At 40.4% G+C, this 72,089-nt stretch overlaps 4 protein-coding genes and 1 long non-coding RNA gene across 5 annotated transcripts; 2 read left to right on the top strand and 3 right to left on the bottom strand.

Annotated features, from left to right (window-relative positions):
- Positions 1-2,577: 2,577 nt before the first annotated feature.
- LOC135475108 (probable G-protein coupled receptor B0563.6) lies at positions 2,578-4,102 on the bottom strand. Its single transcript, XM_064754850.1, has 2 exons — positions 3,032-4,102; positions 2,578-2,646 (listed from the first exon to the last, which is right to left on the bottom strand). Exons 1-2 carry the CDS (start codon positions 4,100-4,102, stop codon positions 2,578-2,580), a joined length of 1,140 nt encoding a protein of 379 aa, XP_064610920.1.
- Positions 4,103-15,733: 11,631 nt separating this feature from the next.
- Positions 15,734-25,244, top strand: LOC135475540 (sulfotransferase 1C2-like). The gene is made up of 6 exons (XM_064755462.1): positions 15,734-15,867; positions 19,566-19,916; positions 20,692-21,015; positions 21,290-21,393; positions 23,679-23,859; positions 24,817-25,244. The coding sequence occupies exons 2-6, from the start codon at positions 19,745-19,747 to the stop codon at positions 24,927-24,929; spliced, it is 894 nt and encodes a 297-aa protein (XP_064611532.1). The 5' UTR covers positions 15,734-15,867; positions 19,566-19,744; the 3' UTR covers positions 24,930-25,244.
- A 4,231-nt stretch (positions 25,245-29,475) lies between these two features.
- LOC135475513 (sulfotransferase 1C4-like) lies at positions 29,476-37,657 on the bottom strand. Its single transcript, XM_064755441.1, has 6 exons — positions 37,572-37,657; positions 35,396-35,596; positions 33,759-34,082; positions 33,173-33,276; positions 31,921-32,101; positions 29,476-30,862 (listed from the first exon to the last, which is right to left on the bottom strand). Exons 2-6 carry the CDS (start codon positions 35,574-35,576, stop codon positions 30,753-30,755), a joined length of 900 nt encoding a protein of 299 aa, XP_064611511.1. The 5' UTR covers positions 35,577-35,596; positions 37,572-37,657; the 3' UTR covers positions 29,476-30,752.
- Positions 37,658-41,769: 4,112 nt separating this feature from the next.
- On the bottom strand, positions 41,770-57,982 carry LOC135474844 (solute carrier family 2, facilitated glucose transporter member 1-like). Its single transcript, XM_064754459.1, has 11 exons — positions 57,875-57,982; positions 55,280-55,440; positions 53,910-54,034; positions 53,492-53,662; positions 52,645-52,752; positions 50,481-50,569; positions 50,174-50,272; positions 48,537-48,749; positions 48,092-48,167; positions 47,349-47,476; positions 41,770-43,270 (listed from the first exon to the last, which is right to left on the bottom strand). The coding sequence occupies exons 2-11, from the start codon at positions 55,324-55,326 to the stop codon at positions 43,085-43,087; spliced, it is 1,242 nt and encodes a 413-aa protein (XP_064610529.1). The 5' UTR covers positions 55,327-55,440; positions 57,875-57,982; the 3' UTR covers positions 41,770-43,084.
- A 4,256-nt stretch (positions 57,983-62,238) lies between these two features.
- Positions 62,239-64,398, top strand: LOC135474826 (uncharacterized). Its single transcript, XR_010445013.1, has 3 exons — positions 62,239-62,386; positions 62,853-62,987; positions 64,282-64,398. It is a non-coding gene; the product is annotated as an uncharacterized LOC135474826 (long non-coding RNA).
- The last annotated feature ends 7,691 nt before the right edge of the window (positions 64,399-72,089 follow it).

Here is a 72,089-nt window from a genome sequence, read left to right as displayed (position 1 = left end):
AATGTATGTGTCGACGAATAGGTTCACCCGCCCTCACCAGCCGCAATATTCCAGTGGCTAACTCCAGTGGATTACCGCTCATTGTTGACGTAAACTGTTTGGGGTCCACATTTGACTCAACAATTTTCAGTTTTCCTTGTTTGGAATACACGTTCACTGTTTGGACCATCACAGTACAATTTCCGTTGGTCGGCTGCTGATGCTTACTGCCAACAAATTATGCCTCACAAGGGCCAACAGCCAGAGTAGTTCACGTTAAAGCCACAGAAATTTTTAGTTTTATCTCGTTTGATACGAATTATACTCCTTTTAATAACCAAAAGATAAAACTATGAAGGTTGTCGTCGTCGTTATACAATCCTTCAGAGGCCTGTCTTTGTAGCGATCATATATCGAAAAGGAGATATTTCTCACCAACATTCAGTTTCTTTGATGGGACCCTTTCTCTTTACATTCCACAAGTCCCCACGACAATCAGTAAACTCATTCCGGAAATGACATTTGTGCAAACGGAAGAGAGAAAGTTCTAAACAAATAGAAGATAACCATGTTTCTTTTTCTACACACACACACCGCTAAAATATAGCGTTTCTGTTTCTTTCTTTCTTTCTTTCTTTCTTTTTTTTGGGTTTTTGTTTTCTTTTGCTTCCCAACGAACACTAAAATTCACCCAGAACCGTACGTGCCCACTGGTATTGCGGGAATAGAAACTATACTAACCCAATGAAAGCGCAAGAAAATGTACCATACATCCCACTTTATTTCACAAATATTTCACAAAAAAAGTCATTTTACAACATAAATTTATATCTTTTCGTATACATTTACTTAGCTGTTATTTTAGCAATCACTTTTCAGTATAAAGAAAAATTGCTCTAGAAACTGATTTGACCTGCTGATTTTTTTCAAAATCTATTCTACAGGAACCAGGTCATGATATCTGTCACAAGCGTTATGAACACATAAATCACATGACCCTGTAAGCAAAATATGTAAAATATTAGATTTTCGCAAGTTACGGTATCATGGCAACCCCTTCATTAAGAAGGCACTTGTACATACAGTTCCATTTATACTAAACACTAACGATTAAGCGAGAGCCAAGGCGACGAATATAACTTTTCTCGCCACTTTTCTCCTGCATCGTCCATTCACAATGAAAGCAGCGAAACTCGGTGGTAGAAGCCTACCAGTCCTTACCAGGTACAATTGAAGTTCTGTTGTTGCACCGGAGTCTGATGACGAATAGGCCTATATGCAAATCCCTCTTATCAATAAATACAATGTACAAATTTGTCAGAAACATTGCTATTGTGTGAAAATGAACTGTAATTTATCCATGGAAATAATCATAAACGTTGAAACACTTGAAATTTTACAAAGACAACATTACACCATATGCATATATTTATCGATAAAGTATAAATAGCATTGCTTTTTATTTTTGTAATGTGGCAGGCTTGAGATATCGCATTTCAAAGTAAGCAAAGTCAAGCACAGTGAGGCAGTACAAATTGGCGCCATGTTATCATTTTTATCCAATTACGTGCGAGCTATTGAAATACCCCGGCGAAGGCGTCTGAAACAATGACCCCATACAAAGAAGTCACCTCGTGTGCCCCTGCTCATTAGCCTCATTAGCAAGGGTCTTTTACGGTAAAGCGGAAAATCGGTCCCAGACAGGAAAGTGCAAATCTCAAAATCGCAAAATTCTGTAAATTTCGGAATCAGAAGTCAAAAAACTGTATCAAATCACCATCAAATGGATGGCTGCTTACTAATAACTCGCCGAAAATACACTCTCGTTCAAAAACGTCCGTTTTTCGTTCAAACGAAGGCCTGAATCGTTTACAGTATGAAGATCAACGCTAACCAGAAAAACATCTTTACTGAAACCTTCATGTGTGTATTTCTACATGCTGTCAAAGTTTCGTTTGGTTAAGGTTTGTTTTCATGTGTAAAAAATAAACTTTATAATATGATCAGTTTTGACATATTTTGGCAAGTTTAAAATCCGCATTTCTGCCATACTGCTGGGCATCCTTCACAGTACAACGAACTAACGAAGAAAATATGGAGAACAGGTTCTTTGGTAACATACTTTTGTGTGAGTGAAGATATAGGCGGTTTTGACTTAAATAAGTGTTACCATAAATTACAGTGCATAGTTATTAAGCTATGGTACTTTTAAAACATACGTTTCTTTTACGTGACGTGTGGCAACTATAGCGAAGTCAGTACTCTACTATCATTATTATTATTATTGACATTTATATATATAAATGTCATATAATATATATATAATATATTATTATATATATATATATATATATATATATATATATATATATATATATATATATATATATATATATATATATATATATATATATATATATATATATATATACACTAATTGATTGGTGCATATCTGCGTACTGAAGAATTTTTCAGAAAGTTACACTTGTGGTGATTTTTCCCACTCCACAGCGTCTAATGCGAAAGAAAGATATTTCAGTGTGACCGGAGCAGGTTACAATTTTTCGATTTTATGCTTGGATGCAAGTTTGCCCTATATCAGTTTCGCTTCTTGAAGTGCACAGTCTCTTCCACTGGAGCCGATTTACCGCCTAGCCATAGCAGGTCCTTTTAATTATGAAATAACAGTTCCCAAACAATTCACTCTTGACCAATTTTTCGCGGTTTTCAAAAATTTGACCCCATTTGCAGTACGTAAAAACGACAGGTATGTTGTGTAGAGAAATTAGGCTGTTCCGTTGGAGAGAGATTCGTGTACAGTTCTGGGCTGTCTTTCTGACACAGCTGGCGGTTTTCTACACAGCAATGTCATACACGTAAACCGAAAGTTCTCGCTCATAAACACGTACACAATAAAGTTGACTGCTGAATTTATCGCGTCGAGGACTGGGAAAATGTAATATACAATATAAAAAAGCTGTGAACTTTCTCCCCAAGCTTGGTATCCTGGCAAAAAGTTAGCCAGCAATGAATGAACTAGACCCGGACTTACACAGACAACAAACAGGAGCGCGATCGTCACCAACATCCGGGTCACTTTCAATTCCTTCGCCCGCCTTTTATCGTCGCTGATTTGACTTGAGTTCCAAGACTTGCGAGAAAACTTGAGAGTCACAATAATAGCTATATTGAGAACAACTACAGAGAGCACTGGCACAAGTCGCAGAACCACTAAAATGACATAGGTGTAAACAGTGTAAAACTCAGGATTTTTTTCTGCGAAATGAGTAAGTTTGCGGGACACAAAACTTTGGTTAGAGACTGGATCAAATCCTTTCACAAATTCTACACGAAATAAGTTCGGCAACAATAATACTGTAACAAAAGCAAACACGCTTGCCAAAATTTTGGATGGATGGCGACTCAACCAAGACGACTTTGCAGTCAAAGGGAATTTCACTGCGATGAATCTCTCCAGTGATAATATAATAATAAAAGCGTTAGACGATCGGCCAGTGACCAAAGAAGTGAAATAACCATTCCAGTCTAATCGTGCACTGGTAACAGCACGTATATACAGAGGGTAATTGAGCTTTTCTAAGATGCTGTAGGCGCTCACTATTAATATACATAAAAGATATGACAGATCTGCTACACTTAGTCCTATCAACAGACAATTGTTTGTAGTGGCTTTAGATTGTTTTGCGAGAACGTAGATATTAAGTACATTGAGCATACAACCGGGCACACATATGACTGGTAGGACAATGCAAGGTATTATGAATAAAAGATCAAAATCCGCCTTTTCTTTGACATCATTAGGGTCGCTCACCATCTCAATTGTTGTGGCGATGTTTGTATTACAGGATAACATAATTTGTGTTTCTGTATTTTCACAGACTGTTTTCGTAATATGATTGCGTGGGAAAGTATCGTTGACTACAGAATCAACCACCACAGCATTACCAGTAGTAATATTGCCGAAACGATCTTCAGGCCGAGTCTCATGACTTCTCAGGACGTCGGGTATCTGCGTGGAACCAGCGTTATCACACCAAGATGGCTTCAGATGTCCCTCAGTCAGAAAGAGAAACAGCGCCGTCTTCAGAAGCCAAAAGACCATCTTTCTTGATTCTACAATATAAAGGAGACAAGAAGAACAATTCCACAGTTTTGAAATTGGGAGCCGTTCGCAACTACATTATCTAGTTTGTTGACTTTTTAATAATAAATCTTTCCTGTTTGCTTCAATCAGATATATCGCCCTTAGGATGTACACATGCTGTGTGTTTGGTTGTACAGTGTTAGTATGAATCCTTGCCGCTTTCTAGAGTACATGTACATAATTTTTTTGTAACGAACTTAAAAAATACATTCTTCGTTTAAAATTTCGTTAGACCCATATTCAACGCCATCCAGTATTTTTGTCATTCTAGTATTCAACTCCTTTTCAATACATGACTTTCAAAGTATTACATCAGATACATTTCAAAGTATTTCTCTGGTGACACGACGTTCACGTAAACTCAGGACAGCAATCACCAGCCCGTCCTCTTCCCTGTACACAAACGCACATAAAGCTTTATTTTCAGCAGGGTGTTACCCACACTGCCTATTCTGACAGTTTTCTGACTAATATACCACATGTAGAAGATAACACAGATGGTAAACCTCAGCAAAAAAGGTTAACATACAAAACTGCACATACCTCAGTGTAACTAGTAAGAAGAAAAGCAGATCTCAGCAACCGGACATCAGAACTGTATTGTCCTGGCGATGGCATAAGTTTAACTGGATGAGTCGTGTGTAACATCCCTTTTATATATGCCTCTCCAGTAGCAATTCAAATAGCTGCACCTGGTCACTTCATATTCGCCAAGTTTCCTCAACAATGCCAACAATACCATAAGTCCAAGACAAAACCTCCATTATCTTCTTTGATAAATAATTAACGATGGACGAATTAAACTGTCGCTTTTCTTCATGGCAAGTTCACCCTTTTGATGTCACCTGTGCACTCGGGTATTTCTGGAACGGTTTGATAATTACCTGAACGGCTCTGTAAACGCGCATTTTACACGGTAAGGCGAGATCAGCATCCTCTTATGCTCTCCACAACAACAATACATTAAACAAATAGCTGATTTCTGTGGCTAATCCCTTCATCTTTGTATATTTTGTTCACGTTCTCGTTGGTGAATGCGCTGATCAATTAGGCTCTGATGGGGATGATGGTCAGCATTATTGTTGCTTTCCAATCTCCTGAACAATCAACTATTTTTTAATCTTAATTAGGACGTGGTTTTCGTCAAAACTCAAAATACTAGTTTTATTCAACCAGCCATAGGGTGCAAAACAAAATATGGATTAGAATCTATAGAACACATTCTGTCAGCCTTAAAACCTTTAGCTATGTTTCGAGCTTTAGTGGGGATATAATGCCTGAGACTGAAAGCAGTAAGATTGTAGTTGGTTGTAGTTGCCTGTAAGGAGGGTGCTCTGGCTACAGTGGCACCAGAAATGACACAAGAAATGAATCTGATGTCGAGATTCCTCAACAAATCAATGTGAATAGAGGTTCTTGGGATGGAGATTCATCTGGTGCTAGAGGGAGGTCAGTGATATTATACTTGGTATTAGCCTGAGCATCAAAGTTTTCCTCCTTGGGTTACGAGTGGTACACGAGTGTCGAACCTGATCCTTAGGTTTTACTACTTCCTCAATGGACACAAGAACACACTCACACACAGAATCTCAGTTTCTGCTATTAGGACTACTAGGTTATTACATTTAACGCCTTCGCTCTAAGTTTCTTAAGGAACTATGGAAAGAGCGTTCTGAATCCCTGGCACTCATACATGTCTATAATTCCGACAAGATGCTGTATATTCATCGTGTTGAATTAGATCACCGCGTTGTTCACATTAACGGTTCCAAACAAAGCACAACTGAGGTACATATTTATCAATAACTTTAAACTAGCGTGGTACACGATTTGAATACCGATTTCACTCGTTCGCCTCTATCATTCCTTGAGTCATCACTGAAAAGTTGGCTCGTTCGGTTTGCACCTTAATCAATAAATACTCAAAAGGTCATTGTCTTAGGTTTTCTACTCTTAGATACAGAGGTAAACACCATTCTATCAGTTCATCAGTAAATGAATCATCGCTTTGTAGGCAGCATACTATACCAGCAGTGTGGAAAAATTATGTGTCAAACATTTGGTCTGCTATCCTCACAGTTGTGTTTATAAGACTATTGCCAAATGAAGTGGATGTGTAGAGGCTGAAAACAACAATGAATTGCGCAGCTGTATAGCGAACATGTTACCAATAAGTCCAGACCTGAGTGGTCAAGTATCACTGCATTTGAATGGACGTACATAACCGCTTCACAGGAACTAATATTTTATTTTTTAAAATTACAGAAGGTAAATTACAAAGCTTGATTTTCTCTCCGCTTTTTAGGCGTAGAGCAACATGACGCTATAAGTCATCGTTGTATGTTCGACGTTATAATTAAGACGGTCCCCAGAAGATAGAGAATAGAGCAAGCGCTAGAAGTCATCGCTGTATGTTCGACGTTATAATTAAGACGGTCCCCAAGAGATAGAAAACAGAAGAAGCAGATAAAAGACAGGATGACTTCGTCCTTACATTGGTTGATATGCGTAGTTATAATCCATGACCTTCAGAGCTGTTTTCATTTCCGAAATCCTCGCACTGTCAATGGTCTCATTTCAGGCTGGATTTTCACCCTTCCGGCAGATACAATTAGTTCATTTTTTAAGCAAAGTCATGACAAAGCCTGTATACCGATGTTGGTATAGCGCGGAAATAATATTTCCTGCTATTATTTTTTCATTAGACACCGTTGTCATCATAGGGAAAGATGAGGAACGATTTATTTTCCAGTAATTGTTTGGTTTTGTTGTTATTCTTGTTGTTGTTGTTTTGTTTCGTTTTTGTTTCGTTTTTTTTTTTTTTTTTTTGGCAAATGAACATGAGTGTGAAAAATTAGAGTGATGCGATTTATACTTAAGAAATAATGTTCGCGTCAGGGTAGTCTAACGGTAGTTTTACATCAAATCGATGTGGAAGAGTTTATTTTTAGGTCGAAGGCGAAGCGAACATTATTTCTATTCTATTACCTTGGTAGCAGCAAAATATTTCGTAATTATAACAAAAACGCCATAGCGGTATAGAAGAACAGCAAAAAACGCCCCCACTTTCCCCGACACGTTGTTTTCGTCCAACCAAACGTTCTAAAGGGGCGTGACCTAATTCTGGACGAAACCATGATGTGTTTTACAGGGGGTGTTAAAATGCGATGCTAAACATTACGGACGTGCTTCAGGACTAAGATAGAATAATAAAAAGAATACGTTTGTTTCTCGAAAACAATTCCGACTATAAAATATAGAACTAAAAAATAACACATCTGCAGGGTTGCTTTCATATTTCAGCTGAGACGCTGTTATCAGGGTAGGCTTCGGTGAAACAGGCATGGTGTCAAACAGCGACCACACTGACAGTGAGCCGGGGAGGTCGCTCGATGCTGGCAGCGAGAGTTCGGGCAGATCAAAAGTTTTCCCAAACTCTGTATGACGAGCTAAAGGAGCTGGAAACCTCTGGCGTCATCTAAACGACAGCAAAAGTGGGGAGCTCAACTGTTTAGATGTAATTAAAGTTTGAATTACGTACGAAAACAAAAATTGAAACACACAAAATTAGGTTAACAATAGTTTGATACTGAATTTTATTTGGTTTACTTGTGTAAATGCTTTGCGGTCGTCTTGTATTCTGTATCAAACTCATAAACACTGGGTAACGAATGTTGAAATAATGGAACACCTCAGTTTACATTTTGAATTCAATATTAATTTCTCAATATATGTTGATAGATAACAAAACAATAACAACATCATAGATATGTGTTTATGCTTATTATAAGTAAGCAAATAAATATATTATAATTTATATGTTGAAGGTATCATGAAAATAAATATGATGTGCGTTTATTGCATTGTGAAATACAATGGATGGCTATCACAATTTAAATTTGTAATGACGTAATCTGTACAAAGTTATATGTACATTAAACCAGCCCCGTGCACATGTTTCGCTCAGTGCGCCGTGCCAGTTACGTAAAATATACACGTCACACTCATGCATAAAGGTCACATGATGTATCAAATTTGAAGATCTGGGTCAACGGCAATATATTGGCGGCAGTCAGACAATAGTGTTTGCGGAGAGAAAACATGAGTGAATGGACTGAACATTTTGGATAAAAAAAAACCAACAGTTTAACTTGGATAAACATCAAACAAGGATTGGGAGTTGAAATGGACGATCTGCAGCCAGTCTGCTATCCAGAGGATGTGAAGTTGATGTGAACTCTGCTGTTATTTATTGTAGCATTGTTGAACAGCCCTCCAAATCTTTGAGGCGTGACTGAAAACTGGGATTTTGCCATTTGGATGGTATTGCCACTGTTACGTGTAACATTACATTCGACAGCATCGGGCATTTGCACTGGGAGTGGCGTGACTGACATGGGAGTATTTTCACTCAACGGCATTTTCACTTTCAGCATTTTCTGATAACACACTTGAAGCATGCAGGATAATGCTGATTCCACGGCGTTTTGAAACGGACGGTTTGGTGACATAACTCCGTACATTGGATTCATTGTGGTGGCCTAGCTGTCACAGACATAACGTCCATCACAGAAACCCCGGCATCAGCAAGAACTGTGGCTGTCGTAGCCCGGACGCAGTGATTTGTGTACCGGCGGCTAAGTTTTGCATCAAGGGAAATATCAGACATCATGGATCCGATCGTTTTGTCACCCATTGGTTGATTGCCATACCATGGTTTGTGGTCAGCTGGGACGTTTAGGAGAGGCCGCTGAAAGAAAGACTCGGAGGAAGAATTATCAGGTCCGTATGTAAAAAAAAAAAAAATTTTCGTAAAACCATTATTATCTCTTTTGTGTAGCGTTCAAACGATCCTATGGGCTTTAAATTATCTGTAACCTGATACTTTTCTTCTTTAAAATAAACGTTCGCTCCGACAGAAAAAATCGCCATTTTGTTTCTTTGTTTATATTTGTCGTCTGCTTTATTCAATGTAAAGAACAACCTCTACCCACCCATAGAACTACAATAGACCCGTCCAGAAGTCAAAGGCTTCTGTCTCGTGATTAGGAGTATCTAACGACCGAGATAATGTGCACTTGGCATAGAGCCAAGCAGTGCGTTGTATGTAATAAAAAGGAATCGAAGGGTAATAGAATTTTAGTTTAATCAAACAACAAAAGTAGAGTCAAAAGCAGATTTTGCTATTTGAAGGCGTTTTCGTCCGGGAATTCCCTTCATAATAAAAATATGGTTACGCGAACCAAAATCATTTCCACATATTTGGTGTCTAGTTAGGGAGTGTTAAGCTATAACGAAGTATCATGCTGGTTCATGCAATCAGATTTTCATAAATCGATAAAATGAAATCCAAATGAACAGAAGTTCAGAGAAACTCTGCATTCATTATAATATTTCATGGCGTCTAACGCATTGACTGCATTGATCCCGTGATAATATGGCTACTTTGCAAAACATGAGTCAAATAGAGTAACGAGGTCCATCCCCATAATTGTATGTTTTTTAGCGCTTAAAAAGATAATGGAGGAATTAACACAAGAATTTTTTTTATTTCTTCATACATAATTGTTCATTGTCATACATAAACAGAGTGTTGCTATATGTTAGATCAGTTTAATGCAAATCTATACTGATTATATACAGTATTCTTCAAATGATCACTCAACGCAGTTTTCCTCAGCTAACAGCATATCGTACAATTACAATGAAAATATTTATTTATTTATTTATTTAATTTTTTTTTTCATTGGTGTTTTATGCCGTACGCAGAATATTTTATTTATACGACGGCGGCCAGCATTACGGTGGGAGCAAAAAGGGCAGAGCCCTGGGAAAACCCACGACTATCCGCACGTTGCTGCAAGACTTTCCCACGTACGGCCAGGGCATTGAAAAAGAGGGAATATTTTTACTAGTTTAGCTTATAATAAATGTCTATTAAAAAACGTAATTAAAAATTCATTGTATAATTCGTAACACAATACTTGTTTCAAATGCCAACAGTAGAATATTATCCAATCCATTTTACAGCATACAGCAGGCTACAGTAGGTTAGTAACGAATATTTTAGCTTGCCCCATTTCATCAGCTACACCTGTTACATAACTTCAATCGTATGCCGTGGAAGCCCTTCACAGACAATCGACCTGAGCGACAGGGAAATGATTTCACATCTAGTAGCAAGCTGTCCTTTGCTAAATACATAATTCGAAAAATTAAATGTGCACATGTAACCTACAACAGAGGTCGTCACTTGCTGAGGGAACTATTCACTTATATTCACAAATGTTCACTTGAAGACCTACTTGGCCAGATGATCCAGGCTCCGATACAGCTCTAGATGGATCAGCAGTTTCTTTAGGTTCAGAGTTCTGGGCCAAAACGTTCCAGGTTCCGTTACAGCTCTAGATGGTTCAGCAGTGGCCTTAGGTTTAGAGTACTGAGCCAAAATGTTTCGGGCTCCGTTACAGCTCGAGATGGTTCAGCAGTGGCCTTAGGTTTAGAGTACTGGGCCAAAATGTTTCGGGCTACTTCACAGCTCCATATCGTTAAGTTGTGGCCTGAGGTCAAGGTCACTGAGCCAGAATATGTCAGACTCTGTTACAGCTTCAGATTAATCGACCGTGGCCTTAGTCAGCCCATTCTCTGACACCAATGGATAGCCAGAGTCAGCCAATTCATTAATATTCACGAATGACACTGAGGTAAGATATCAACAAGTAAGCACTACAGGAAGTCTGTGCCTATTATTTATGAGACATTGATTATCAAACGACTTCACACATATCAGAATAAGTGTTGCCGATGACTAAAATCTCACCCAACAACTCCAATTCAATTAGAAAGTTTAAATCTCATCCCATATATTCTCTTGAAGGAAGGTTTTTCAATTTGATTTAAAAGTAACGTTCAAAACATAGTGTCTCCTTGTCGATAATAAACACATCCTGAGATGGCAGTGTAAGACCAGTTTCCAGTGTCAAACACAGCCGAACTAATACATCCACAATGATTTTTTTATGGTGAGCTAACTGTTTGTTCAGTTTCCTTTATGTATGCAACGTGACACGTCTCGTCGCTTTGTATCATTCCGTAAATACTATCAAAGACGTTTACTGTTACTGGTTTTTCTTTAGAGTGAACGAATAAATATTTTATGGTGTTTAGCAGACCTAGTCAGCGCAGTTAATGAAAACTGATCTGAGTTTTTGTCTGAGAGGGAGGTGTTGCACGAAATGCTTACGCCTGATTGGTTGTCTGGTTAGAAATTGATGACTATATGTAATCTGTTTTTAAACGGATGAACGGATTTGTGGCATAAAAAGAAAGCAACTGACTCAATGGTTAAACTTTAATCTCGGAAATCTTCTGTATAAAAAGATTAGGAGCTGCAGATGTGGTGTTCGGATATTTCCGGTTCTTACAGGTAATACTGACTAAAAAGCCAAAATATATTACTAAAGGACAATGAACAGCCAAATATATTACCAAAGGACATTGTAATATTGACTCGCCTTGCTCACAGGTAAGACATGTCGATATATACATTTACGAACTTCAGCTAGCCTACCATATCTCAACTTAAATAAATATGATTGTAAACAAAGAAGTACATGTATACAGACCGAGTGCATCAGTACATCCAAACATCCCACGAATTTTACATGTTAAAGGACAAGACAGCACCTGGCTAAAACATATTTCAATAGAAAGCAGAATACTCAAGCTTTCCAGAAAGTATCATACATTATTATTTTAATGAGATTTCACCGAATAACATGTAGAACAAAATGACAATACTGCAAAATGGCTGGATGTGTCGACACAGATATGTTGGCAATTTTATCTACTCATACACGTTGCTATCAGGTTGCGCCAACAAAACTGTGACCTAGCGTTTACCCATTCACTCCACGAAGTGATTTATGATAACACAGAGCTACTGCATAAGACATCGTTTTCAGATTCGTTCACGTGTAGCCGAAGGGCCATTTCACAAAGTGTTGTGGGGCATGTCTGTATCATTTACAGACCACCAGAAAAATCAGTTGATTTTCAAGGAGTTTAATATTCACCGACGGTATCACAAATTACGTCAGACAGTGCCATACCGTCTCGGTCCAAACCACATTCATCTTACCAAATACATTTTTTGTCGTTCATTTTGGCGTTTAGTCAGCAGTTTCTAAATAACAAATATTTATTTACTTATTTATTTATTTGATTGGTGTTTAACCCGTACTCAAGAATATTTCACTTATATATGACGGCGGCCAGAATTTTACGGAAATAAGAAGACGGCATCTCACCCACAACGATTAGAATAAATTAAATCTTGTGATATAATTTTTTTTTCTCTGCATTTATTACACCTGAAGAATTTTACTCCTTCGTCTTTCTCCCGTGCAAGGGATGCTTTTCTTTTAGAAAATACAGTAAAACTATTGAAACGCCGTGTTTAAGCCGAGGTGCTTTCTCTGACGTCGGCGATAACTAGGTCAGCACTGCTTTCATTTTAAAAGTAACCGCTACAGAATTGAAACATAGAATCCAGCGACAGTAGAATGTCTTGATCAGCTTCAGTGGTACTTAAACGGACTGAACATTGTAGGGGAAAAACAACAGTTCAACACTGATAAACATCAAACAAGGATTGGAAGTTGAAAACGAGGATCTGTAGCCAGTCTGCTATCCAGAGGATGTGAAGTTGATGTGAACTGTGTTGTTATTTATCGTTGCATATGTTGAACAACCCTCCAAAACTTTTTGCCATTTGGATGGTACTGCCACTGTTACGTGTAATATTACAGTCGACAGCGTCGGGCATTTCCACTGGGTGTGGCGTGACTGACATGGGAGTATTTTCACTCAACGGCATTTTCACTTTCAGCATTTTCTGATAACACACTTGAAGCGTGCAGGATAGTGCTGATTTCACGGCGTTTTAAAACGGGCGATTTGGTGACATAACTCCTTACACTGGATTCATTGCGGTGGCCTGTCACAGACATAACGTCCATCACAGAAACCGCGGCATCAGCAAGAACTGTGGCTGTCGTAGCCCGGACGCAGTGATTTATGTACCGGCGGCTAAGTTTTGCATCAAGGGAAATATCAGACATCATGGATCCGATCGCTTTATGACCCACTGGTTGATTGCCATACCATGGTTTGTGGTCAACTGGGACGTTTATGAGAGGCCGCTGAAAGAAAGACTCGCAGGAAGAATTATCAGGTCCGTATGTAAAAAAAAAAATCGTGAAACCATTACTATCTCTTAATGTGTAGCATTCAAACGTCCCTATGGGCTTAAAAACATCTGTAACTTGATACTTTTTTTCTTTAAAATAAACGTTCGCTTCGACAGAAAAAAATCGCCATTTTGTTTCTTTGTTTATATTTGCCGTCTGCTTCATTCAGTGTAAACAACAACCTCTATCCACCATACAACGACAATAGACCCGCCCAGTGCGTTGTATGTAATAAAAAGGAATCGAAGGGTAATAGAATAATCTTTAAATGTTATCAAAGATGTGTTTGTCTTTATCAAAATATTAATCGGCTTAACTAAGCAGTGCGTGGTTTAACGGATTTATCAACGCTCTTTTATGTCCTGTGGAGTACAATCCATCACGTGGTCAAAGAGATCAGTGGCCGGTTGGGAAAGCCCAGTCTCTTTGTGTAACTCCAAGAATCAACAGTACAATTTATTACGTCCTGTTCTAAATGGATTTTTATATCTTAAGGGTTATAATAGATTTGAAATGTGTTTAAAAGGAGAAAGTAAATTTTAATAAAATAGACTATAACATCCACGTTTTCCGACCGAGTTGTCTTCGTGCCTCTGTCTCTTGGGTGTGGGGTCCTGCAAGACTCAGGTCAACACTGAGGCGAACCCGGGGATTTATTGTTGGAATATGTAAAAGCCTCCGTGACTCGTCACGCATCACAAGACTTAATCAAAATGAGCAGTAAAGAGTTCACTCTGTGTCGGCTATCTTCGAAATATACCCTGCTGTTAATACCTTATTCTATTCTGTGCCAAGAAAGTGCAGAACAAACGATACTATTGCTAGGTATCCTGCATTATCAAATAACTGCATGACTAGACATATAGTGAACTCATTGCAACACGCTAGTGTTTCTGGGACTGTGATCAGATTAGCCTGAGGCTCTCAGATCTACATGACCGATAAGCTTCAGGCTCTGCATGACTAAGGGCCGTTTAATAAAGAGCTCTTAAGTGCTCACCATGGGTTACCTCATGTACCTGTTCAGGAATAAAGCTGTTTGGTTCTTCACACTGTGTGGTTCTTCACACTGTACGGTTCTTAGCAGTGGGCTTGAGCGGTCATCAGAAACCATTTGACCACAATACGTTGTTATAGGATTACAATTTAGCTGTCCCCTATCCACGTTTTACAATGTGTTGTTATATTGTGGAGAGTGGTGGCTCAGATTGTTAGCGCGCTAGCGCCGCGTAATGACCCAGGAGCCTCTCACCAATGCGGTCGTTGTGAGTTTAAGTCCAGCTCATGCTGGCTTCCTCTCCAGCCGTACATGAGAAGGCCTGCAGCAACCTGCGAATGGTCGTGGGTTTCCCCCGGGCTCTGCTTGGTTCCTCTCACCATAATGCTGACCGCCGTCCGGCGTAAAACACCAATCAAATAAATAAAGAAATTGTGGAGAGTGTATATGTCCGTGTGAGAAGGGTTCTTCTTGACTTTGGTACGATTCTGCTAGACTGAGTTTGAATGATAGCTAGTACATATACGTCCTAATGCCGCATATACACTGCGGAAATGGTTATGTCCATAAATGGTGCTTTATTACCCTCTGTCTGACTTGGTCAGGATTCTGTCTCACTGGGTTATACTGCCCTTATTCGTCACCTTGTATTGCGAATTACCCTAAATCACCTAACATTTCGCCCACAAAAGAGCATTTTTAGATAATCAAACAAATGTCATAATATACTATTTTTGCTGCTGAAACGTAAAATTTTCCCGCAGAATATCATATTAAGTTCCTAGTAAACCCCAAAACACCTTTCTAAAATCAATAGTACTCTCAAAATCAGGAAAAATGGGCAAGTTATTCAAGGACGAATTTTACGTTCATTTAGGGTACCAGTAAGTGCAATAATAGAACTTCATTGTACGTGATGTTACTGCTTGCAGGTCTATACACTATCCTGCAACATTTTACACAGTTTATATTCAAAGTGCGTCTTGTCTTATATAAGATGCGCCTTCGTACTAACCGTGAGATGAAAGTTTGTTGAATTGCCTGGAAGCCGCTCAAATTGAGCTTTCTGTATAAAGTCACAATACCCGTGGTCGCTTTAATTCCGTTGTGTGCACCGATCACGTGTGACCAATTAACTACCAGATATTTACTCATGGATCGATGACGAAATAAATGCACCCCCTCGGTGGTGAGCATAAGACATTTCCTTACCGATAATGACATACGACAGATTAAAACTGACACAGTCACGTGTTTTGTACGTATATGCGGCGTATGGGGCCAAAGGCCAGGGAGATGATATGTTCGCCCATGAATTAGGTCACTGTGAAGTCGGGCTCACAATCTACAAAGGTCGACGGGATGCACAGAATTACCGTTAGATCATTCAGGCGCCAATAGAACGTGTTACACATGCAGGCTACATCACAGCCGACAAGCGAGATTGAAGCAAGAAACGTACCCCGATCAGCTAGGTAAAGCCCATATTACGTACCTCTAAACTAGCACAAGGCTAAGCTGAACGTTCCTACCATAACGCCTCACTTAGGTCACACAGACTTTCACGGGGACAGTTTCACTGAAAAAAAAACGGGTTCGGGGTTGGGTTCGAGCCGTTTTTTAGTGAAACTGTCCTCGTGAAAGTCTGGACGTTACGCTGGACGTTACGCTAGGAACAGCCAGCTTAGCTTTTGGGCTACTCTATACATACAGAACATTGCAATCGCTTTTGTTGTGTTAAAACCAGCAGTATCTGTAGACTAGTGTTAGTCTGATACAGAGGGGCGTTCTCTGTCATGATCAACTGAGTACGGTATGCTGTACACAAGTAAACAGCTATGATGGCGGGGGGGGGGGGGGGGGGGGGGGGCGGGGGGGGGGGGGGGGAGGTCTGGCTAATTAAAGTTGAAGAAATGCTCCGGGCCAGTATGAGTATTATTATTATTATCATTATTAGATCTCCCAACACGTGAAATGAAATGAAGTAGGCCACGTGGAAGGATAGGCCAAGCAAAACTGTCAACCTATACAATGAAATACATTGTACAGAACAGTAGATATGGATGATGGCATAGTTTACACGAGGACGGCAAATATGTTTGATGGTATAAAATAAGGGCTGTAGATATCAACCTACACATGATGGTATAAAATAAGGCATGTAGCATAAAATTATATAAGAATAAGGACGGCAACATATTTGACGATAAAATATAGGACGATACATAAGACGGTATAGAAGAAAGGACGATACATAAGACGGTATAGAAGAAGTGACGATACATACGACGGTATAGAAGAAAGGACGATACATACGACGGTATAGAAATGGCTTACATGGGATTAGATAACAAAAAGGACGACAAATGCGAAAAAAGATATACATCATCGTACAAAATAAGGACTGTGGATATAAGCCTACACATAATGGTATAAAATAACGCATGTAGCCTAAAACGATATGAAAATAAGTACGGGAACATATTTGACGATAAAATATAAGGACGGTATAGAAGAAAGGACTATGCATAAGACAGTATAGAAGAAAGGACGAAAAGACGATACAAAAGAAGAGTGGCTTAGAATACAAAATAAAAGAGGTCGGCGGAAAGACCATGTGGATATTCCGACTGAGAGATCCAAATCAGATTCATTCACAATCAAATTCCTTTTAATTAAACGCAAGCAGACCCTGTCGATGAACTTCGCCAGCTTTTATAGTATGTAAATCCTATATATATATATATACTAACAGTCCTACTATAAAAAGGCCTTATCTTCACGTATTTAGGTCTAGTGCACTTGAATGTAACATACTGCAGGTCAGAGTTTAGTGTATCGTGACTACGCTGTTTCTGCTTGTTACAGATTGCATGTATATATTTTAATGTATTTATTTGATCGGTGTGTTACGCCGTACTCAAGAATATTTCACTTATACGACCGCGGCAAGCATTATGGTATGAGAAAACTGGGCAGAGCCCGGGGGAAACCCCGAAGGTTTCCTGGCAGACCTTCTTATGTACGGCCGGAGAGGAAGCCAGCATGAACTGGACTTGAACTCACAGCGACTGCATTGGTGAGAGGTTCCTGGGTCATTGCGCCGCGCTGGCGTGCTAACCACCTCGGGATTACATGCATAAAATCGGTTACTTACCCATAAAGTCATTTTCTGACCCCGTGAAAAGTTGCAAATTTATGACAGAGGCCTCCCTTGTTAGGCACGACCGACATCTTACCTATATTAGTATCCACCCACCAAGGTTGTGGAGGGAGTGGATATAGCATCTTCTGTGTCCGTATGTACGGTTGGTTAATGTTCAGATTTTGTCCAGCCCCCAATCTATACTGGCACAATCATTGTCCAATTTTGCATACACAGCATCCATGGCAGGAAATATTTGCATCATTGTTCAGCAAACCTTTTGAAAGTGTATTTTTCTCAAGTGTTCTTGCTCAATTATTGCCATACTCGGCCTATAAGACATACAACATCTCATGTAAGTCGGAATGTTTTATGAATATCAGTTACCTAGAGCATGTCATTACTTGAAATTGTGTTTTTATTTTATTGCAATCATTTTGATCTTCTGGTGGAATTAATCTCACACTTTGTACAAACCTCACCAGACATCTGTGATGACGAACAGACCTCACCAGACATCTATAATGACAAACAAACCAGACATCTGTGATGACGAACAATCCTCACCGGGCATCTGTGGTGACGAACAAACCTCACCAGACATCTATGATGACGAACAAACCTCATCAAATATCTGTGATGACGAACAAACCTCACCAGACATCTATGATGACGAACAAACCTCACCAGACATCCGTGATGACGAACAATCCTCACCAGTCATGTATGACGACGAGCAATCATTAGGTATGTGTGCGTATACAGTGTCTTCTTGCACAAACCTCACCCGACATCTTTGACGACGCGAGGCCATTGGGTATGTGTGCGTATACGTATACCGTGTCTTCTTGTACAAACTCACCAGATATCATGGAGGGGGGGGGGGGGGCTTTGTATATGCAACAGCAAACTTGACACACGTTACATTTACTTTACTTCATTGGCTCATCCAGTCCAGTGTTATTTTACGGGGGGTAAGTGGTAGGGTGTGGGGGGATCACACTTTCACAAATAATATGTATATGCACATTAAGCTCTGATACATTTGGCAAAACTGTGTTATAGACAGATATATTGATCATGATCTACCAGGATATATTTTGTTACGCAGTAGGTGCGCCACATTTGGTAACAAATAGTTGGTGAGGAGATTGGTATCGTTTATTACTCCACGAACTTTATTTATTTATTATTTGATTGGTGTTTAACGCCGTACCCATGAATATTTTACTTACACGACGTCAGACAGTATTACGTTGGGAGGAAACCGAGTCTATGAAACCGACTGATGTCTTAATTACGCCTAACTCAATGAAAGAATGTTTCATTTATATGGCGACGTTGATCAGGTGTTGTAGATCAAGAAAGTAAGGCATGATAACATTTTGTTGGTAAATAAAATACGGCATGATTTTGTTCTGTGGATAAAAAAAATTAGCGCATGATTACGTTTTGTCGATAAAGAAATGGGGCATGATATTTATTTGCGAATAACGAAACTAAGTCATGACTGGGTTTTGTGGATAAAGATAATTGGGCATGATAATGGCTTGTCGTACTTAATAATTTTTTAGTCATTAGGTGGGTCTTCTCATGGCAGGACGATTCCATGCCGCCACTGTAGTATCATGCCGAAGACATCAGACATGACATCCCAGATTACACTGACACCAAGCCAACCGGTGTTGTTTCCTTGCTCTAACCTCTCAACGCAGAGCGCCAGACGAGGCAGCAAATACTCAAGTTTTTAGCATGATCGAAGACGCTTTGACATAGTCTGGTATTAGATTATTCTGAATTACCGCCCCTCGTGAATATTTGATGTTTTGTGTCATTCAAGATGTAGAACTTTATCACGATCAACGTCTTTGTTGAAGGGCTTCCGGCAGGTCAAGAAGCGGTTTCTAACTGATACTGTCTGACAATCAGTCGAGAAGTGCAATACTTGTATTTTTGTGAACTTGAGTGTAAAGAAACTGTCAACAATCTCAGTTCATAATCCGTGACTTCTTTCTATTTCATTTTAAGGTCACATATAGCATCAAAAGCTTTTCCTTACGCCAGCAACAGCTATTTCACATCACCACTGAAAACCAAGCAAGCAATTTGGCTAACCTTTCAACACGGTGCACTATCGCTAGTCGACGAACGTGAAAATCTCCAAACTAACGAAAACAACGCCACCTATCACCGCACCACGTATCACAATGGAGGACGATTTTGTGACAGTGACGGACCCAGAGGGATTTACTCTCAGATTGACTGAGCTCGATGGTGTCTACGCATCACCATTCCCTGGGATAAAAGAGCGTGTAAAAAAGTTGAAGACGTTCAAGTGTAGAGACGATGACATCCTCATTTTGGCGTTTGCTAAGTCAGGTAAGTAACTGTTGGTTCGTCTTCGTCTAGGACTGTATGTTTGTTGGCTAGCAGATGGAGAGCGTTGGTTCCATTTCGTTGTGTCAAAATTTTACCGTTGAATAAATCAAGTAATATGGGAGATAATGAACTACATTTATTATTAAACAAGTGAAGATGTTTTTAGAGACGGCATATTCGCACCAGCAGTGGTTATTCTGATTTCCCACCACTTTTGGAGGCCTGAGTTTACGTGACATTTTTGCTGCGGACCTTTGTTACGATTACTTGTAGGAGTGAGAGATACTCTAATTCTATACCATCTGAATGAATTTCATCACCTCTAACATACACATTTTCTAAGGAAAATCCAGAGAGCTAATACCGAGCGCAACGAGGATACACGAAAAGATAAATCTGAATTTGACATTTAGGCCTACAAGGTACATTGTTAATGTTCAAGGACTGTAAGAGTTAAGGGCCTAGACCAGTGACGTGTAATACATTGCAACATCACTCCGTTTTTTTTTTTTTGGTTTTTTTTTTTTGGTTTTTTTGTTGGTTTTTTTTTTTTTTCCTTATTCTGATTATGCCATGCATGGTGCCAGGTGGCTTGAAAATTGCTACCATTTATGCATTTTTACATGACAGTCAGGATAAAACCCCTTACGTGTGACCATTTGCTTGCTATTACTCTGTCGTCGCTTCTCCGGTTTTACTCTAAGTGCTGTACATCTTTAAGTGCATTACAGAACAGAAAGTAATTTTGTATAATACTTCGTAATCTTTGTTCCAGGAACTCACTGGACATGGGAAATCGCCCATATGTTGTCCAGAAATACGACAGAGCACATAGTGGGAGAAAAGTCTGAACAATTTTTGGAGGCTCAAGATGCCCAGGACTTGGAAGCTCACAAATCCCCACGCATACTAAATACACACCTCCGCCCAGAGCGAATACCAGACGATTTTATCAGGCGAAAATGCAAGATCATTTACATTCAGCGGAATCCAAAAGATGTGTTTGTTTCTCTTTACAACCACTGTAAAAATCTTGAACAGTATTACAGGTACTCCGGCAACTTTTCAGGATTCTTTGAACTGGCCTTGGAAGGAAAAGGTGATCACAACTTACGTATATATTTGAGGTCATGGAAGTGCACATGCACCGATATTGCATGTGATATAGCAATAATCGAATTCTTATGACACTCTTTAAAAAATAAATAAAAAAGATACATAGGAATTTGTATCTTTGACAGAACGTATAACTACGTTAAAACCAAAGCAACAGGCTTCATTGTAATTGTCAAAATTTTTAGTAGATTACTCAATCAGTTAATTAGCTTTGCAACCAACCATCTGTCAAACATATCCTTGTTCTTACTTTGCAGTTGAGTCAGGGAATTGGTTCGAATACGCCAAGCTATGTGAGAAATTTCTCAAAGCCCATCCTGACGTACCTGTGTTGCGCTTACATTATGAAGACATGAAAATGGTTTGTATTAAATAAAGAACAAACGCAGGTCAGATTTATGAACACTGACATGACACAATTATTCATCGGTTATAAACAACCAGAATGCCTCTACGCGTCAAGTCACACGCAATTTACCACCTCTGGGTTTGTCATATTGTCTGCTATTTCAGGGTGCTCCCTCCTTGTACATATTTATATGGTGCTGTCTCAGAGGAATCCTATGCCGGACGGTTCACTTAGATACCCTATATTGTTACAATGAAACTGCTGGTATACGGCTAGGCTTTGTTAGGATTCTTTACTTTTGAGATCCACATATAATTTAGAGATGTGCTCAAATTTGCATACACATGTATATTCCTTGATTACACTAAGTTCTGTACGTCTTTTCTAATTGGATACAAATGACACAACCACGGTGTGAACAATGTACTGTTACTGTATCGTAGTATGCTTACACGCCCGTGTACATATCGTTAAATTATATTTAGTGCAAGGGACTACTATCGCAGAGTAAAGGTTAGAAACTACTGGTTTGTTCATCTCTCAGATCAGCGATAGGCCCTACACAAGATCAAACAAAGAAACACAAAGACGCTTGAATAAGTTCAATACATATATTTTAACAAAATAGACAAATAATACAAGTGACAATAATATACAAAACAATACAAACAATTTAAAAAATTATATAGTCTCTTACTGGTGACAGCGCCCAAATCCGGCGACTTCCACAGGCGAGTCATTCCTCATAAATACATAATCCACAGTTAATATGAATTCCTCAATCTACAGATGGCAGTCCGATAAGTGACAAGCTGTAGTGGGCACGTATGCTGACGATGGTTGGTCCCTAACTAGCTGTGAAGGTTTAACGTCTAAGGGCGAACGGGTTGACACTAGCGTTCGTGATGCCGTACTGGCGATGTATGTTTCACTCCTCGAAAATATACACATGTCACTTTCAGGTTAAACCGGAATGAAATGCACAAAGAGACAGTGAGCGATACAAGCTCCAAAATAATGTCTAAAAGAATAGCAACTGGGGAAACACAAGCTCACAAAGTGCCACGTACAGAAAATGGGAGTACAAATAACGAATGACGTGAAAGCCAATATCTCTAAACCCGGTAAAATCATTCACAGGGGATGACAGTAACTGGGGATGAAAGTGCACATGAGTAAATGACTGTGAGTTTCACAACTCCGTCGTTCAAATTTATACACTAACTTTAGGAAAATTCGGGATGGTTTCATCATAAACATGTTTACAACAAGGATACATATCAGAATGTATACTCTATGTACGATGACCCGAAACTCATAAACACCGAAGTCTCGAGTACGGTCGACTGAACCACAGTGCAGGCCATAACGTACACAGAGGGGAAAATGTAGGCCAGGTAAGCTCAAGAACAAATAAAAAAATCATAATACAATATTTAAAGACGGGATTCGTAACAATAGCCGAAGTATAAATATTTTGTACCGTGAAGTACAGTGTATAAATAGCACACGAATTGCTTCCCACAAACACCCACACAGTATAAAGGCGTGAACAGTTGCCAGCTAGTGGCTCTTATCACAAAGTTCTTGGTAGTCAAGTTGATATATTGACGTATGTAACGTTAACACTACACGTCACGATCAGGTCCAACTGGCGACAGACAATGCACAGGCCCCTCACACGGCGCTCTCACAGCTTCCTGGCACCTCTTTCACCACAAAAAGTTCCCCCAGTAACTTTTCAGGAACACAGAATCTTGTTAGCATGTAAGTTGTTAAAGACCTTGAGTAATCCTCAATCTCCTGATTTCTCTTTAACCCAAAGTTTATTTCGGACATTGTTTCCAGCGAAACATAAAATTACATGAACTAACGCTGTTAGTAAGGACATGGACACGGATACGGAAATCTCATGTTGATCTTAGTGCTTCTTGGCATAGAAATTATAGAACGAACAATCAAATGTCCAATCAAATTTATCAAATGTCAAGATGAGGTCACTAAGGTTATGTTTGATGGCAGACAGACTCGATGACAGGGAACTGAGAGGTCTAGTTCGGGCCTTATACAAAGATGCTATGGCTTTGTAATACTACCAGTGGAGACCTTCGAGGTGGAGGATGCAATAGAAAATTGTTAGAGATCAGGGGCACCATATCATAGCGTTGTATATACCAATATAGTGTTAGTATTCGCAATACAGTAGACATTATCCAAACTATGTTCTAGTGATTCTTACAGCTTCATGGGGCACCCATATATGCCCCAAGTAACCCCCTTTGTACTCTGTACGACAGAATCTTCTGGAACACGTGAAGAAGATAGCCGAGTTCTGTAATTTCTCCGTGTCCGCGAAAACCATGGCAGGAATTGCGGAGGCGTGTACCTTCTCTAATATGAGGAAATTCAAAGTGGACACAGTAAATCCAGATCGCCAAAGTCGGTGGAAAGACGGCAGATACAACATGTACCGAAAAGGTAGGAGAAAACTCAGGCCTTTCTCTCCTGCAGACAGTTTATATCCACGCCACATTATATGTACCGCTACATCCACTTCTATAAACATCTGACCAAAGTGGTCAAGGCTCTTGTACTCCCGGCAACAAATCATATACAGGTCTGTCAAGTAATCAGTTTGAGCTTTAATTGCATGATCGGTGGCTTAACCTAGGCGCTCCAGACATCAGACGTTATGGTTTGTGTAAGATACGATTCTATAAATTTTATGGCGGATTAAGGTGTTTTGTTAATTTTACTGCCCAATGCTCAAGTCACGTTTACGTTTCGCAGCGTGATTGCCGAGGTAGACCTATCTGGTCATGCAGAATGCACGGGTTTCGCGCACTGTATCACCTTGAATCTGTATTACAGTATTTACACTGTTTGAATATGTCGTCATTGACACAAGGAGAAAGGGGCCTCCGTGGCTCAGTCGGTTAAAGCGCTAGCGCAGCGTAATGACCCAGGAGTCTCTCACCAATGCGGTCGCTGTGAGTTCAAGTCCAGCTCATGCTGGCTTCCTCTCCGGCCGTACGTGAGAAGGTCTGGCAGCAACCTGCGGATGGTCGTGGGTTTCCCCCGGGCTCTGCCCGGTTTCCACCCACCATAATGCTGGCCGCCGTCGTATAAGTGAAATATTCTTGAGTACGGCGTAAAACACCAATCAAAAAAAAAAAAAAAAAAAAAAACACAAGGAGAGGCACGGCGCTCTCACAGCTTCGTGACGTGACTAAAATAGTATTGAAGGTCAAGCAGACTTAATCAAAGGTATCAACAGTCCTCAGTGACACGCCTATTGCATGATGAAGACCGAGTGTTGGGGAGAGGTGATTTATGACTGGTCATGTGAAATGTATCATGAAGATCTCAGTGTAGGACATGAAGTCGTCAGCATGTAATCCCGTGTCATATTCCCGAACTGTTGTTTTTCCACAGGTGTCTCTGGCGATTGGAAGAATTGGTTTACAGTGGCACAAAATGAGCGGTTTGAAGCAGAGAGCAGAAAGCAATTGGAAGGATCAGACGTTTGTGTGAAGTGGGCCAACTGAATTAGCGTGTGAGCAAACGCACAGAAACCTGCGCTTGTCTGTCCATTTGCTTTTTTAAATGTTCATTTTTTTAATATTTTTGGGTCACTCTGTGTAATGACGTCTGTTCAATTACGCCTGTCCAATTGTTCATGTGTTACCAAAATCTGGTGCTATATTTAATACAGTATTGAATATTTTCGGGTCACTGTGTAATTACGTCTTTCCATTTGTTCACGAGTGACCAAAATTAGCTGCTTTATTTTATGTAATACTGCATATTTTGGGGTCACTGTGTAATGACGCCTGTGCAATTGTTCATGTGTAACCAAACCCAGGTGCTTTATTAAATATACAGTCATGCATATTTTGGGATTATCCTGTGTTATTAGGTCTGTCAGTGTGTTCACGTGTGATCAATAACCTGCGATAATTACAGTAAGCGTAAGCCATACACAGCTATGTGTATACACCCACTCCTGAACGTTCAGTGGACATTCAATGTCATGTTAGCATTTTGGGATAAATCATATGTGTCTTTGCTTCACTTTCTCTCAGGATCAAAGAAATTTAACAAAGGCTGAAATTTTTACTCACTCAGGAGCCTCTCTCCAGTGCTGTGGGTCCAGCTCATGTCGTCTTCCTCTTTAGTCGTACTTAAGTCAGCCAGAAACCTGTGAATGATCGTAGGTTTCCCCTGGGCTCTGCTCGAGTTCCTTCCAGTACAATGCTGATCGTCGTATAAGTGAAATATTATTACGGCGTAAAACACCAATCAAATAGACGAGTTTACTGGTACACAGAACAATGGGAGATCTCGATGAGGCGGAATCTATGCGTTCATAAAGTGGAATGTAGGGTTCGTAACGTGGAACACAGGCGTGAAAGCAGTAAAGCAATCATCAATCATCAGTCTGTAGATGTAAGCGCAGACTCCAGAGCCTCCTATCAATATGGTTGCTGTGAGTTCAAGTTGAGTTAATGCTAGAATCCTATCCGGTCATGCGTAGAGAGGTCCATGCTGATGGCCGCCGTTGTATAAGTGAAATGTCCTTGAGTACAGAGTAAAATATTACTCAAATAAATTAATAAAGTTGGATGTAGGCCTGCATTGATTATGTCACTGCAACGTGTTATATGCTCAACATTACTATTATTTATTTCCATTATTCGGCTTCAAAATACATTCCACTGTTCTGTGTAATGTTCAAGAGATATCTCTGATCATCTGCAAAGTCACGCTCCATTCCCTAGCTGTATTTGTCTTATCCCTGTTTCATACTCTTTCGGATAGATATAATATTGTCTGTCGTCAAAACCGAGAAAACAGTGTACCCGACGCAACGTGCACAGTGTTATAGAAAAAGATCCTGGCTTCTTGATGCCATGGGCGGTTGATCCCTAACCAATAATCTCACTAGTTCTAGCTGGCTCATTTGCTAAAGCCTTGTTCTCTCCCTAACCAATAATGTCACTGGCTCTCGCTGGCTCATTTCCTAAAGGCTTGTTCTCTCCTTGACCAATACTGTCACTGGTTTCGATGGAACATTTCCTAAAGCCTTGTACTCTCCTTGACCAATACTGTCACTGGTTTTCGCTGGCTCATTGCCTAAAGCCTTGTACTCTCCTTGACCAATATTGTCACTGGTTTCGTTGGCTCATTTCCTAAAGCCTTGTGCTCTCCTTGACCAATACTGTCACTGGTTTTTGCTGGCTCATCTCCTAAGGCCTTGTAATCTCCTTGACCAATACTGTCACTGGTTTTCGCTGGCTCATTTCCTAAAGCCTTGTACTCTCCTTGACCAATACTGTCACTGGTTTCGCTGGCTCATTTCCTAAAGCCTTGTACTCTCCTTGACCAATATTGTCACTGGTTTCGCTGGCTCATTTCCTAAAGCCTTGTGCTCTCCTTGATCAATACTGTCACTGGTTTTCGCTGGCTCATTTCCTAAAACCTTGTACTCTCCTTGACCCATGCTGTCACTGGTTTTCGCTGGCTCATTTCCTAAAGCCTTGTACTCTCCTTCACCATTACTGTCACTGGTTTTCGCTGGCTCATTTCCCAAAGCCTTGTACTCTCCTTGACCAATACTATCACTGGTTTCTCTGGTTCATTTCCCAAAGCCTTGTACTCTCCTTGACCAATACTGTCACTGGTTTTCGCTGGCTCATTGCCTAAAGCCTTGTACTCTCCTTGACCAATACTGTCACTGGTTGTGCTGGCTCATTTCCTAAAGCCTTGTGCTCTTTTTGACCAATACTGTCACTGGTTTCGCTGGTTCATTTCCTAAAGCCTTGTACTCTCCTTGACCAATACTGTCACTGGTTTCGCTGTCTCATTTCCTAAAGCATTGTACTCACCTTGACCAATACTGTCACTGGTTTTCGCTGGCTCATTTCCTTAAGCCTTGTACTCTCCTTGTCCAATACTGTCACTGGTTTCGCTGGCTCATTTCCTAAAGCCTTGTACTCTCCTTAACCCATGCTGTCACTGGTTTTCGCTGGCTCATTTGCTAAGTCCTTGTACTTTTCTTGACCATTACTGTCACTAGTTTTGGCTGGCTCATTTCCTAAAGCCTTGTGCTCTCCTTGACCAGTACTGTCACTGGTTTCGCTGTCTCATTTCCTAAAGCATTGTACTCTCCTTGACTAATACTGTCACTGGTTTCGCTGGCTCATTTCCTAAAGCCTTGTACTCTCTTTGACCAATACTGTCACTGGTTTCGCTGGCTCATTTCCTAAAACCTTGTACTCTCCTTAACCCATGCTGTCACTGGTTTTCGCTGGCTCATTTGCTAAGTCCTTGTACTTCTCTTGACCACTACTGTCCCTAGTTTTTGCTGGCTCATTTCCTAAAGCCTTGTGCTCTCCTTGACCAATACTGTCACTGGTTTTCGCTGGCTCATCTCCTAACGCCTTGTAATCTCCTTGACCAATATTGTCACTGGTTTCGTTGGCTCATTTCCTAAAGCCTTGTACTCTCCTTGACCAATACTGTCACTGGTTTTAGCTGTCTCATTTCCTAAAGCCTTGTAATCTCCTTGACCAATACTGTCACTGGTTTTCGCTGGCTCATTTCCTAAAGCCTTGCACTCTCCTTGACCAATACTGTCACTGGTTTCGATGGATCATTTCCTAAAGCCTTGTACTCTCCTTGACCAATACTGTCACTGGTTTCGCTGGCTCATTTCCTAAAGCCTTGTACTCTCCTTGACCAATACTGTCACTGGTTTTCGCTGGCTCATTACCTAAAGCTTTGTACTCTCCTTGACCATTACTGTCACTGGCTTTTGTTGGCTCACTTCCTAAAGCCTTGTACTCTCCTTGACCAATACTGTCACTAGTTGTGCTGGCTCATTTTCTACAGCCTTGTGCTCTTTTTGACCAATACTGTCACTGGTTTCGCTGGCTCATTTCCTAAAGCCCTGTACTCTCCTTGACCATTACTGTCACTGGTTTCGGTGGCTCATTTCCTAAAGCCTTGTACTCTCCTTGACCAATACTGTCACTGGTTGTGCTGGCACATTTCCTAATGCCTTGCACTATCCTTGACCCATGCTGTCACTGGTTTCGCTGTCTCATTTCCTAAAGCATTGTACTCTCCTTGACCAATAATGTCACTGGTTTCGCTGGCTCATTTCCTAAAACATTGTACTCTCCTTGACCCATGCTGTCACTGGTTCTCGCTACCTCATTTCCTAGTACTCTCCTTGACCAATACTGTCACTGGTTTTCGCTGGCTCATTTCCTAAAGCCTTGTTCTCTCCCTAACCAATAATGCCACTGGTTTCGCTGGCTCATTTTTTAAAACATTGTATTCTCCTTGACCAATACTGTCACTGGTTTTTGCTGGCTCATTTCCTAAAGCCTTGTACTCTCTCGAACTGACCCTCCCCCTCACCAATGATGTCACATCCTCTCCCTACCTCATTCCCAAAAGCCTTGCTCTCGCCACAGCGGACCTGCACCTCACCAATGATGTCACATCCTCTCCCTGCTTCATTCCCAGAAGCCTTGCTCTCGCCACAGCGGACCTACACCTCACCAATGATGTCACACACTCTCACTACCTCATTCCCAAAAGCCTCGCTCTCGCCACATCGGACGGGCCCTTAACCAGTATTGTCACAGGCCCTCGATACCTCATTGCCTTTATTCCAAGGCAGCTATTTCCCTTAATGAGCTCTTGGTATGCTTGTTCGTACAGTAAACAACCGGACGATGGTTATAGTTCCGTTATCGATGTGAAAATTCGATGATTTAAACACAACACGAAAAGGTACTGTTTGCATGCTTAGCTCTCGTTGAATATCACTTTTCTCGAGCTAACAATTCCTGATATCTCATTCCACAGCATGCACTATCTTTATGATGTCACCGGCTCGAGTCCCGCTCTCGCTGATTCAATAGCGCCTTTGAATCGGGAAATATTCAGGTATCGTACTCACGGTAGATTCCTTCACCTGTCAACTGGGGACTGTCTTGAGTGCAACATTAAACATCGTTGTGAACAATTATGAAATAAATCAAAACAAACACACTTTTTATTCACTTTTACTCAGACTACATGACATTCACATAACTACATATGTAACATTGATAATATTTTAGTGCATACTTATTGCAATGGACCGATTTAACCTGAAATATAAGCATAGGTTGGTCGTTTTCTCATTCTTTTTTTCGTTTAACGGTTACTGATCTGTTTAAGGTCAATATACATAGATCTATAGATTTATTGGCCGATTGTCTAACTCAGTAGGAAGTTACTTACTGACTTTGTTTGGGGAGTTACGCCTTTTCTCAAGACAAAGACATGAAGTTTATGTGGGGTGTCTCAGTTATCGTGAACTTTCCCTCGTTTCTGTGTCACGCACCCCCCCCCCCCCCAAGGAAGATAAACCATGTGTATGTGGGTGGAGGGGGCGTCCCAGTTATCTTGAACTTTCCCTCGTTTCTGTGTTACGCAAACAAACCCCTTCAAGGAAGATAAACTATTGGGGGGGGAGGGGGGTGGTCTCAGCTGTCGTGAACTTTTCCTCGTTTCTGTATTCCACAGAAAAACCACTTCAAGGGAGATAAACCGGGGGGCGGGGGGATCTCAGATATCGTGAACTTTCCCTCGTTTCTGTATTGCACAGACAAAACACTTCAAGAAAGACAAACCGGGGGGGGGGGGGGGAAGTGTCTCGGCTATCGTGAACTTTTCCCCGTTTCTGTATTACACAAACCACTTCAAGGAAGATAAACCAGTACGAATAAAAAATTTCAAACAGGGTTAGAGTAAAACAGATCCGCGTAAATAAGGAAAAAATAGGACAGCCAAGAGCAGGTATGGCATCCGAGTCTTCATGAAATAAGCAATGGCACGTCTCCTATGTTAAACGTTATAACTAGTCGGCAGCCACACACAATTTAAAAAGTTTGTAATCTTGTATCATATGTATAAGTCGCCATGTACTTCTTCTTGTCTACCATATGATACATTCTGCGCATGCGAACCCGTGCGCAATCGACGCTACCGTCCGGTTTATGCTTTACGAAGGATTGTCACCATGCAAATACTTGACACTTTCCGGGGACTCAGAATGAAGATGGTCGCCACCTTAGAAGTGCATAACAATAAGAGTATTGTGTTCACAATCGATTAATCAGAGAATCAAATTTGCCGACACATCTCCTTCATGGACGGGAGAATTATACACGGGATTTGAACAAAGCACAATAACGTGTTTGAGAACCGACAAGTCTAACTATAAGATCTACACTCGCGGCGTGTTTGAGGCGTTTCTATCGCTGCCTTTCCGCAAATATCTGCTCACTACAGGAGGGGAAATCCATCTCTTATTCCACTTTCGTGCTGATTCCTGCCTCCTGCAGCCTCCTCTTAAATTCTTTTTCGAACTCTTCATTCTGTGCGTCAGTAAACCAGTTTTTCCAGTCACCAACAATGCCTGTAAATTAGAAATAAAGTGGAATTAAACTTCCACGGGAAGGATGAAACATCAGGTTTATAAGGTTTGTTAACTTTACCATTTTCGTGTATAAAGCTTGTCGAAACGTTTCGGTGCTCGACGTTCCGAAAGTAAATCAAACATATGATTCCACTCCCCGGAAAATAAAACAGGAATAACGCTTAGCGCGATATTTTGAATTATCATTCAAACTACAGCGGCCAAATTTATGGATAAATTTATATTTAGTCATTTACTTGACTGGTGCATGTTTTACGCCATACTGATGAATATTTCACTTATATAACGGTGGCCAGCGTTTATATGGTGGGAGAAACGCGGGAAATGGTCGGAGAAATCCACGACCATCCGCATATTGCTGGCAGATCTTCCCAGGTACAACCTCAGAAGAAGCTAGCATGAGCTCACAAGCAGAGGTCGAGTTATTGTGCGGTGCGATAGCACCTAATTCCTCGGATACGAAGGATCTTTATGGATAAAGGACACAGGGATTAATTGGGCCATCGTATCAGCCCGGAATCCTGTAAATACCATACAAGCACAGCAAGTATCCAACCAGCATACCGTTTGTCTAAAGCGAGCTAGGGAATAACCCATATTCTCACAAGAGAACCAAAATGAACATAACACGACTGAAGCAACTGTATACAGTTTCATGCACTTATTTAATAACACGCTTTCGGAGGTTTAAGTACCACCTTCATCACCGGGTGCTGGCAAATGTGCGCTTTACCCATTCAGTTGATTAATGAAACGTTTACACGATAGAGTGTGTAAGTCTGACTGACTATGGTAGGTCTATACAGGAAGGTCTGGTGACTGTATAAGCGAACCGGTATATAGACATGACATTCACATCAACGGAACACTTCAAAGGCGGATAAGATCCATTTTGAGTGAGTTTATGCTTGTGGTTTAACGTCGTACTAAACAATTTTTCAGTCATATGACGACGATGATCCGTTCTGAAGTTATTTAAGGATTTTAAAGGTAACAACAAATTGTTCTTCATAGTATAGTCGATGTTATTGTCTCACCTTTCCTATAGAGATTGTATTCTTTCTTATACCATCTTTCCAATTTTTCTTTGGGGTAGCACTCCGCTTTGCTCTGCTTCATGTTGTCGAAAGTACACGCATGCGCAATGGCATCGCATAGGCTTTTGTCCGCTGTCACATTTAAAAACCCAGCGATTTTCTCAACTGCAGTTGACAGGTCCTGTTAAATGAACAAGAGAGGTGGCCAGTGTTACACGAGGTTTATCAAAGAAGACTACAACTACTTATCCATATGTCCAAACTGTGAAATCACAAGTGCTGTCGAAAATAATGATAATATTACTGAACACGCCATGCCCTAGATATCTCAATGGAATTGGCCTTTATAACTGAAGGAAACAGTTTAACGGGTCTGCAACGTTTGCTTCACGGATCAAACCTTACGGGCATCACATATCCCAGTCTTCAATTGGAAACTAAACCAAACTGGCGAAACTTTATACCGACAATACCTGATTTGTTTCTTATTAAAGGGATGTTTGTGAAAACGTTCCATTAGCTTTTCATAACACAGGTGGAGTATTTGTAATTAACCATTCAGAGCAGAACATCACAAATCATTGGAATACCAGATATGTATCGGTACATTGAGAAAAATTTTAATATGTCATCTGTTTCAGCTTAAAATATACCAGTCTACAAACTTTATTTCCGTTTAATAAGGACACATTTTGGTAATACAAAGAAATGCGAAAGCTAACACAAAGCAAAAATGTTTGCATGTTATCACATATTCAATATATATATATACATATATATATACATATATATATATATATATATATATATATATATATATATATATATATATATATATATATATATATCAATTTAGTTTTCATTTAAATTTGTAAATTTGAGGAAATAAACTGTTTAGCGGCATTCTCATCATACAGTCCCTACCTGATCACCTTTATCGGCATTCTCGTCATACAGTCCCTACTTGATCACCTTTATCGACACTCTCATCATACAGTCCCCACTTGATAACCTTTATCGGCATTCTCATCATACAGTCCCCACTTGATCACCCTTCTCGGTATTCTCATCATGCAGTCCCTACTTGATCACTTTTATCGGTATTCTCATCATACAGTCCCTACTTGATCACCTTTATCGACATTTTCATCATACAGTCTCAACTTGATCGCCTTTATCGGCATTCTCGTTATAAAGTCCCTACTCGATCACCTTTATTGGCATTCTCATCATACAGTCCCTACTTGATCACCTTTATCATATTCTCATACTGGAGATGAAGTATAGGAACATCGGGGTTCTCGTCCTCAAACTTCTTCCACGCGATCACGTAATCAAACCAGCTGCCGTATTCCACTGTAAGACAATCAAGGAGCAGGCTATACGTATATAATACATCATGCCATAGGTAAATATACAGACGCGCTGATAAGGTGAGTCTACAATATCACTCCGGCTGTACGTGGGAAGGTCTGCCACAAACTTACGGATTGTCATGGGTTTCCCCCGGGCTGTGTTCGATTTTCTCCCAGCAAAGTGAAATATTCTTGAGTACGGCGTAAAACCCAATCAAATAAATAAATAAATTGATGTATTATTTTGGTTGGGCGTTTTACGCCGCACTCAAATAAATAAATACATATAATTTCACACTTCAGTGACTATATAATATGAGACGGTAAGGAATGATCAGGTGTTGTGTTCTGAGAAATTCTGCCTTTATCCTTCAATTGTGACTTGGAATTTCTCATATTCACAAAAAAAGCTCTGTATAATACCTTAACCAGAGATAAATAAACACAACGTGTCAGATTAGGCAATGATGTAAAAATCCTCACCATTTCCCGACATGCAGAGCTCAAAGAAGGCTGGCCATTTTCCGTGTTCGTACCCGTACATCACCCTGTCTTTGATATGGTGATAATATGACACCATCACATCTTTGGGGTTTCTTTGAATGCGCAGGATTTTGCACTTCTTCCTCACAAGATCCGGTGGGTAGATATCAGGGAGGATGTGGGTGTTGAGGACGCGCGGAGATGGTTGGCTTTCTAAAGTTTCCTGATCCACATTCTCCAGAAACTGTTCCGTTTTCTCCTGGGGGATCGTCTCCGCTTTACCAATCATAAGCATCGTCACGATCTCCCACGTCCAGTGTGTACCTGCAGGGCAGCAATTCGCACAGGATTGGTGAGTGTTTAGACATTTTGTATTCCAGTTTGGAATTGCGCCTTTAACTATTGGGAACTACAGTTCAGTCATCCGGCACTAAGCCTGCTTTTTCCTAAATATTTTTATTTTATTTGACAACTAATTAATGACTTTTCAGTTTTACATAGAGATCAAAATTATGTGTGATAAAACTGGGGTGCCCGGAATAAACCACCACTCTTCACCAGGTATGCCTGAGAGACCTAGTGACTTACAGCCGCAGCGAGAGCTTGATTCCTGCCTACGATCTCAATGGCCAGAAGCCTGCTAGGAAAGGTGTCATGTATGAGCGGAATTTCGTCCCTTCGCACTTTACTTATGTCCATCTAGGTCCATCAAGGTCCAGCAATATAGGAACATTTCCCCACTGAGTGAGGAACGATGTAAGGGGTGGAGGAGAGGTAAATGATGGTTTCTTGACCTGCCGCCAAAGGTAGAAGGATTTGAGATATTTAACGCTCGTTACGCTCGCTAGCAGTTTAACGCTTTGAATAATCAGGTGACTGTTTTGCTATTGCATGATAGATTGCCAGCAGACTGACGAAAGGCACAGCGGTATATTGCTATATAGCTGGGTGTCTCCCAGAAACACAGATATTCGCAACGAACTGCAAATGACCTAGGTGTCAGTTCGCTAGGTCGCATCATGAGACTAATTTGTGAGAGTAATTAAAGACGTACTCGGTACAACATCACGAAGGATGGTCTTAAAATTTACAGGCAGATCCCCACAAATTTCAGTAGCGGTTTGAATGGCTGCTATCCAGGAATACTGATTTAAATTCATCGCACACCCGTAGTTCTCTGATTACTACCACCCAAAATGTACAATTATCTCAGTGGTCGCCATTTTCAGACGGATAATGACGTTATAGCTGAAGTGGAACCCTTTGTGTAGAACTAAGACATTGTCTTCAATGAAGAAGGGATGCGTATCTACCGCCACAGCTGGACTAAATGTGTAAATGCTGGAGGCGGCAGGGTTGAAAAATAACTCTGCCAGGTTTCCCAATACCACAGGCGAGGGACTTCAATCACATTGTAGAGTGGCTGGAACTTAACACTGTTGTGATCAGATAACAAATACTGTATCACACCGTCGACAATGTGTTAATTTACCTTGCCTCGCTATCTATAGATTCACAATCACTATTACACTGTTTGGGGCAATTTTTAACAGTAACAAGGTGGGTGGAAATACCACCATGTCAGCGGTACTCTGTACAACCTCCCGCAAGAGACCAAGTAAGAAGCACTTGCTCACCTGATTTAGGATAAGCACATATCACAATGTCGTCGCCACGGGCACGTAGCTCCGGTAGACGCTCCAGGCGCTCAACTACCCCGGGGAAGGCAGGGTAGTACCGCCCCTGGAACATCGCCTCAGTGATTCTGTTACCATCCCGATCTTCTATGTAGTGGTGTTGGACGTCGTTGGCCAACATGGCGTCACGATTCGGGGTCTCTGTAACGTTAAATTCATTTGTGTATTAGACAGATGTTCTATATTGTACTGCACGAACAAAAACTGCACTGTATGAACAACAATTGCAATGCACGAACAACAATTGTACTGCATGGACAAAAATTATTCTACACGAACAACAATTGTGCCGCTTGAAGAACAATTCTGAGATTGATTTAATTCTTTATTTTTAATTCTGCGCCAGCATGACACCAAAGCTGAAGTCCAATAGCCGACAATATTCTACTGTCAGTGGTCAAAATTCTACGCTTCAGGTGAATACTCCGAGTATATGCTAAATAGAAAAAATTAAAGAAATTAACAAATAAAATAAATACAAAAAGTCTTTTTGTTGACTGCACTTGGTACATGTTTAACAAGCCGTTCCTCTGGGGATAGGAACCTACAACTAAATATCTGTCAAGACATTAGAACTTCTGAACAGCTGTAACTTCATATCCGTTTAGAAAAAATGATTTTGATTGAATGCTAGGGTTAATGCACATGACTGTTTGAAAAGAAGGACGGTTTAACTTACACCACGAGTAGATCCTTCATTCTGTTGGAATTTTCATTATAAGGAACCTGCCCAATAACCTACACATGTATCCTCCGCGAAGAGAATGTAGTCTTTGCTAGATTTATGGCATCTACAGTTTCTTTGATTTATACCAGAAAGAGAACAGGAATTAATACTGATCCCTGGGGAACGCCACAGCTTAGGGGTGTACATGAGGACAACAGGCGGTAGGCGGTAGGCGGTTGTCATAGTAACGGTCAGGATTAGTCCCTGACCGTACTGAAATTTTGCAAGCAAGATTTAGTGGCTAATTGCATCGATGGTTAAATTTGTTTATTTATTTGATTGGAGTTATACGCCGTATTTTCAAGAATATTTCAGTTATTCGACGTGGGCCAACATTGTGGAGGGAAACCTGGCAGAACCCAGAGGAAAGCCACGATCATCCGCCGGTTGCTGCAGGTCCTTCTCAGGTACGACCGGAGAAGTCCATCACAAGTCAACTTGTGATGGACTTGAACTCATGCCGCATTGGTGTCATTTTACTGCAATATCACGCTTACTACTTGGCCACCTACGCCCTCGACAGTTATACCAGAAAGAGAACAGGCATCAGCCGGTTGCTAACAGACCTTCCCTCGTACGAACGGACAGGAAGTCTTGTGAGTTAATGAGTTCGAGAATTCGTCATGTTCTAACTGGTTATCAGCTCTAGTGACTGCACCCTGCACTGGCTCAATCCTTGACCTTTGGCCTAGGTCAGGTCAGCTTGCACTGACAGCATATGGCATTCACACCACTGACCTAAGCTGTATGGGCTTATAATCGTAACCTGTATATGTGACTTAAATATAAAATGTTGTAAGATGCTGCAATACTGCCTAAGCTGCATTAGCCATACAGTCACTCCTTCATTCGTTAAATTCCCCCGGGCTCCACCTTGTTTCCTCCCACCATAATGCAGGCCGCCCGTCGTATACGTGAAATATTCTTGAGTGTAGCGTAAAACACCAATCTGATAAATAAATAAACAATTCATTAAAATGCCCGGTCATACCGAATCCGGTAACACACAATCTAATAGTGGCAGTTATTTGATTTGATTGGGAATATGTTATAACGTCGTTCTCAAGAAGTTTTCACTCATACACGACGGGGCCGAGTCATGCAGGTTTGAGGATGGCCAGGAGCAAGCCATCGCCTCTCGCTAATGACCTGACAAAAAACACCTGACTTGACGTCGCAGCTGAACAAGCAAACGCTAGAGATTCCATCGCGCGATCTACTTGGTCGAGGGGCGATCACTGCTGTGGCGAGGGCGGAGTTCTAACCGTGCAAGGCCTGCGGTGAGGGCCCCCTGGCTAGCATTATGTATCATGTACAGTGTATCTTTGGACCGCTGCGATTTAGGCCTGTGCTAGATAAAGCCCCTATATGTAGTCTGCATATACGTACCTAGATAAGCGCCAGAAGCTGAAGAAATCCCTCGATTGATGGTTAGTGTGGGCTACTAACCCAGTAGGCCTATAGTCGATAGCAATGCTGTCTGCACTAAACCACACCACTCAAGGTCCTTCCGTGATTCTTGGAGACAGATTCTGATTGTGAACTGTGCGCAGCCTACCAGGATGATGAACACATGGAGATATATCGATTGAAATGTGCAGCAGAAGGCTCACGACGAAAGCAACGTCCACATCAAGTACACCTAAATCCGCACACACAGAACAAGACCCACACAGTGTATACATTATTTACTGTATGGTAGACTCGGCGGTTCCGGCTATGCGAGGCACTGCTATAATGCACTGGAGCTAATTCCATGACTCAGTCCAGGAGACTTTCTTTAGCCTAAAGACACGGTCGAACTGGCTGTATTACATAGATGCAGTTTCTTTTTGACGGGGACATTAGAGCCTATGTTTTAGTTTACGTCAATATGCTTTGCAATTCGTTGTACAACCGGAGGTGAGAGGTCAGGAAACACGGGCTAGCAGATTGCGGCGGGGAATATGAAAAATATCAGATCTAATCTAATCTAGATCTAATAGCCCCCAGTAATATTCATGCACAAATGCCCCGAGGGGACGTGGAGTACATGCACCTAACAGTTTGGGGTTTGTCAAGTAGCCTTGCCCGTTTGGATAAAAGGAGTAGGGTCAATTTTGAGCACAGTTTTGAACAATGGAGGTGGTTCCGTGGTTAAGGTGCTTGCTCTTTACCTCTAGGGCACAGGTGTGGGTTCAAATCCCGCCCACTCTACATCCATCAATCAATGGTTCGTGGGTTCTTCCATCTTCGTTTCATTAAGTCCAACATGATCTATATCTTGATTTACTGGGTCACATTGACTTCAAAGCCCTGAACTTCCCTTTAAAGGCATGATTCACTGCCTAATCAGATTTCACTTTTCCAAGGTCGACGGGTCGATTAGTTTACTGACGCTGATAGTTCAAAACAACATGGCACTGGAAAATGTGAGGTGTATGGAATAAATTTATTTCACATTAGATGTAAAAGTGTTCGTGCCAACAATACACCCTGCACATCGAGTTGCTGAAGTTTATCGTGGGGTTCGACCTCTTTCGCTATCACTGTGACTTTTCGCTGTCTATTCGTGTCGATGAAAGCAAGCACGTCAACGCAATACACAACACTGCTTATTGCTGTTTTACAATATAGTGTCAATGAAAGAACTCCATCGGAAAATAAATGCATTTGTTTCAAAACAAATACACGCTTATAAGGGACGATCAATGATCTGAAAATCCCCTAGCTGGCGGAAGTACGCCGGCCGCAATGTCATTGACTGTGAAAAGAGAAGATTTCACATTTACCACCTGTATATGTACAGTCAAGCAAGGGAAATTGCGAAGCCTACAGCGCAGTATCAACCGTGCTGGCAAGAAGATGGGATCCTTGGTGACAATACACACTCGCTTGAGCAATCTTCCTAACGTTTTGTTAGGACCACTTTTCTGCACCACTACAGAATGCAAATCTGTATGTCACATGTAGGAAAGTTTGTTAGTTAATTACCAATGGTAAGTGGTTTACACCGGGCACTCTAATTTCCTCCATCCAGTAGTGGTATTAGTGACAATATCTTGAGAACAAGCCATAGTCAAATAACAAACAAACAAATATATAAGTAAATAAAATAAATCAATCAAGAAGACATCATCTATACATAGCGACCTCAATGACCATATCCCTGACGGAAGGCGACAATAGGCCTATGGCGCTCTGTAAGGCTCAACTGATGTTTTTGAGTAGATTCACGGCCCGAATACCTTGTGATTGTTGTTTTTTTCTGGTTTTGACAACTGATGTATAGGAAGTCTAACAGACCTGCTGTTGGCAGACGTGTCGATGCATTATTGATGCTGCTCTTATCACTTGTTTTAATATTTACGGCTGCACGTCATTTAGCTATAATTGTTCAGGTAAAATATCAGTACAAACATCCTAAACATAAAAGCCCACTCTTGATGTCTGACAAACGTCATATATCTGCTGGCATCGTCTTGTCTAACCGAGTTTTGTAAAAGAAAGAGCAGGTTTATTGGGAATTTGCAACTATTACTGTCACTATAATTGGCCAGCCTTCATCGATGAAGACATAGAATTTCTACCACTTGATACCCTATCATGTATGTATATGAGCTCTGTATGTATGCTATATATATATATATAGAGAGAGAGAGAGAGAGAGAGAGAGAGAGATGCTCTTGCTGGCTTACTTGTCAAAAGCTGCCCTTCTCATTGTAGTAACCCAGCATGACTGGATAAAAAGACCAGCGTGACTGGATTAAAGCCAGGCCCGCGTTTGATGATTAATGTCGGAACTTTTTGGGCGTACAGTTTACCAGCACATAACAAAGAGATGATTGGCTTGAGTTTGTGGAAAGGTCTTTATGTCGCAGGCCTATGTTTTAACTTACACGTACGTTGCGAATCTACGGGGTTTCACGACACCATAAAACGGGGACCTGTGCGTATAAGTTCGTCTTCTACATTTGGCGACAGGCAGTGGTTTTCTCTGATTTACCATAACCTGACTAAAATAATTGAGTATTGCGTTAAAACCCAATGAAAAAATGTATAAAAACTAATCTCATCTATTCCATTTCCACGAGGATTCTCCCGTTACCGTCAAATATAACGCGTTGCCGCAAGTCGGGCACAGTGTGGTGTCGTACCACAGCGTTCTTCCATTTGCGACTACATTCATATGCAGGATTCAGAATTGTTTTTCAAGACTATTAAAGCATTTAACAACACAGTCAAACTCTCGAATGAAAACTTCATCAAGCTAAATCCGTTCTTGATCCGAATTCGAACGCGGGAGCGGGAAGAGGAACGGGTAGAATTTAGCGACATGTCTTTAGTCCACTCTTCCAGGTACAGACTGATTCTCTCTAGAAACGTGTACAATTCACACATCTGGTAGGGAAGATTTTTATTTCTGTATGTTTTCATGCACATATACTATGCATGATATAAATTATACATGAAATTATTTACACTATCACATGATAAAACTTCACAATGCATTCGGAGTATGAGATATAAAATGGTTCACGTTACAAAGACCACGAAATTTACTCAAAACACACCAATTGAAATACCAAATTAAAAGAAAGACTAAAAATGCAGTAAAGAAGTTGATCAGACCGACAACTGCAAACGATCGATATGTAAAAAACACTTCCACTTGTTTTTCTTAGTTACCGGTATATTTATTTTATATTTTTTTTTCTTTATATTTTTGTGTAGGAAAATTATTTCTGTCATCTTTCACTTATGCGCTGAAATGATTGTGCTGGTAAAACTGCTTGTGACGTCAGATACCCCCGAACACTGGCAGAATGCACGTTCCATACGCCCAACTAAGAATTCAAACATTCTGATGCATTTTACTCCCATACAAAGCCTAAAAAAACAATGAATGTATTTTTAGATATTATTTTTTTGGAGGCCTGTCTGGTGCAGTTCACTTACATTTGAAGCCTTGATCTTTAGTTTAACATAAATTCAAAGCTTCATAAATTATAGCTTAAAGACTGCCGGCATAAGAAAATACAAAACTCAAAATTGTTTGATACAAATTTATACCGCCAACATGTGGTATCCACAGTTCCCCACACCCTTAAGTTATTTTGATTCTTCATAATACTGCTAAATGTTGACATTAAACTTCTGATTGTTGTCAAAATTCTGATGAAAATAAAGAATATAGCACATCTGCTTTTGCAATAGTCTGAAGACAGGACAACCTGCCTCCTATATGTAATTGTTATTAAACAACATAAGTACATTATTCCTCGTTATTAAGCAGGCCACCTTATGAAAAATTAAGATTAAAAATTAATTGCAACCCATTTCAAGATAGTTGGAATGAAACTAAATTCTTTGCATACATCCACATATTAGAGTATAATAAAGTGTTCTTAAATCGTTTTCTTCCCTTTCACGAATCCACGAATGAAATTCACTTGGAGCCCTTACTTGGTTCTGAGAATGCCATGTTTAGCCCTTTGTCATGTTTGTTGTGTAACAACATCAACAGTGTAACAATATCAACAATGTAACAATACACCAGCTGAATGCACATTCACTTTGTGGTTTCTGTCTCCATCTTTTTTTTTTTTTTTTTTTTTTTTTGAAGTTTTGCCTGTGTATGTTTGTTTGTATTCATGTATGTTATTGTGGCTACGATTTAAGAAGACCATGCATTATCACACAGCCGACTTTCGGTCATAGTATCATCATTATTAGGGATGCCGCTTTCTGGACATAACACAGGTTCTAGTACCAAAAACAGGCTCTGTCCAGGTATTCAAACAAGCTGCCTCAGAGTAATGCTCCAAATCACCATGCCAAGATCACTCGACCCATTTTCAGCACTAGACTCTCTGCTACATCAAAAACGGGTAAGCCCTATAATACTACAACTTAAAACTGACTCTCTAAATGGCATCTGCCGATCTCACTTTGGGGCAGATAACACCGATATTTAGCAATTTTGGAATGAGGGCATTCTACCGTTAACAATTATTATTACCTCCAGAGTTACCTCCCTTAGGCGATATTTCCTTTTTACACACACATTTACATTGTGCGTAATATTTTAAAATTTGTGTACCCGTCATATTTCCAATTACACAAAATATAACATTAATAAAATAAATAAATAAATATCACGTTACAATCGCATTTAAATGTTTTCTCATCTGTGAGGATTCCCTCAAAAAATTAAGATCAGTTATTTTGCAAAAATAAAATGAAATCAAATCTGTTAAGTACCCTATTTTTGGCAGTGCACTTTGATATCATGGCTTAGTTATTTGGACTAAAAACAAATCTCATGGAATTAACCGTTAGATTTAGATGAAGATGGAGAATTTTATCACTGAGATTTTCTATGGTTACACAGTTACATGGATTGTGAATGCTGTATGTGACAGCTGATATTTACAAAAGATTTAGGTGAAAATTGAACAAAATGACAAATTTGCAACAAATCTAAATGATCATTGATACATGAAATTGTGATACTTGTTAATGTTTTTTCACAGGTTTTGAAAGCTGCAATCACTCTTATTAATGAGATTTGTTTTTGTTTTGTTTTTATTTCTATTTTCGTTTATACGACCTGTACTAAATAAAAAGTAAAATCATTCAAATCTCCCAGATTTTTCTGGGATCAAATGAGCTTTTATGTTAACTTTAAACTCTCTATATAGGAATATTGTCATGTCAGTCAGAGCTGAAGGATTAAGTTATTAGGTGACATTGATATAAACTTTAACTCAGAACTCTTTTCTTTCTTGACTTTGTCTTAAGGTTATTTAATGTATGTGTGGTTTTGATTTAACAAAATATATCTTATTCCAAAACTTTAATATAGCACAACATTAATCTCACATGGTTTTCCCACAAAGGGACGCTATACACTTCTAGAGTTAACCTATGTCTTCCTCAGTGACATTAATTTCACGGTATAAAACTGGAGCTCTGGTAGCTTTGAACAGGTTCTGTATCTCTTCTATTGTTCTTCCTTTTGTCTCCGGAACTCGGAAAAATGTGAAGAGCCAGAATAATGCCAAGAGGACAGCAAAGATGATGAATGTATAGGGACCAATGGCATCCTGAAAACAAACCAGACTAGTGTTAGGCAGCAAAGATGGTGAATGTATAGGGACCAATGGCATCCTGAAAACAAACCAGACTAGCGTTAGGCAGCAAAGATGGTGAATGTATAGGGACCAATGGCATCCTGAAAACAAACCAGACTAGTGTTAGGCAGCAAAGATGATGAATGTATAGGGACCAATGGCATCCTGAAAACAAACCAGACTAGTGTTAGGCTGCAAAGATGATGAATGTGTAGGGACCAATGGCATCCTGAAAACAAACCAGACTAGTGTTAGACAGCAAAGATGGTGAATGTATAGTGACCAATGGCATCCTGAAAACAAACCAGTCTAGTGTTAGGCAGCAAAGATGGTGAATGTGTAAGGACCACTGGCATCCTGAAAACAAACCAGACTAGTGTTAGGCAGCAAAGATGATGCATGTATAGGGGCCAATGGCATCCTGAAAACAAACCAGACTACTGTTAGGCAGCAAAGATGGTGAATGTGTAGGGACCAATGGCATCCTGAAAACAAACCAGGCTAGTGTTAGGCAGCAAAGATGGTGAATGTGTAGGGACCAATGGCATCCTGAAAACAAACCAGACTAGTGTTAGGCTGCAAAGATGATGAATGTTTAGGGACCAATGGCATCCTGAAAACAAACCAGACTAGTGTTAGGCACCAAAGATGATGAATGTATAGGGACCAATGGCAGCCTGAAAACAAACCAGGCTAGTGTTAGGCAGCAAAGATGGTGAATGTGTAGGGACCAATGGCATCCTGAAAACAAACCAGACTAGTGTTAGGCTGCAAAGATGATGAATGTTTAGGGACCAATGGCATCCTGAAAACAAACCTGACTAGTGTTAAGCAGCAAAGATGGTGAATGTATAGGGACCAATGGCATCCTGAAAACAAACCGGACTAGTGTTAGGCAGCAAAGATGGTGAATGTGTAGAGACCAATGGCATCCTGAAAACAAATCAGGCTAGTGTTAGACAGCAAAGATGATGAATGTATAGCGACCAATGGCATCCTGAAAACAAATCAGGCAATGTCACAAAGGAAGTAACAAGCACATCATCATACTACAAGCATGTCACAAAGAAAGTAACAAGGTCATCGCCATACTACAGGTTTACTGTCACATTATGGAAGTAACAGGAAAATCACCTTAGTAAAGGATTAATGTCACAAGCATATTGCCCATACTGCTGGTACAAACATAACAATCATCCTACATGTATGCCCAATCCTGCTGCTGTCAGTTGAAGTGCAACTCATGCGGGCTTCCTCACTGGTCGTATACAGAAAAGTCTGCCAGCAACCTGCGAATGGTCGGCCATCATAAAAACCACCGATGAAGGACACCTCATTGTAGAATATTTCAATTTTCATACATTTTTAAGGGCCTCTGTTCCTATGGTAGACCTCCACCTCACGTCCACACCACAACATGTACCTAGCCCAAAAATTCAGTCTAAGGATGGCTTGTATTTACTGATATGTGGAGATATCCCAGATGACATGTGGATTTGATCATCACATTGTATCATAGCTACCCCACGCCATCATTAAGAAATTGTTTGTTGCGGGTAACAAACACTGTTTTTTTGATGTCGGGTCGGTCAGTCGGATTTTTTTTTTTTTTGGAAAGTAATTCCCGGCCTGCATAATCTGAATGTTAATTGAATTATTGCAGGTCAAATTTTCGTCACCTGCTTAAGGGCATACATTTCCGATTTTAATTGCTCTTTAAAGTTTTCATAACCAAGTTCTTTCACACTGAAGTCAAATATTCCTTCTTGATTCTGGATCCAATATTAAATTTGAGTAAATTTGCGAACTTTAAACCTAAACAACTGAAGTTGAAAGGCATCCATTGCTTTTGCCACTGTGGAGAAGGGACAACAAATTGCTTTCACCACACGGAAATTATATTTGCCAAATTATATTTTTGGACGCACAGGGCACTCCGAGGGAACAGCAGCATCTGGTAATCGGACACTAAGAAGGGCTGGATTAGGCCCTGCATGCACAAACCACATGTACACACCACAAATGTACATCAAGATGGATTTCACACATCCACACTACAAATGTACATCAAGGCGGACTTCATACATCCACACCACAAATGTACATCAAGGCGGATTTTATACATCCACACCACAAGTGTACATCAAAGCGGATTTCATACATCCACACCACAAATGTACATCAAGATGGATTTCATACATCCACACCACAAATGTACATCAAGGTGGATTTTATACATCCACACCACAAATGTACATCAAGGCGGATTTCATACATTCACACCACAAATGTACATCAAGGCGGATTTCATACATCCACACCACAAATGTACATCAAGGCGGATTTCATACATCCACACCACAAATGTACATCAAGGCGGATTTCATACATCCACACCACAAATGTACATCAAGGCGGATTTCATACATCCACACCACAAATGTACATCAAGGCGGATTTCATACATCCACGCCACAAATGTACATCAAGATGGATTTCATACATCCACACCACAAATGTACATCAAGGCAGATTGCATACATCCACACTACAAATGTACATCAAGGCGGATTTCATACATCCACACCACAAATGTACATCAAGGCGGATTTCATACATCCACACCACAAATGTACATCAAGGCTGATTTCATACATCCACACCACAAATGTACATCAAGATGGATTTCATACATCCACACCACAAATGTACATCAAGGCAGATTGCATACATCCACACCACAAATGTACATCAAGATGGATTTCATACATCCACACCACAAATGTACATCAAGGCGGATTTCATACATCCACACCACAAATGTACATCAAGCCGGATTTCATACATCCACACCACAAGTGTACATCAAGATGGATTTCATACATCCACACCACAAATGTACATCAAGGCAGATTTCATACATCCACACCACAAATGTACATCAAGGCAGATTTCATACATCCACACCACAAATGTACATCAAGGCAGATTTCATACATCCACACTACAAATGTACATCAAGGCAGATTTCATACATCCACACCACAAATGTACATCAAGGCGGATTTCATACATCCACACCACAAATGTACATCAAGATGGATTTCATACATCCACACCACAAATGTACATCATGGCAGATTTCATACATCCACACCACAAATGTACATCAAGATGGATTTCATACATCCACACCACAAATGTACATCAAGGCAGATTTCATACATCCACACCACAAATGTACATCAAGATGGATTTCATACATCCACACCACAAATGTACATCAAGATGGATTTCATACATCCACACCACAAATGTACATCAAGATGGATTTCATACATCCACACCACAAATGTACATCAAGATGGATTTCACACATCCACACCACAAATGTACATCAAGGCAGATTTCATACATCCACACCACAAATGTACATCAAGGCGAATTTCATACATCCACACCACAAATGTACATCAAGGCAGATTTCATACATCCACACCACAAATGTACATCAAGATGGATTTCATACATCCACAAATGTACATCAAGGCAGATTTCATACATCCACACCACAAATGTACATCAAGGCGGATTTCATACATCCACACCACAAGTGTACATCAAGGCGGATTTCATACATCCACACCACAAATGTACATCAAGATGGATTTCATACATCCACACCACAAATGTACATCAAGATGGATTTCATACATCCACACAACAAATGTACATCAAGGTGGATTTCATACATCCACACCACAAATGTACATCAAGATGGATTTCATACATCCACACCACAAATGTACATCAAGGTGGATTTCATACATCCACACCACAAATGTACATCAAGGTGGATTTCATACATCCACACCACAAATGTACATCAAGATGGATTTCATACATCCACACCACAAATGTACATCAAGGTGGATTTCATACATCCACTCACCAAATGTACATCAAGAAGGATTTTATACATCCATGCCACAAATGACGTTTGTAAAATTCCAACATGACAAGCAATAAAATAAAACAAAAAAGAAATTACCTTGACCTCTGGGAAGCCTAGTCCTACTGTAAAGTTCGCAAACCAGTTGACAAGGACGGACAAGCTGACAGCTGCAGGCCGCGGACCCTGCGCAAAGAGCTCAGCCACAATAAACCACGGAATAGAACCTGAAATGATTATACATCCTCTGTACAGTTCTGGACAAACAATGTACATGTAATAGATCAGGGATACAATTGTACACGAACCAAACTTATGAACATACATCCTCTGTACAGCTGCGGACATACAATGTACGTGTAATAGATCAGGGATAAAACAGTACATGAACCAAACTTATGAACATACATCCTCTGTACAGCTCTGAACAAACAAAGTACATGTAATAGATCAGGGATAAAACAGTACATGAACCAAACTTATGAACATACATCCTCTGTACAGCTCTGAACAAACAAAGTACATGTAATAGATCAGGGATACAATTGTACACAAACCAAACTTATACATGTGAATCTATCCAGTAAATATTAGATTTATAACTCAGATAGTGTTCATATATGACACAGCAGCAAAACAGAATTCATTTGCCAAAAATTGTGAGATTTTTACAAACTGCCACACAATTTTCAAGTTAATGAAAGTTGGAACAACATGATTTCTGTGACAACCTTTTGGGGAGAAAAGATCATATCTGATGTAAAGGATGCTCCATCAGTATATAAAAAAAAGAACTATATTCAGTTTTATACATTCAACTCCTGATGATTTATCTGACGCACCTGGTCCAGTTGCGAAGAAGATGATGTAAAAAGTGATGGACACAATGCTAAGGTAGGAAAACCAGCTGACAGAGTCCTGTGGTGAGAAATTATTGATTATTGATTACTGATGTGGTAAGAAACTTACAGTACTGGTAAAATGCAACACATGTGTTTTATTATCACAAACAAAACAAACAGGTCAAAACTGAAGAAGAAACATTAAAACAGCAAAACTTGTGGCAGGAAAAAACGGGTTTGGATTTATAAATAATATCAACAACTGGAAATGGAAACAATCTATCACATTTAAAAATTCTTGTATGACAAATTCTGCTTGAAGATATTTGGATTATGACCACATTAACATGGTTTATGTACAGGTACAACATTTACAACCCAATTCAAATGAATTATTAAAAACCAAATTTATGCACATTGCACAGTGTATGAAACATACAATTACCTTGAAAATAAGTGCTAAGGATAGCACTGTAGTGAATACAAACATTCCCCCTAAGCCAATCAGGTGAAGTGTACGCCTGCCAGCCCTGTCCACAATCAGTGCTGATATCAGCGTCATCAGGACATTTATAACCCCTGTGCCAAGAGTCGCATATTTCGATACCGCTTCCGATAAATTAGCTCCTTCAAATATGTCAGTTGAGTAATAAATTACCTGGATAGAAACAGAAAACTCCAAATATGTCAAAGTAAAACTTACGAGTACATGAATAATTACGGCTTAACGCCACATCGGCAATTGTTCAGACATATCATGGCGACACACAAGGATACAATGTTGTACTACACTGTACACAGAGACATTTCTGTTGTCATTAATTACCATCTCCCCTTCACCATAAGCCATTATCATCTTATGTTCCCCTTTGTACACCATTACCATCCTCACTTTAATAGTCTCATGTTATTAAATACCATCTTATCTTCAGCTCATGACCTCACCTGCATCTTCCTTTTACATCATGCCTTTACCATCTTCCCTTTGCAACATCAATACTATACAGTCTTCCCTTTCCCTTATGCAATTACCACATTCCAGTCACCTTTTGTTATTACCATTTTCTCCTTGCGTTAATATACCATTACAATCTTCCTGTCACCTTATGCTATTATTATCTTCCCTTCACCTTATGCCATTACCATCTTCCCTTCACCTCACACCAATATCATCTTCCCTTCGCCGTATGCCATTACCATCTTCACCTTACACCATTACCACCTTCCCTTCACCTTAATATGACATTTAACACCATCTTCCCTTCACCCAAATATGCTGTTACCGTCTTCTCTTTACCTTATGCCATTAACACCTTCCCTTACCTTAATGTGCCATTACCATCTTCCCTTCACTTGATGCTATTACTGTCTTCCCTTCACCTTATGTGTGGCTCAGTCGGTTAGCGCGCTAGCGCTGCGTAATGACCCAGAAGCCTCTCACCAATGCGGTCGCTGTGAGTTCAAGACCAGCTCATGCTGCCTTCCTATCCGGCCGTACGTGGGAAGGTTTGCCAGCAACCTGCGGATGGTCGTGGGTTTCCCCCGGGCTCTGCCCGGTTTCCACCCACCATAATGCTGGCCGCCGTCGTATAAGTGAAATATTCTTGAGTACGGCGTAAAACACCAATCATAATCATAATCACCTTATGTCATTGCCGTCTTCCTTTCACCTTGTGCCAGTACCGCCTTCCCTTCACCTTAATATGCCATTTAATACCATCTTCCCTTCACCTTAATTTGACCTTACCATCTTCCCTTCACCTTAATTTGACCTTACCATCTTCTCTTCCCTTTATACCAATAACACCTTCCCTTCACCTTACAACAGTACCATCTTCCCTTCACCTTATGCCATTACCATCTTCACAAATTTAGGTAATGGAAATTGTATCATCTTAAATGTACACGTATAAACTTTACTACAGCACTGCAAATCATATGCATATTTCCCTTCAAACAGTAATACACTGACTCATAAATTCAACAAGGTCCACGGTGGCTTGGACACTGCCATAAGACGTAAATGAGGACATGTACAAAGTATGTACCTGAGCTTACTACAGGAGGTTTCCTATCACTTACAGCATTAATCCCTGAGAACTGCTGAGAGAGTTGCATGACCAAGCTGATGATGAGGGCATGGCGCAGGAATGGGTCTACCAGCAGATTCCGTACACTGAACTGTTAACAGTCAACGGAGAATTACACTCATCAGAAGCCAACACAACTTTCAACTCAATGTACTTCTAGATGAATATCTTTAGCAAGCACAAAGACCACAGTGATTTCTAAACTACTTTCAACAAAAGTGATTTTCAAAAGTTAGGACTCTTTAAAAAGACAATAGGTTTCACTTTGACTGTTTCGGGCTGGCAGTTTGTCACCTGACCTTCTCCTGCCGACTGGCCTCTTCTCTTTCCCGCCTCATTTCTTCCACCTCGTCTGTCACATTGGAAGAGCCCCGTAGCCATGTAAGAGCTGAACAGGAAAAGAAAAGAAAATCAACAAATGATTGAGGTTTAATGACTGTTTAATATTTCAGCTTCAAACCCGGTGAGCACAGTATGATGAAAAGAAGAGGAAAACAGGTTTGTTTGTCACGTGTTGATAACACAGAACTATCTGATGTGTTAAATGAACAGAGGAAGGGCAAATTCTACTGGAAAATCCCAAAACTTTATTACAAAAATTAATATTACACTCAAAATGACAAAGACAAATAACACTCCTATTGTTATCATATGTATGTCAATACTATAAAAAGCTTTTAATACAAAATCATCCAAAGTGAGAAAACTGTTTTTCCAATCGCTTTTATACTTTTTAGGATTATGGTAATGTCAAAAAGTCTTGTTAGAGATTGTAACAATGTACAGTCTGAAAGCATCTGAACCTCTCAACAGACACTCCCACTTCATGAAGCCTAACAAAACAAGGCATTCAGAGAATTCCAGTGGCTCACCAGATTGATCAGTTGGTAATGTTCAAGTCATGTGATACATTCAAATATTGCCCTCTAAACCAGCCAAAAAAGAGGAATGATCAACGCTGTCATACACAGATATTATCCTCCAACTACATAGTGCTAAGTTCCTGCTATTAAATCAACATTAAAGGCCAAAATTATTACACTGTCACAACTATGAATGTTTATCGTATGTGTAAGGATTGCAGAGCAGTGACTTCATATGTTATGGAGTTGTAAATCATTGTGGTGGTAAAAAGACACTGTAGGGAGTTTATGCACACACATACCACACACATCTTCGATATGCAAATCGGGAACTTCATTTGGCAGTCCGTATACTATAGGTGGTAACTGCAACCCTGTGAATAGCTGAGAAAAATGTTGACCTGAGAAGTAAAAGACTTCCTTGGTCTTTGATATGCAGGATATGCAAATCTGTGTTGCCACTGTAACCCTATGTTTGGCTATCTGTGTACTACGGGTGGCCACTGTAACCCTATGATTGGCTAGCTGTGTACTACAGGTGGCCACTGTAACCCTATGATTGGCTAGCTGTGTACTACGGGTGGCTACTGTAACACTATGATTGGCTATCTGTGTACTACAGGTGGCTACGGGAGGCTACTGTGACCCTATGATTGGCTATCTGTGTACTACAGGTGGCCACTTTAACCCTATGATTGGTAAGCTGTGTACTACGGGTGGCTACTGTAACCCTATGATTGGCTATCTGTGTACTACAGGTGGCCACTTCAACCCTATGATTGGTTAGCTGTGTACTACGGGTGGCCACTGTAACCCTATGATTGGCTAGCTGTGTACTATGGGTGGCCACTGTAACCCTATGATTGGCTAGCTGTGTACTACAGGTGGCTACTGTAACCCTATGATTGGCTATCTGTGTACTATGGGTGGCTACGGGAGGCCACTGTAACCCTATGATTGGCTATCTGTGTACTACTGGTGGTGACTGTAACCCTATGTTTGGCTATCTGTGTACTACGGGTGGCCACTGTAACTCTATGATTGGCTACTTGTGTACTACAGGAGGCCACTGTAACCCTATGATTGGCTATCTGTGTACTACTGGAGGCGACTGTAACTCTATGATTGGCTAGCTGTGTACGACGGGTAGCCACTGTAACCCTATGATTGGCTAGCTGTGTACGAAGGGTAGCCACTGTAACCCTAAGACTGGCCAAAAACTTTAACCAAGCTGGACACCAACACTGATACCGCCACTGCCACCGACAGTATCTGATCCACCTTTCACAATATCTCTGTAAGGCGAGCTAATAAAATGAGATAAGTCTTGACATGTACAAGCAAACATACTCTCCATAATAAATAACCATAAATTTCGTCCATGACTGACTTGCCAATTTCTCCTGTTTCTGAGAATTCTATTGATTTTAGAAAAGGGTTTTGCGGTTTGCTTGGAACATGGGATGATATTCTACTGGAAAATTGTAACATACTGTGCCAAAAATAATATTTTGTGATATTTATTAGCCTCTAAAATGCACTTTTGTGGCGAAATTTGAGGGTCATTTAGGGTATGTATAAATGGAGGTGCTGGGCTTACCTGTTCTGGCCTCCTCATCCAGTCCTTTATTTAGTATCAGAAATCTGGGGGTTTCTGGGCAGAAGGGTAAAACAATGAGCTGGAAAATCACAGGAACTATGGAGAAACCTATGAAACAAGGAGATACGTACAACAGTGAAATAAGAAACAAGTAAATACATACAACAGTGATATATGAGAAAAGTAGATACATACAACAGTGAAATAAGAGACACCCAATTGAGCTGTACAATACTGCCAATGTTACACACAGTGGAGATGTACAATACTGCCTATATGTGTAAGACTCACCCAGTAGAGCTGTACAATACTGCCTATATGTGTATGACTCGCCCAGTAGAGCTGTACAATACTGCCTACATGTATATATGTATGACTCACCCAGTAGAGCTGTACAATACTGCCTACATATCTATGACTCACCCAGTAGAGCTGTACAATACTGCCTACATGTGTACGACTCACCCAGTAGAGCTGTACAATACTGCCTACATGTGTATGTGTTTGACTTGCCCAGTAGAGCTGTACAATACTGCCTACATGTGTATGACTCGTCCAGTAGAGCTGTGCAGTACTGCCTATATGTGTATGACTCGGCCAGTAGAGCTGTACAATACTGCCTACATATGTATGACTCGGCCAGTAGAGCTGTACAATACTGCCTACATGTGTATGACCCGTCCAGTAGAGCTGTGCAGTACTGCCTATATGTGTATGACTCGCCCAGCAGAGCTGTACAATACTGCCTCCATGTGTATGACTTGCCCAGTAGAGCTGTACAATACTTCCTACATATGTATGACTTGCCCAGTAGAGCTGTACAATACTGCCCACATGTATGACTCACCCAGTAGTGCTGGCCACAGCTTTTCTGTCCCCAAAGCAAAGGACTGGCCAATCAGTTCTGACACCAGTACCCCTGTGGTGATGGACAGTTGGTTGAAGGTACCTGTGAGACCTCTGAAGGCAGTAGGGGCAATCTCGGCCAGGTACAGCGGGGCAATCGCTGTGTTCACGCCTGCATGTACAATTAACATGTCACTTAAAGCTATTGGTTAAAGAATAAATGACCAAAAGCACCACTTTCCATTTCAATATCTCATTTCTACTGGTACTGGATAAACTGTACTCAAGGAGCTTCGTTTATTTATCCATTTATTTAATTAGTGTTTAATGCCCTACTGTTAAGCTGACTGTTCATGCAGTGCAGGTACTTTTGTAGTCAGTGATACATGGAGTTATATGATTTCCTAAAGACTTCATACCTGCACTTAGGCCGATGATAAAACGGCCCACAATCAGCATCTCGTAAGACTTGGCCAGTTTGCTGCAGGCCATCAGGCCAGTGGCAACAACAACAACACCATTGTTCATCAGCAAAGAGCCTTTCCTGAAAACAGATCAACCCACACACTTCATAAAGACTGGGATGAACTGGAGCATTAGAAATAGTTCCATATCAGTAACTATTGATAGTCTCAATAGGTCTAAACAGAACTGCACTAATTATTGTGCCATGTTGCTCTCTTATTGTACCAGCCTGTGAATGGCCGTGGGTTTCCTTGGGGCTCTGTGGGTTTCCTCCCACGATAATAAAATATAAGAGAAGTATTCTTGAGTACCGATATAACATAAAAACAACAATCAAATAAAGAAATAAATCTTATTGTATCAAAACACATTAATCCTCCTGAAAGCTGTTTTCAAAAGTAATTCTATTCCAGTAAAATCTAAGAAAAAGTCTACATCTTACATATACACCACAAGCACAACAAGTCTGCCAACATGTATGTATGTACATTATTAAAGGAATAGGACAAACTTTAACTAAAACTCTCAACTTTTTTTTCCAATGGAAGTCTTTAAAATGTTAAAAACATATGAAAATGATCTTCACGCTATTTTTACTACATTCTGTTTATATCATCTTTTAATATCTTTAAAAAGCTTACAATCAGGGAAGTTTCAAATTTTTTCTGTTTATATTTTTCTTTGTTATTTGGAAATAAGAGGCTTCTTTGCATGTTTAATACATGACATTCACTTGACACCACTTGCCTTTCACAATCATGACATATATCACATTCAGGAAAGTTTGCCAGTAGCTTCCCAAAGATCAATTGTCTTTGTCCAGAATTCATGAACACTGGCTGTCATGGCAAAGGTGGAAAATTCTTGAGTTAGAGTGAGTGCTTGGGGTTTAACGTCGCACTTAACAATTTTTCAGTCATATGACAACGAAAGAATCCTTAGAGTGCATGTAATGTGCCTCCTTGTTGCAGGGCAGATTTGCAACCGCTTTTTTATCTTGTGCTGCTTCAATGAGACGCCTTACCGAAGGCAAGTAAGCCCCTCCGCCTGAGCCATTAAACTGATACGGGTCAACCAGTCGTTGCACTATCCCCTTCATGCTGAACGCCCAGCAAGGAAGTTACAACTTGCTCTTTTAAGGTTTTAGGTGTGACTCGACCCAGCACTGACCCTGGATCTACCGCTCCCATCATGAGTAAGACTTTCAACCAAAAGCAAACAAATGACTAATTTAACTTAATTCAAGTAACTTCAATTTACGAGGTGCTGCAGAATCAGAGTATAACACCAGCATATAAGCACTAATTTTATCAAGTGTGCGTACCTGCCAAACCTGTTAGCAAAGTAGCCAGCAGACACACCCCCAATCATTCCACCCACAGCATAGATAGAGACGATGATGGCCCATAGGGTGGTGAGGAGTGAGTGGGAGATAAAGTGACCTGACCGCTGCTCAACTGTCTCATTCAGGAACTCTTCTAACCTCTAGACCAAAAACATAGTCAGAAATTCTACAAGTATATTCTTATATATTTCACTGGTGTTGGACACTATGCAGTTCACAAATTGTTCACTTATATTCATTTATTTATTTGTTAATTTCATTGGTGTTATATGAATACTTAATGCAGATAGCACTATGGTGAAAGGAAACTGGACAGGTTGCTCGAGGGCATAAGACCAGTGAGGAAGCCAGCATGAGCTGGGCTTGAACTCACAGTGACACCATTGGTGAGAGGCTAATGGCCAATGCATGGCACTAGCATGCTAATCACTAGACCACCATTCACTTTATGTGACAGCAGTTCAGGTGCAGGTGGAGGACACCAGGCTACCCCCGCCCACTGTCAGTTACCAAGCACCCGACAAAGTTCCCGAATTCCAAATTCAGCCAAACCAACAATAGCTGCATTCTAGCATTCCACTTCATCCACATGCAACAAGTCTCTTAATTATTGGACTTGTGTTTTCATTATTACCACTTAATGGTTAAGACCTCTCTGACAGTACGTGGGTGGGTCTGTCAGCAAATCTGTAGATGGTCGTTGGATTCCCTCGGAACTCTGCCTGATTGCCTCCCACCATAATGCTGGCTGCCATCGTATGAAATATTCTTGAGTATGGCGTAAAAGACCAAATAAATCAATAAATAATTGTAAAGACTTATTTGATTTGAGTTTTTTTTGCCATAGTCAAGAATATGTTACTGGTAGCACCATATGTATTACGGCAGTTAGTAGGCCTACGTGTATCTCAATCTGTCCAATGACATGACATACATACACATAATGTATGCCACATGGACAAGATCTCTGCCACTTCAAACAATAGCTACTTGTAAATGTAGGGCTTGACTCTACATCTTTGTATAAGATATAGAGTCTGAACACACCAACAGGGCAGTAGGCTATTAGGTTATCTGATAATGTGATCTAATGGATATATTAGTTAACATGTCATTTAGCAAAGGCATGAAATATGCACAGACAGACATGAAACAACTGTGTCATAAGAAGCATTCTGCCACCTGCCTCAACATACCATGCACTGTAATATAGAAACCGGGAAGAGCCTGTGACTTTCTCAACAGTCCGCAGGTTGGTGACTGATCTTCCAACATAAGGCATGAGGCACTGTAATATAATCTACCTACACATATGGCACACTGTAATATAATTTGCCTACACATATGGTGCACTGTAACATAATTTGCCTACACATATGGTGCACTGTAATACCATCTGCCTACACATATGGTACACTGTAACATAACCATCCTACACATATGGTACACTGTAATATCATCTGCCTACACATACAGTGCCCTATTATATCATCTGGATACACATACGGTGCACTGCAATATCATCTGTTTACACTTATGGTATACTGCAATATAATCTGCCTACACATATGGTATACTGCAATATAATCTGCCTACACATATGGTATACGGCAACATAATCTGCCTACACATATGGTGCACTATAATATTATCTGCCTACACATATGGTGCACTGTAATATCATCTGCCTACACATATGGTGCACTGTAAAACAACAGGTCTACACATATGGTGCACTGTAATATAACATGCTTATCCATACCTGTCTACACATACAGTGTACTGTATTACAATCTGCCCACACATGCATGTTTGGTGCATTGTGATGTAACTCACCTACAAATATGGTGCACTGTAATAATACTAACTCACACAGTATACTGTAACTACCTGCCAACACATAAGGTGGCATAACCGGAAACAGAGGCATCCTTGGCATGCATTCGCGATCCACCTACACATATGGTCTGCTGTGACTACAGCTCCACACATACAATGTACTGTAACCACCTGCCTAAATAGAATGTAATGTACCACCTTCCCAAAATTTTGGTGCATAGTAACCACCCGCCTAAAATTGAGTGTATTGTAACCACCTGCCTAAAATTGGGTGTACTGTGACCACCTGTCTGAAATTGGGTCTACTGTAACCACCTGCCTAAAATTAGGTGGACTGTAACCACCTGCCTAAAATCTGGTGTATTATAACTAAAAACTGGGGGTGCTGTAACCACCTGCCTTAAATTGGGTATACAGGGACCACCTGCCTAAAATTTGGTGTACTGTGATTACCTGCCTAAAACTGAGTGTACTATAACCATCTGCGTAGAATAGGGTGTACGATAACCACCTGCCTAAAATCTGGTGTATTGTAACCACTTGCCTACAACCAGGATTATGGAAATAACCATGAAGGAAGTGTGTTTACAATTACCTTGAATTTGTCAATTTGCTTTCTTTCTCTTATAACTCCAAACCCTAACTGTTAGCCTTAGGCCTACTGATTAAGACACGAACCTAACAACCATACCTATAGGCCTATACATAATTGTGCTTAAGGACAGCCACACTTACAATTTGTGGAACATTCACCACACCGGTGTTGTAACCAAACTGAAACGATGATCAAGAACACAGGCTGCTATTGCCACTAACAAATTTCTTGTCACTCCAGCCTTCTTGTCTCCTAAAAATACAGGGAGAAAAATAAACAATAAATAATTTTTAACATATCCCTTATTTCTTGAATCTGCCACATCATGTGTGCATTGCATTCAAAGTGAAGTCAGGAAATTACAGGGATAACCATCTCATTTAGGTCAATTTTTCAACAGCACAACAACAGCATTTTGCATAATGAGAGTCAGGCCTGAGAGTGTGTCGAAAAGATTAATTAATGCATTAACTATAAGTCATCTTTGGGTTACATGTCAGGAGAAGCTGGGGTCAAGACAGATGCTGTGTCCGCCTTAATTCCAGGAAGGACACACTCACTTCCTATCAGGGAGATTGAGATCTTACTCCTGTGCCACATCATTCGGGTCAAAATAAATGTGACGATTAAAAGACATCATTTAGAATGGGTTTGGCGTGAAACAGAGCATGATATACCATAGGTTGCCGCTGTGGCAATCAAACTCTGCCAGCGCAGTGTAATGACAGCCCTTGAAACAGCCACCTGCATGGGACTATACGCCCTTATTTCACTGTTTCAAATGCCTGGTTGCCTCGGTTATTTGGCTACATCAGTATCAGATTTACCATGGTTTGGGCGCTCTCCTGGGCTTGTACTGTTGGTTAGACGTAAGTGGTTTTCGCCACGGAATAAAAGACATGGCGACAGGTCTCAAGTCAGAAATAAGGACTAAGTATCCGCTTGACGCCAGGCTCGGCAATATCAACCCCCCTGAGTTTGGATATCTTTTGACACAATCGGCATGTGGTGTAAACCTGTAGTAGTGTTGTTGTTGTTGTTGTTTGTGTCTATCTAAAAACCACCTCGAAGAAAAGAAACAATAAGTTGTCGCCAGTAGTGTGAAACTTCGTATGATTTACTTACTGTCCTTGGTCTCCGGTTCATCATCTGTCCGTCGTCCTTGGACATTTCCATCACTCAGTAGAGGTTCGTGTTCTGTCATTATCCCCACACAACTCAACTGTCACATGTCGGGAGAACACACTTCCGGTCACGGTGGGGCATACGATCTAGACTACGTACAAGCGTATTACACGCCTGCACCAACTGATGGTCGAATGCACGGCGCAGCAAAACGTACCTGTGGGCTGAAGAAAACAAAGAAAACCTAGGGCTCTGTCCAAACAAGGTATAATTAGGCCTAGTGCTGGGTAGCAGGGAAAGAAACATTAAAGCGAGATTTATTTCGCATAGCCTGTGTCATTAGTGGAGGTATTCTGCTTTAAAGGACACAAAGCAGGCTCAGGGACCTGCGTGGCTCAGTTGGTTAGCGCGCTAGCACAGCGTAATGACCCAGAGGCCTCTCACCGATGCGTTCGCTGTGAGTTGAAGTCCATCTCATGCTGGCATCCCCTCCGGCCGTAAGTGGGAAGGTTTTCCAGCAACCTGCGGATGCTCGTGGGTTTCCCCCGGTTTCCTCCCACTATAATGCTGGCCGCCGTCGCATAAGTGAAATATTCTTGAGTACGGTGTAAAACATCAGTCAAGTAAATAAATCAAACAAAGCAGGTTTTCTCCGGCCATAATTAAGTGGGAAGGTCTGGCAGAAACCTGCGGATGGTCGTGGCTCTGCCCGGTTTCCTCCCACCATAATGCTGGCCACCGTCGTATAAGTGAAATATTCTTGAGTACGGCGTAAAACACCAATCAAATGAATAAATAAATAAACAAAGCACGCTCAAGCTGAGACCAGTGAATACAACAGATATATTAGTCCCAGGCTTTTGTAACCGAGAGAGCGACTGTCTCCAAAACATGTCCCACCTTTAATTACTATTGCAGGTCAGAAAAAATTCCATTTGTATTCAGAAATACTTTTTCAACACTACCGTAACATCTATGGAACCGTGAAAAGGACATAGTTTTATAATTCTTTTTATAAATTTATTTTATTTATTTATTTGGTTGGTGTTTTACGCTGTTCTCAAGAATATTTCACTTATACGACGGCGGCCAGCATTATGGAGGGAGGTCTTTTTATAAGGAACTATAGCCTAATAACTACTATTTCAAATTTCAACATTTTGATTGGTTGGTTAAGTCGGTGGAAAGTACGTTCCCCGGTTTAAACAGAATAGCTTTTTTGTTTTCTTTTTTAAAAAAAAATGGCTGAAAAAAATAAAAGAATTATATACCTAAGTCTCTTCCGCGGTGCCGTAAACATCTGATAAAAAAATGTTCTTTTTACAATGAAATGATTTTTAAAACACAATTATTGGGATTAATTAATTAACAAAATCTACAACTTCCGGTGTTGCTATTTCTATGGATGGCTTCCTCTCCAGTCATACATTGGAAGGTCTGTCAGCAAGCTGCAGATGATCGAGGGTTTCCCCCAGGCTCTACCCGATTTCCTCCACCATAATACTGGCCTTGACCTATAATGTAAATATTCTTGCATGGCTACGGCGTAAAATGCCAATCGAATAAATAACTGAATATTTCCATGGATTGTGTCAACCATGCTCGCTGGTTACGTGGCTCTGCACCATATAGTAGGCCTCTACGTGTGTAGTTCTACATGACTGTACATAACTTCGTTTCTCTAGACTGCTTAGGTTGAATGGTTAGAGCGTCCGCCTCGAAGTCGGGAGACCTGTGATCAAACTCGTGTCGGGTCATATCAAATATTTTAAAATGGTACTTGTTGCAGCCTTGCGTGGCGCTCAGCACTGAAAGGTAAGAGTAAGCAAACAGGACTGGTTGTCACGGTGTCAGTAAAATGTGACTGGCTGAGGTGTCATGTCTGGTGTCTTTGGCACGATAAGCTTACTTCAGTGGTGGCAGCGCTTTAGCGGCATGGCCTCGTCCTGCCTCAAGAAGACACATAACACATATATGTACACACACCGATAATGTCTTCTCGTCGTTATATGACTGTAATACTGATAAGTACGACGTTAAACCCCAAGCGTTCATTCATTCATTCATTCGCTTCTCATATTTTAACTAGCCCACGCATATGGTAATGAATTGCTCCCATTCACCCCTAAAGGTGAACATACTAACCTCCCACGCCTGTCCAGTCTGCCCTTTACAATGTTTAGGACACTTCGATCAAGAAGACCTTAGACCGCCAGGCAGATTGTACATTTCTGTTGGTCAATTATCTCCTGAACACGACCTATGAAAAAAACATAACTGACACTTTCAAAGTTATGTGTGTGTATTTTTTCTACTTAAATTTTTTTCTAACCATGTCACTTTTACGGTTCCGTACAAAATGGCTGCTCTAGTTCCAGCAGTGGAAAAAAGAAATGACCGTTCGATGGCTACGCCTCCCAAAATCTCTCTACCCAATCAAGAAGCGCGCTGAAATAATTCAGTCAGGGAAGACAAGTTGTCCACAACAGACTGCGGTTGACAGTGCAGGCTAGTTATCGGTCAAATGTTGCATGATGAAATGCAGTAATGCTGTGTAGTCTTTATTCATTGATCTATTGATTGATTTATTTATTTGATTGATGTATTACACCGTACTCTAGAATATTTCCCTTATACGACGGCAACCAGCATTATGGTGGGAGGAAACTCACAACCATCCGCATGTTTATGACAGACCTTCCAACGCACGACTGGAGAGAAGGCCAGCATGAGCTGGACTTAAACTCACAGCGATCGTGTTGGTGGAGACTACTGGGTCACATCATTGCGTCGTGCAAATCCCCTCGGTGACTGTGGTCTTCACAGTTGACATTCCCATCAGGCGCCATATTGATTTTTGAGCAAACGAGTCTAAATATGCGATTGACGTTTTCTGTTGAACGAAACTAAAAACTACCTGCAAAAATGCCAGAGTAAACTATACCATTTAATCCAAATTACACTTATAGGGTTTGTGCACGCTATACATTGATATCCAGGCCAGACTGTATTCGGGACACACAAATGTCTTTTTCTCACGAGTACTCAGTCACGTATCGGTACAATCATTCTAGGCTATAGGTATAGAACATTTCAGACAGAAGACTTTTGTATGGACTGACCTTTATTTAACAAGGCACATGTAATTATCTGACCAAAAGGGAACAGATTTTGAATATGATCATCGATAAAGCAAGACAGTAGACCACGACTGAAGCTCTTATTTTAGGTTTTGTTATGTAACAAAATATGTAATGGACCAATGACAAAAATGTATGCACTAGACACGGTCATGTATGCTTCTGTTCACTGTCTGTAAAATGTGGCCGGAGTGGGCTGCCGTAAGGCAGAATATTCCATTAACTTGGGTCAACGGAGACACACACATACGTTTGAAGTACATATTCTACAGTTCGTATCCTCCATTCACCATTTTACCAAGATGGCATGGAACAGGATCTGTTGTTTTTTATTGGTCATCACGGTTTTCAGCGTGACGGCCTCAGCCTTTGTCACCTCACAAACAGGTAATCAGTATTGCACATCTGTAGGTATATATACGTATTTTGAAATAGCTGAGATGAAAGACGCCTATATTGCATCATCACGTATGTGGCCACGTGTTACATAGGCCTACTATAGTCGTTGCGCGAAGTTTTTTCGGAAATCATGAATGTTAAAGTAGAGACGCCATGGAACAAGGTAATTCTGACTGCTTGAATGTTACGAAAAAGTGGTATATACCAGTTTTTTAAAACGCATGCCCTAATCTACATGTAGTTGTATATGATGTAAGCTGGAACTTGGACATTGTCTCCATCAAGGAACAAAGCCACGTGGCGATTGCTCTGGATAAACAGAACATACATGTATATTATTCCTTGTTTGTTGTAAATAAAGTAAGATAACAAATAGCTTTTAGTTACTGTAATTCATTCATTCAGTGAAGCTATTCCTTTCGTTAGTGCTGTTTTTGTTGTTGATATGTAACAGACTGTGAACGTTTTGGCGGAAAGTGTGTGCAGCACCAGGAGTACTGTGACGCTATGGTGGAGCCTCATCACGACTGTGGAGTTCCTCACCACGTCTGCTGTGTGGAGGTGGTCAGGACGCTGCACTAGTACACAGGTGAGAAATGGCGGTATACAATGTACTCCTCAAACGGGAGGGAAGGGGGCGGTGAAGATTCTCATCAATGCGGTCGCATTGAGTTCAAGTCTAGCTCATGCTGGCTTCCTCTCCGGCGGTAAGTTGGAAGGTTTTCCAGCAGCCTGCGGATGGTTATGTGTTTCCCCCGGGCCCTGTCCGGTTTCCTCCCTCCATAATGCTGGCCGCCGTGGTATAAGTGATAAGCGTGCTTGAGTTCCGCAGAAAACACCAATCAAATAAATAAATAAATCTTAGACGAGCTGGTGCACCAGTTGTACCAACCATTTGCAAATAACTGAATATCATAAACTCATTGACAAGTTGGGACAGAAGTTGAAACAATCATCATCATATCTTTGAAATTAATTCACGTAAACCCTTTGACGTGTTAGAGCAACCTAACCAAAAGAATTCGCAAGTCTAACCAGTTATTTTAGACTTAAGAGATAAAGCGGAATATCTCAGGAACCAACTGGACACAGGAAGAGATTTTATGTACATATATGGTTTGTGTTTTATGGCGTACTCAGATAAATTTCACTTATGCGACGGTGGAGAGCGTTGTGGCGGGAGAACACAGGGCAAAGCCACAGGGAAACCCACGGCCATCCGCAGGTTACTGAAGGTCTTCCCACGTACATCTGGAGAAGAACCCAGCATGATCTGGACTTGAGCTCACAGCGATTGCATTGGTGAGAGTCACCTGGGTTACTGAGCTACCCTCGTGCGCCAACATCTACTAAAGCCAACAAGGAAGCGTAGGCCAGTGAATCAGTAAACTACTTGACTAACTGTAGGCGCTTGGGATTCTTTACCGACAAAATACCTACATGAATACGGTTTTGTGCGGGTCAGTTTAACGTAGAAGCTTGCAGTACTTGCAGTACTTTTCGATTTAAGGGCATGTTAATTCATACGACGTTTCGATGTCAGCTGCGCCACCTTTCTATCCATATATAGATTTCGATTTATTTGTGTTTTGATTGATTGGTGTTAAACGAAGAGCTCGGGTTTGTTTGTTCAGTTATGTGAATGTAGGTATACTAGTGGAGAAAACCCATGTGCTTGAGGTGGACCAGCAACCTTAGGCAGATACCTAACAGACCTCCTGATCACGCCATCTCTTGGTTAAACGCCCGATGGTCATAGCTAATCAGTGACTTAACATGCATCTTAGCTAGCATATATTTTGTTCCTGTTGTACATACATCCGCGCAGGTTTCTTGTAATTTATATTTTATTTTCAACAAATCCTGTTTTGTTTGCTTTTCAGACACACAGTGGTGCGTCAGACGCCCTATACATTTTGTAACATTGGCCGTCCCCTGATGTACTATTGTTTTGCTTAGTTGGAGCAGAATTAAAAAATACGGTAATTAAAAAACACCGAGCAAGTTTTCACAAATCCTTTGTTTATATTAATCCCCTTATTCCCTTTGTCTACGAAAGTTTAATAGTTATTCACTATCTAGCGAGTTTTGTATCGTAACAAATATCGGGCATGTTACAGCAAAACTTTACAGAGCTGAATATAGGCCCATTATTGGCTGATTTAGACTATGTATGCAGTTCACCACAGCGCTCCATTGCGTTTCAAAGTTAGACAGAGACAAAGTACGAAGGACACAAAAATAAAAGGCATCATTGTTCGACAAAACGGAATGTATTTCAACTAATTTTGTTTGCATGATGGAATCGAGCATGACCTTTTTGATCAGAATTTCCCTGGACTGGGTTCTATTTTTGTATTTGATATAGTCAGTAAAGGAAATCGGGTGGTGCCATCCAGTAACTGAACTTGTACATACGTATGTATACATAGCTCTCCATACGAATGAACACAATGTTCTCCGTGTATAAGGCCAGTGTGCCTTCATCATTGACAAATAAGATGTTTACCAAGGCCTCCAGACAAAATTCTTGTCCATATTGGCGATTGCCCCAAAAGATTTTCCTACACACCCATTGCAATTACCCGCTGTGGAAATGTTTTTCATATACGTCAATTTTTTGTCTGCACAAATTTGTTTCTGTCTGCCCACTGATAACTGACCCATAATGACGTAAGGCACAGACAGCCCGTCATTCCCTTGGGTACCGTGAACATTCAGAGGTATAAGATCATTCTCCGGGGGCACTAGCACAGGTTGCATTGATCCAAACTTACCATTGTCTTCGCACCACAAGTGGTGGATTCCTTGAGGTACAGGTACGTATAGGATTTGGTGAGGCGCCCGGTTCTGAAAATTGGTTGACTGGGTTTTGGTAGTATCTGATTGGTCGGAATTGAGAAGAACAGAATTTGAAATGATATTTGGTGCTGATTCCAGAGCGCACATGTTGTTGTTTTCTATAATTGTTCCCTGCACGAATTCAGGACGCCGTAAAGGTTCGCTTTGGTGTTTTGGTTCCTGCTGCGCTGTTCTGGTTGGCTGCTGTCGGTTGGCATCAGCGAATGTGTGATCTTGTACATGGCACACGTCTGCTACAGATGAAGCACTGGCTGATCTGGTTGGCTGCTGTTGATTGCCTTCAACCAATGTGTGATCTCGTACCGGATACACGCCTGCCACAAATGAAGCACTACCTGGTCTGTTTGACTGCTGCCGGTTGTCGTCAGCCAGTGTGTGATTTTGTACCGGACATACGTCTGCCACAGTAGCACTTCCTACTTGTGAACCTGTTCCTCTCTTCACCCTCGCTCTCTCTTTCAGTCGGCTCAGGATCTGGCATTTGTCGTGATTGTTTAGATCGGAAATGGTTTCAAAGAATCGGGAAACTTCAGCAATACACGTTTGGTAACCTATCGTGTAAAACGAAGGCATAGTTGACTCGGACATGGCTGAAAGGAAATTAACATACACTTATAACATCTTACAATTCGTCGTGCCTTATTAATGATAATATGTTAAGCACATTATTTTCATTTTTGTTTCAAAGTATATCATTTCATTTAATTACTGGTTGACAGATTTTCTTGTCTAATGTCTAAAGCAACAGAAGTGAACATTCATTTTCGTGAATGCTAAATATGAAGACAAGATAGCGTCCATTCAAAGACACACCCGCAGGATGGATTTCAAAATGTCCCGAAAGAAGTTGCAGGGAAGATAAAAGGGCAGGCGCTTGACCAGGGCACATGCCACCAAGGAAAAGTGAGAAAAGGAGCTCATACCTGGTTTACAGTGTAGAATCAAGTCCTGTATATATTTTACGGTCAGTTCTAATATGTCGGCTTTCTCCAATTTACTTGGCTTGACAACCAGCTGACGAAAATAAAATAAAGACAATAGGAAATAGATAATAAACAAGTAAATCGGATATTAATCGAGATATACATTGATTTATTTGTTTTATTAGTGATTTAAGAGGTAACACGTAATAATTTAACTGACTGGTATGACGGGAAGGCAAATCAGGTGCAGGCAATGCGACGTTGTACACAACTGAGCTAGCCAGGGATACACAGGGATACGTTTGTATTGTATCACCAGATTCGTTGAAGATTTACAGAACATGGTGAAGGGGAAACAGTGCCTGAACAGTTCGTGTAGGCATGAGTTAAAGTTTTTTGGAATGCAGCCTATTTCTACCTATACAAGTAAAAAATTAATTTTACTGTAGCATACAGTTTGGTATAGAGACGTATAGTAGCAGTGCAATGAAATCTTTTGTTTCAAACAAAGCCACAACCAATGCATTGCAGCTGTACTCACTTCCTTATCTCTACTATCAACGACCATGGATTTTAGCTCCATCAAACAGGCATTGATCCGATCTCTGCGCTTCTTTTCAATCATTGGTTTATTCGTCTGCAAAGAGTAATATGTTACAGAAATGTACATCATTTAGATTCAACAAACTCTGATTGGATATGGGCTGCAGTAATTTATTTGGTCAAGATTATGACTAATTATACTATGACTAAAAAAGTTGACTGTTATACATCAAGATCTAACTTTTTAAGAAATACTGAAAGTTTAACTGAATTCTAGGTAGATCAGAACATCCAAATATACATGCAAGGTAACTGTCAAACATCGACTTAATTTCTTTCTCATATATGAAAGAAATGACCTGGCATGGTTAAAGGTAGGGAACTGGCCCCAGTGCAAGGAACATTGCACCTTAAGGAACGAAACAGATTATAGTTGTGAAAGTTTCTCTTTTTCCTTTTCTTGCTACATGATAAGCGGGCGAATTATAAAATTCCAAACATACACCAAAATAAGTCTACATTCGCTCCCGGGGATGCATATAGGTGATAAAATCAAAAATATGGTAGCCTATTCCAGGCATACTGAAATGTCTTTTTTGTGTTTGATCCTGCAGAGTTGGGAAAATCACTGTCACAAATGTGAATGTATTTAATGGGTTACCTAAGGGTTAAATTTGTAGTGCAGTGATTTTCATAACTCAACAACGCCTAATGCCAAAAAAAGATATTTCAGTGTGACCGGAGCCAGCTACAATTTTTCGATTTTATGACCTATACATTGCTTCACTGCATTCTTGCTATATAACAGAAAAAGAGAAGTAAAACAGAACTGAAAAAAGAAATAGCCTTACGAGTGTGTCAGCTGCTGTTAGTCATAGCTATATTTAGTTTCGCTTCTTGAGGTGCACAGTTTTGTGCACTGGGGCCGATTCCACGCCTTACCATATCAGGTCCTTCACAGAATTCTCATAAGTCCCCACTATGACTTTTCCCACTATACAAATCCATCAAATATCAGGTTATAATAATTTCATACTATACTAGAAAAGCAACCAACCCTCTTTATAGACCTACATTCTTCACAGCCAGGAACAATAACCTGTAGCCAAAAGTTATGCCGCAGTCTTGTCAGCGCTGTTGTGTGTTGAACTGAACAAGCATTACAAAAGCATGCAACTCCACAGAACCCCAATTACCCCCAAGCTGCCAACCCATTCATGTGAGCTCAGCTCAAACAAACAGGTATGCACGCCGCAATCCAGGACCTATGTACCCGGGTGTAACAATTAAACATTTTTAATGTATAAAAACAGACCGATTTTGAGATTTGCATTTTCTTATCGTATCTATCTGGGGCCAATTCTCCGCCTTACCGTACCAGGCCTGGATTTACGATGGATAGTATGCAGCCTTACCCGAGTAGATTTCTTAAAGCCAGTAAGTTTCTTGTCCATGTTTGCTCCAGTCCCCTCTTGGGCGTCACTCATTCCCTGCTCCCAGACCCACACTGATCTTCCCAAATACCCATCTTCTTCATTTCTCTCCAACAATTTCCTTGACCAGTCATGTATATTCCTGTCACTTCTCATGCTATTCCATTGGCTGTTGAGATTTTGGCTACGGGAGATAACTGTACTAATCAACATTCCACAGTGAATAGCGGGTGATCTTGGACAAACAACGCAAAGTCACGTCTCATGATTCCCGAGAGTTCACCGATGGAAGGCGACTGACAACACAAGTGACATAACGAATTCGTCTTACGAATCTTGTCTTCACTGAACTAACATCTTAAAGTTATTTAAAAGGTAGTTTGGTTAATTTATAAACTGTAGTTATTTCGAGTTATAGACAAACGCATACATGTATTATTTTAAAGTTCTTGTATTGTGTATCTTAGAGCTATGGCGTTATCAGCAAATAAGTCTTCAAATTATTTTATTTCTTTATATGAGCATGTTTACCACTTAGCAAATCTGTGGAAAACTTCTTTAGCAGTTATGATGACTCAATCGAATGTTAGTGATGTTCAGACTTCGATGTTTTTAAAGTGCAAATGGTTTGAGTGTTTACTTATAAGATTGATCTTAAACTAGCAATATTGCAATAGGGCTTTCAAAAACATTCCTATTCTTTTACATATTTACGTAAAATCGGGCATCATTCTAACATGTCCTGTTCAGATCAAATCCTGAGTACTTATATGAACTTAACATTTTTCATTTCTGTGACCCAAATGTTTTCCATGCAATGGGAGTCATGTATAAAGACTAACATCTCTGAAGTTATCTCTCACACTTGCTCTCAGACTGAAATCCAAACAGGTTGTATTAGAAATCACAATAGGTGTGCATACATCTACCCTTATACTCAAAGAAAGCCTTCCTAAAGGTTCAGTGATTAGTGCATATGTTGTACATGTACTGTTTAAATGTTTACATTTTACAGAAAATTTCCACATTTAATAAGATGAACTGAGGTATTTTTTACTTGAAATAGTAATCGTTTACAAAGTGATACTAACAGTCAGTAAACAAGTACATATTCACGTACGGGTATATCCCACCCTTCACCCAAATAGCTGAACGTATACATTTGACGCTTGTGTCTTTTAAATTATGAATATGAAATCAACACTTTCGTAAAGTAAATAGGCGTATAAACCTACTGCAGCCTGCTTAAATGAGGACTACAAATCTAGGCTTTTTGAGTACATGTTTCAGTAAAGGTTTACTCATGACCGGTAAATGTTTACCAAGGTAAATGTTACCCTTTACATTACAAAAGTAAACGTACACTTTTATGTGACGTAAAACTTTACTGAATCAAATGTACTCCAGCTGCACCTTTTTCAGTGAACATTAACGACTGTTATAGACGGGAAACAGCGAAAGTCACGTTGGGATCTTTAAACCAGAAGCATTCTGCTTCTGTCAACCACTGAACATTGAAAAAGTCAAGCCCTGATCGGTTGTATTGTACGTGCAGTGTATAAGACACCAATGTGATAACAGTTTATGATATGACAAATTCGTTCAGATGAATCCCAATATTTTGCTAACCCTCATTATGATCATCTTGCAAAGTATTCATCCGAATAACGAACAGATAAAATATAGCCCCGAACGTGCAAAACTGGTCAATAATAAGATATTAATAATAAGATATTTCGTGCTACAGTACACTGAATGGCCTGGGTAGTTTACAAGAAAACAGAGCTATTGCTTCCACTGAGACTGACCGTCGTAGTGCAGCAGTCACAGTCATCATGGATGACAATGTCCTGTGTTGCATCGGTCAACAGTGTCCGTGCCTCAGATCAGAGGCAATGAATCACACGATAACAAAGGGACTTGGCTGAAGAAGCGGAAGAGTGGCGGACCGCCGTATTGTCCACTACCGTTAAAAGGTTATAATTGCCACTGACGATGTTGACTTTGTCTTTATCTCCCTTAGAGATTCTTTTGATGGACTTTATCCAACCCTGCTAAACTTGCCGATGTGAACAGCTTTTCTCGTATGACAGGTGACAGAATTGCCAGGTAACGTGCTAACTCGCCACCCTAAGGGACACTGGTCATTGTCCTGGCTTCTGGGTGTCGCGATCGCGCGTGCTATGATGAAGGTACCAGGCATTCCACGGCTCATCTTGCATGGCGTAACACGGGGTCGGGAATGTTCCGTTAGGTGTGTTTGGCTTGAGGAGGGAGTGGGAGCGGACTGACCTTTAGAGTGATATCTGCTACCAGAACTGGACATGTTTTAGATGTTTGCCTGTAGATGCCTGTATCCGCTAAGCTGTTTTCTGCCAAGCAAGAGGCACATGCCTGCACCATCACTGAAATCAAATTTATTAGATTTGTCAGAAATGTTGACATTAACCTCAAGGAATTAAACTTTTGTTTGTGAGAATGTTTGACATGAAATTTCAAAATGTAAATTTATATATCACATGAACTACGTATATTTTAAAAGAAGATCAATTTCTCTGAAACCGTGGGATGTGTGTTACTGGTCTAACTCTGCTTGTATTATGATCATATGCATCGACATTTAGGGCCACATTGTGGCACAGAAAGTTTGAGGGCACCATCAACATGTGCGTTGTCTTTCCGTCCAAACACATTAATATCTATTAATGTTGGGATTAACTTAGCCCTGTAAAAAACATCTTTCCACTTTGATGAAAAGGTAGATTGCCTTCGTTATGTAGGCCTAAGTCCACACGTCCTATTGCATCAGGATATCAATTTGTTACCAATTTACATCTCGACAGCAGATCTAGCTAGCTTCGAACATTTACATTATGTCTAAACAGATTAGATCGCTTTACAATAGTTATCCCATTGTTCGATCACCCTCATAATGACGATGCAAAGTTATTGATAATTTGTATACAAAGAGAAACTTTGGATTCTTGATGAAATGTTTGCACAGAAGGAACATGTATGAGTTGATTGGACGTCACAGTAGATCTGGTACCATTAAATAATATTCCGTCATGTGATTCTTCGGGAACAACCTCACTTCTCGAGGTGTAGCTGAAGACAAGAGTCTGGAAATGCGTTTCACAATTATACATTTAATAGTCTCTTTTTAAGCGCTGTACCAAGAAACTTACACATAAATCAGTAAATAACAGTAAACCCTGAATTTCCAAAGTACAAATTTTACAAACAAAGAGAACACTTGGCTACAACCGAGAGCTCTCAGACCACGCGTCAGAAGGTGTTGTATGGCTACAGTATAGTGTACAAAGGAGCCGTGTAAAGTGTCAGATTCAGCCCATACTGCTGTACATATGGGCGATCTGCGACATTTCTGATGAAGCCATGGTGCGAATATCACGAGTAGACAAATGAAAGGTCCGCGTGTTACTCTCACTGAAAAGAAGAAACGTGTTCGACAAAGATACTGTTTGTATCACTGGACGAAACCTCCTTTCCTGTTGTTCTCAACAGGGATTCGCCTGGTTCAAATATGTGTAGAATTGAGAGATACACTGTGTCAGTTTGTCTTCAAACAGGTGCTGGTAATGACCAAACATTCGACTCCTTCCCCTGATAATTAAAGATACACACGAACCCCTCTCTATCTAATTTGACATCCCATCTCGAATGTATTGCCCGCAGTTACAGAGTATGCGTTGAGCGTGCCACCTCCGGCCACTCATTGGAAAATCTCCGGCAAATGACGGAGATCAAATTCATTGAGACAGTATGATAGTTAGTACATACATGTGTTTGACTACGGTGATTGCCTTTTCATATCAACTTACCTTTTCAGACAGCTTCTTCTAATTATAGATGTCATTCTCACAACTACCACTGCTATATACCAGTACTGAATACATGTATAGACTT

Source organism: Liolophura sinensis, chromosome 9 (genome assembly GCF_032854445.1).
Source record: "Liolophura sinensis isolate JHLJ2023 chromosome 9, CUHK_Ljap_v2, whole genome shotgun sequence".
Classification (NCBI taxonomy): domain Eukaryota; kingdom Metazoa; phylum Mollusca; class Polyplacophora; order Chitonida; family Chitonidae; genus Liolophura; species Liolophura sinensis.
The sequence above is the reverse complement of the archived record's forward strand: the minus strand, read 5'-3'. Positions and strand labels throughout refer to the sequence as shown.

What these genes read in the sequence shown, in the direction of transcription:
- LOC135474844 (XM_064754459.1), bottom strand. Translation starts at nt 55,326, where the DNA reads ATGATTGGGGGTGTGTCTGCTGGCTACTTTGCTAACAGGTTTGGCAG. An exon ending in TATCATCGGCCTAAGTGCAG is followed by an intron (nt 53,663 to 53,909) that starts GTATGAAGTCTT and finishes TTGTACATGCAG; the next exon opens with GCGTGAACACAGCGATTGCC. An exon ending in GCTGTGGCCAGCACTACTGG is followed by an intron (nt 52,753 to 53,491) that starts GTGAGTCATACA and finishes CTTGTTTCATAG; the next exon opens with GTTTCTCCATAGTTCCTGTG.
- LOC135475108 (XM_064754850.1), bottom strand. Translation starts at nt 4,102, where the DNA reads ATGGTCTTTTGGCTTCTGAAGACGGCGCTGTTTCTCTTTCTGACTGAG. An exon ending in CGCTCCTGTTTGTTGTCTGT is followed by an intron (nt 2,647 to 3,031) that starts GTAAGTCCGGGT and finishes CATAATTAAAAG; the next exon opens with GACCTGCTATGGCTAGGCGG.
- LOC135475540 (XM_064755462.1), top strand. Translation starts at nt 19,745, where the DNA reads ATGGAGGACGATTTTGTGACAGTGACGGACCCAGAGGGATTTACTCTC. An exon ending in ACTGGCCTTGGAAGGAAAAG is followed by an intron (nt 21,016 to 21,289) that starts GTGATCACAACT and finishes CTTACTTTGCAG; the next exon opens with TTGAGTCAGGGAATTGGTTC. An exon ending in ATACAACATGTACCGAAAAG is followed by an intron (nt 23,860 to 24,816) that starts GTAGGAGAAAAC and finishes GTTTTTCCACAG; the next exon opens with GTGTCTCTGGCGATTGGAAG.
- LOC135475513 (XM_064755441.1), bottom strand. Translation starts at nt 35,576, where the DNA reads ATGTTGGCCAACGACGTCCAACACCACTACATAGAAGATCGGGATGGT. An exon ending in AGTATGAGAATATGATAAAG is followed by an intron (nt 32,102 to 33,172) that starts GTGATCAAGTAG and finishes TTCATTTAACAG; the next exon opens with GACCTGTCAACTGCAGTTGA. An exon ending in ATACAATCTCTATAGGAAAG is followed by an intron (nt 30,863 to 31,920) that starts GTGAGACAATAA and finishes TCTAATTTACAG; the next exon opens with GCATTGTTGGTGACTGGAAA.